This window comes from Folsomia candida, unplaced genomic scaffold (assembly GCF_002217175.1).
Source record: "Folsomia candida strain VU population unplaced genomic scaffold, ASM221717v1 Fcan01_Sc013, whole genome shotgun sequence".
NCBI classification, from domain to species: domain Eukaryota; kingdom Metazoa; phylum Arthropoda; class Collembola; order Entomobryomorpha; family Isotomidae; genus Folsomia; species Folsomia candida.
In genome coordinates, this window is record NW_019091205.1 from 3,740,230 (window position 1) to 3,810,794 (window position 70,565).

The following is a 70,565-nucleotide window of genomic DNA, read 5'->3' on the forward strand; positions in this document are numbered from 1 at the left end:
AAATGTCAAAATCTTGATTGTATATCGCTTAAAAATATACAAGATTTGCACTTCAGAATCGTCGTCGTCCAGAATTTTTAACTTAATTCCCCGAGCCGAGAAATAATTAAAAACGGATTACATGGCAATAAGTAATCAAATCCTATGTTAACATTGGCTTTGGTATTTCAAATTGTATTTAAGTGTATGTAAGCCGTGTACTAATGTGTATATACATATGTCAAATCTCAATTCAATTAAACTGACGAAAAATATTAGAATTAAAAACAGTTTTATTAGGACAGTAAAACATAACCACATTATATGTAATTTCTGGTCTTATTCGTAGGTCAAGATGCCAGGATATCACCGCTGCATTGTAGATGGTTGTAGAAATCTACGGGAGGATGCGTCGATTTCTGGACTTTCGTTCTTCTCATTTCCGGAAGACAATAGGTAACGTTTTATTACTTTTCAAACTTATAGCTCCTTGGGAGGTATACTAACAAATTTCTTGGCTATTACTTTTTAAACAGAAAGCAACTTTGGTGTACGGCCTTAAATCTTGACTCGGAGGCTTCATACAAGGGAAAACTTGTATGCAGTGAACATTTCTTGCCGCAAGATATGAAAATAACAAGGAAGCTTTGTCCAAACGCAACTCCCACCATAATCCAAAATGTGGCGCAAAGACAGCCTTTCAAGGAACTTACCAGTGAGTAGCACTTAGCCATGCTTGGCTAGCACAGCTACTTAAACAAAATGCAAAACAAGATACAATATACAAAACATAATATGCATTTATTAGAAGTAGTTCGTTAACATATTTTATTTATAAAACCAGTCAAGATGCAAGATAGTTTTTTAATGGAGTCAATTAAATTTCTCAATAACACCTCTCAATTTAGAGAAGTCATAATTATCAATGACAGTAATTAAGAATGGTAAACTTAAAGTAAGTAAAAACTAAAATTTCCAAGTGCAATTAAGAAAATTTTATGTACGGTTGCATAATGCAACATTGCATAAAATTTTTGAGATGAGTTACACAGAACTTGTATGTATATAATTCATCTCATTAATTTCAATATTCGAATTCATTAAAACGAAATTATCAAGGTAGAATTTATGTTTAAAACTAGTGCCATTCTGTCAAGTCATTCTGAGCAAACGTGAAAATTTTTAAATCGCACTTCGCAACTTTATATCTAAAAGTCGAAGATTTACATCGTCTTGGAAATCTTTGATCTTACAAGGGAACTTTGAGTACTGTCTCATATGAATTTACCTTAAATCAATCTCATTGTACGGATAATTTCATGAAACTAAAACTATATCATGGAAATTTCGACGCAAATTTACTTTCAATCCAAATATTTCGGAATTAGTGGACAAAACGATAGTTCGTAGTTTTCGTAGTTGCAATATTATTTGCATGTATTATTATATTACTTATTATATTAATATCCAAAATTTGTATTTGGTATCTCTAATCTTTGGGGCGCATTTAAATATTTTGTATTTTGTATCTTGTATATATGCAAAAAAGCATCGTGCTCAACCGGTTACGTAATATAATAAAACGGTTATTCATGAAGGTTACATATTTACCTATCACAGATACATCAATCGGCGTAAGAAATTTTCGAAGTCGCTCTACCCAGTCAGATCCGCCACCGCCGATATCTACATCCCTAATTGAGGAAATGTTTCGTGGGACCGGAATGTTCAAACACTTTTTGATTATGCAGATCCATCGTGCATCTAATCCGCGCCAACATTACAGTGATCTAGAAAAAACGATATCGTTGGCAATCTATTACAGCGGCGGGTCCAAAAACTACAAGTATGTTTCACACACAAAGCCCTTTTATTTGAAAAATATAGTGTACTAGCGAATAAGCCCGTCTCCCGCCGGGCCAGCGAGAATTATTAACTGCAAATGTCTGCCGGCAACGAAGTTGTAAAAGTAAATGTTCCTCAGCGAAAGTGATAGTAAAGATACTTTCGAATGACGCGTAAATTCAAAATAAGCTAAATGAAATGTCTCTGGAAATTAGTGAATTAAACAAAATTAAATGTGTCTTGGCTACTTCACTGCGAAGTGCCCTGGAAGTGAATTGGAACTCAGCCACGGATATACATAACTGTACCACTTCACTTTAACTTTACTTTAAAGTGACCAACCCGTTACCACCTTCTACTTCACTTTAACTTTACTTTAAATTAAAGTGGGTAATCCTGCATACCCGTGACTGACTTCTACTTCACTTTAACTTTACTTTACTTTAAACTAAAGTGGACAATCCTGCATACCCGTGACTGACTTCCAACTCACTTTAATTTTACTTTACTTTAAAGTAAAGTGGAAAATCCTGCATACCCTGATCTGACTTCCACTTCACTTTACTTTACTTTACTTTAAAGTAAAGTGGAAAATCCTGCATACCCTGATCTGACTTCCACTTCACTTTACTTTACTTTAGTTTAAAGTAAAGTGGAAAATCCTGCATACCCTGATCTGACCACCACTTCACTTCACTTTACTTTACTTTAGTTTAAAGTAAAGTGGTCACGACAACCAATATATCAACTGTTAGATAAGCACCCATGATTAACATCCTAGATAACCACCATCGGATAACCCCCCAGATAACCACCATCAGATAACCCCCCAGATAACCCCCATCAGATAACCCCCCCAGATAACTACCATCAGATAACCCCCCAGATAACCACCATCAGATAACTACCATCAGATAACCCCCCAGATAACCACCATCGGATAACCCCCCAGATAACCACCATCAGATAACCCCCCAGATAACCACCATCAGATAACCCCCCAGATAACTACCATCAGATAACCCCCCAGATAACCACCATCGGATAACCCCCCAGATAACCACCATCGGATATACCACCAGATAACCACCATCGGATAACCCCAACCAAAAATCCACCACTCCAAGATAACCATCATCAGGCAACCACTCCCACAATAACCACTCCCAGATAGCCATCAGTCACCCATTTCTAGATAACCATCAGACAACCACTCCCAGATAACCACCATGAGACAACCACTCCCAGATAACCATCAGACAACTATTCCCTGATAACCGTCAGACAACCACTCCCAGATAACCATCAGACAACCATTCCCAGATAACCATCAGACAAACACTCCCAGATAACCATCAGACAACCATTCCCAGATAACCATCAGATAACCACTCCCAGATAACCATCAGACAACCATTCCCAGATAACCATCAGACAAACACTCCCAGATAACCATCAGACAACCATTCCCAGATAACCATCAGACAACCACTCCCAGATAACCACCGTCAGACTACCACTCCCAGATAACCACCATCAGACAACCCCCAAAATCTGACTTTTAATTTTTAAATTTTGAGTTTATTTTGAATTTTCGCGCCATTCGAAACTCAACTTTCTCTACTTTCACTTCCGTTGCGGAACATTTACTTTCACTTCCGTTGCAGACAAACATTTCCAGCTTATAATATAGATACAAATTTAATCTCGATGTGCTTAATAATCATTCAGGTGCTGGAGGAAATGGGGGGCCAAGCTACCGTCTTTGTCAACCATACGCCGATGGGTCTGCAAGCTCGATTTCCAACCCGGTAGGTGCCAAGACATCCTCGACTGTTTGAAAGACAAGGTGGAGCGGATGCATCCGGTTGAAAAAGATTGTATCCTGACACTGGATGAAACCGCACTGCACAAGGGCCTCCAATATAATCGATTTAGTGACAGGATCGAGGGTTTCGAAGATTTTGGCGGGTCTGATAGGACCATGAATATTGCGGACTACGCCTTAGAGGTTATGGTTCGTGGCCTTAATACTGATTGGCGAATGCCACTAGCCTATTATTATAGTTGCCATAGTTCTACATCCAGTCAGCTATATAATATAGTATGCAAGTTTTTTGAAGATCTGTTTTCCATTGGATTGAATGTTAGAGGGATAGTCGTAGACCAGGGAGGATGTAATCAAGGAATGTTCAAAAAATTTGGCGTTTCCATTGAAAAACCTTTTTTTATGTACATGGATAAGAAAATTTATTTTATGTACGATGTGCCACATGCTATCAAAAATATCCGTACAGGATTAACGAAATACAACTTTAGAATGGAAGGCCATGAAGGGGTTGTTAGTATGGCGCACATAAAAGAATTCTACGACATTGACTGCATGTCTACTTTTCGCTGTAGTTCTAAATTAAGTGACGCTCATTTTAATCTAACGAATTTAAGTAAAATGAAGGTTAAATTAGCCACGCAATTATTTAGCCGATCAGTAGCCAGTGGTATGCGCAAAGCATAGATTTAGGTGAACTAAGCACAAATTTTTCATTGACCGCAGAATTCTGTGAACGAATGGACACTATTTTTGACATGTGCAATATTTCTGAATCACACTGCCCACTAAAAAAATGGAAGTCGAATAGTCAAGTTTTTCAGAATTTGCATGAATGGAAAGCTGCGGAAATGTGGTTATCTGGTCTTACTTTGGAAGCTATTCCGAATGTTGTAATTCGTGACCTTGACTATGAGAGTGACGTGGAGGAAAATTTTGACGGTAACGAGCCCAAGACTAAGCGCAAAAAAGTTCGGAAATTGCCTATACTTCCGTGCATCAAAGGTTTGCGACAAACTTTAGTAGCTCAGCACATGCTCATCGGTGAGCTGCAGGAAACGGGCTACAAATTTGTCAAAACCAGGAGCATGCAGTCCGATGGTATAGAGCATATATTTGGACACTTGAAATATCGACTCGGGTCATTGGATAAAGCAAATTGTCCAATGTTTAGGCGGGCCTTTAGATTTATTTTCCTTTCCAACTTGATTGTAACTCCGGACGGCAGTAACTGCGAAAAGTTCGATTCTGAAGATTCAATTTTCGATACCCAACGAAAATTGTCTTTCTTCCTTGCCAAAACAAATCAAAAAACCTTGACCTTGTTTGACCAAATTGACAATGATAACGACGATGAAAATGACAATGGCTTTGAATGTGATACCGATGATGAGTCATACGGCTGCAACTTTTATTTTGCTTCCCTTGAGGACTTGGATAATACTCCGGCGTCTGTGAGTGCAGCGATATATACCGCCGGATATGCTATTAAAAGTATAATTAAGAAGAAAAAATGCCAAGAATGTAGAACTGAATTATTGCAATTTTTATCCGATCGTCCAGACAAATCATTTGCCGGGAGCGAACTTTTAACTTTTAATAAAGCATATGAGACGGAAATTTTCGAAAAAAATTTAGATCTAAGCTTTGGTCATTTGATTATTGATGAGCATCGTATAGTTTTTGAAACACTAGCCGAAGTCATTGGAAAATCCGTGTTTACAGCAATGAATTTGTTAGCGACAAACGTAATTCGAAACCTTTATAATCAAATAATGAAAGAAAACACTTTTTCAAGTTGGGTAAGGGGTACATCACTTAAGTGCCAGGACCATCGCTTTGAGATATTGCAATTAATTTTAAGAGCTCGATTGCATTTATGGATGAAAGAGTACAACGACCAAATTAAACAATCAAATAATAAGAAAAAGGCGAAATTTTAATTTACATATTATACTTATCTAATTCTATTTATATATATTTCTAATTTGTATCTTGCTTAAGTTAAAACGTTCGTTTTAAAATTTGTAAACAAATATATTTTACTCCGGTTATACATATTTGCCTATGCCAAAATCGGATAAATTTATTATATATAAAAACACAATATTTGTGACTTAGTATGTAATAATTGAATCTTTTTTGTACTACGTAGTCTTTTTGTATATAATTATGAAAATAAATTATAAATTACCAACGCTTAAACAATATACGCTTAATTCATTTTGAATTTCTCATTGGTACGATGTTTATTTCATAATAACCTGATAGGGAAAAATTACAATTTTCATGATTATCAATAACAGACGAATGCTTATTTCAACGAGTTTGGAAATTTTGATTTTTTTGGCAAGAAGCACGAAACCCCCTCTGCTTAACTTTGGCAAGAAAAGGAAAATTTCAAAACTTGTGAAGAAAAATACTTAAAAAGCAAGAAATTGTAATTTTTTGCTCGTTGAAAATAGACACCTCTGATAAATTTGTAGATATTCTACACATGTGACATTTGACCCCGTTTAGGTTAAAGTTTGCTGGAGGGGTACATACATACGCGTATGTATGTACCCCGAGTTGGTTGGTCGGGAAAGTGAGATTGAGACATTGGGAAAATGGGAAGGGATCATTTATTTATGTGAGGAAGATAAGCTAAGCTAGTTGGAGGAACAATTGAATTTTGATCTATTTATTTAATCGAAAAATGTGAGACAACGAAAAACAGGGTTTCGATCGTTTCTTGCAGGTTTGCTACATTTCTTGCACTCGAAAGGCAGAAAGGCAAGAAATGCGAGGTGCAAGAAACTGGGAGAAAGTGCAAGAAATATGTGCCGTTTAGCCGCACGCCGTATCAAATATCGCGGTGCGGCGTAGTTTCTAGCGCCCTGCATTTCTTGCAGGTCAAAATATTCCCCTGGAAGAAACCACTTTCTCCCCATTATTTCTTGCACGTGCTTACTTTCACCGGAAACACTGCAACGAACGAATGACACTGCATGAAGCCATGTATGTATCAATGGATGGATTTATATTTGTACCTGGCACGTGGGGTGGTTCGATTTATGGATTCGTATACATGCTTCAACTTTCTCCTGTTTTAAATTTCATTCTGGGAGCACAGTTATTGTGCCTAAATTAGAATTATCTCTAGGAACGGGGAGAAGACATAAAATGCGTACTCTAATTTTGGTTGTTTATGATAAAGAAATATGAAACCTATGAAACCATGCGTTTTACGGTTTGACGTGCAGTCTGGAATGTAGGGAGGTGATACATACACCAATCATTGTGCACCGACTTTACATGGTCTCGGCTGTCGCGATTAAAAAGACGGGTATAATGCGTGTACAGCGTTAAAAATTTGATAAAAAAATCAGTATATCGTTTTGTGACCTTTGAGGCCAATATGGAAACCATTGAATTTGAAGATAGATTTACTTTTAAATTTACACATATAGGTATACAGACATACATGCAATCTGATATCTGGCAAACTTTCGTGACCATTGACGTCAAAATACAGGTAATTAATGCTCGAGGATAAATTTTCGCAAAAAATAATTTGCATATGAAACTTGATTACATATGTATTTACGTGTATTTCCATACACCTTCCTGACTTTGAGTTTGATTTAAAAGTATGCCAGACCAAATACTAGTTCTCGCACAAATAAAATTTATGTTAATAAGTACGACAGAATGAAAGTATCAAAAGAATTGTATGATTATAATTTCATTTCTTGCATTATTGAATCGGTTGGTTAAGCTACTGTTGATAATTAAGAAATTCGATTACGCAATTCACATCGGGCACAATATTTAAGTGCAGATCATTTATCGTAGTATAATTAGATGTGTTGACGTGCAATTATCGTCTAAAAAGTTAACAAAAATGTAAACAAAAAATTATATACCCCGACCAGGGTTCGAACCCACGATGCTCGATATGAAAATCGTTGGCGACCGTGCTCAGGTGCTATGTGCTGGAAAGGGGCGCTCACCGCCCCATTTAGAGGCAAGTTGGGCAATCTATTTGTACATTACTGATCGTGTGGACACCTTTCAGCGAAGTAAATATGTAATCAACCAACTCGTGCATGATGACGAAATACAACTCGATACGAGATTTTACACACCATAAAAAATGAAAGGGCAACATTTCACAATGACAGCATCCGTACCCCGTAAATAAACCATGTCCAACGAAGATAAGAAAGTAGCGTTCTACAGTAAAATTCGAAATGACAGCAAATGAAAATTATGTGATGCATGACCTTTCACCCCTTCGCCTAGGTCACAAATATTGAGTTCGTGGCGAAATTTCCTTTAAAGTGACACCATACACGAGAATTATGCATTTCTTTATCTTTGACGTTTTTAAGAAACAGACAGACACACCCGTGGACGGTTGGACAGATACATACATGGACGGACAAAATCATAGCATAAAGCAGCTTGGTGCAGTCTTTGTTAATGGATGGCTGACGAAATCTGGCACTTGAGCTTTGAGTAAACATGGTTCCATTAAGTACTTTGTCAACTCAATCACCCCATTTTGTATCGATAACAGGGCAAAAGTTGATCAGTTGTGGTCCGATAATAACTCGAAGTACGACACGGGCAAAGTACCTAATCAATCAATCAATCAATACCATGCGAGTATTACGCATTTGATCCATTTGTATATAAACAAGCTTGTAATAATTGTCAGGCACACATCTTAACTTTACTCTATTTACATACATCCAGCGAAAATACTTTGCACAAATTTAATACTAATAAATCGCAAAATGTCGGGTATTAAGGGACTACTTGTAGTAATTGTGGGGGCTATGCTCACCTCCCAAATCCATGGGCAGAGTAATGGTGAGTACAATAGTTTAATTATATATTCATTTGTGCGAAATCTTTACACTCTTAAAAATAATGCTACCCGTTTGAAAAGTAAATGCCGTCTCAATCCTAAATTATGGAAAGTATACAAAAATCCAACATAGCTTTAACTCGATTAAAAGGAAAGTTTTCTACGGATTTATATAGTATACTAATTTAAAATTCAGAATGCATTTACTTTTCAAATGGTACTATTATTTTTAAGAGTGCAAAATATGTGGTGTGAAATTATTTATTATGATTTTTAGATACGGAGCTGGTCAAAGTGCTGTTTAAAAGGTCGGAGTATGTCAACCAGGTATTTTTCCAGTTACTTCAAGCCCACTTGTTGGCCAGGACCAACCCCATCCCGGAGCCCATGGTTTTCGACAACTTTACTTACAGCCACGAATGGCTGTTTCAGGACGGAGAGTCGCACACATAGTAAGAAATTAAATAGTCGATTAAATTATTAGCATGCAAATATTTTATTATTTACATAATCACTTTTGTCCTTTAGTAATCCACTTTTATTCGGATTTTCTGACTCAATTCTCACCGTGCATGCGGATAATGAAACTTACGAGGCCAACATTCATCTCGTGATTCCACAAGCGTCTCTTACAGGTAGTAAAAAGTTGCGAAATTTTAATGACGCTATAAGTACTCACGTCAATTCTCAAATAGCTCGTCAAACCGTAGTTTAAGCACATGAAATTTGTGGAAATTTTCCAGCCAATATTTAAAAAACTTGCTAAAAACTATGAAATTTTTGTTGGTCTGTGTATCACAGAATTGTAACGTTTTTGTCTCGTGAGTAGCTCGAAATCTTCTTGATGGCATTAATTTCCATAGAAATTTGACGTTTTCGTGAGTATTTACACCCATTGTGTTGTACTCGATTATTTACTCTATTTAATAAATGAATTTAAAAAAATAAAACTAAGGCGAGAGGCGCTATTACAAACAAGAAACAAGCCCTCCCACCAACACCCCCGTCTCGCCGTGGCCCCATTAATATTTTTATATCTTGGGGGTGTAACCACAATTTTATTTTTTGAAATTCTTTCCTGCGTTATATACAATTAAAAAAACCAATACTGTGATACTATGCCAAAATGGGTGCATGTCATTTTCATGAAAGTGTCATAAAATTGTCACACAAATGTTGGAAATTAAAATACGAAATCTTGTTTATTTAACTCGTTTACCAGAGCAGCTAGCTCAATTCTGAAATTTCTGAATGCAAATTTGGAATGTATTTAGTCACATGATTGCCTACATTAAAAGTTGGTTTTAAGAAGTAAATATTTCATTTTTTGTACGAAGGTTGATGAATAGAGTCAGGTTATGTATATGTTTCAAACTTTTTCAACAACAATACCGATTGACTTGAAACTTTAGGATCTTGGTTCTGGTATATAGATTTTCTTTAATCAAAAATCTTTAATTAAAAAAATGTTTTTATACATATTTGTCGATTTTATTAAACATTTTACATAAATGTTTCGGGGTTTTTAAGAATATATTTATCCGAACTCTGTTGATTAATGCTAGACGGCATGTTTAAATTGAAATTAATGTAAGAACTACAGGTAATAGGTTTTAAAAGTGCAGTGCAATATAAGATTGTACAATATATCAATTTTAAATGCAGTTTACATTGGTAGTTTAAGGTTTGAATCATAAATTGTGGTTACACCCCCAAGATATAAAAATATTAATGGGGCCACGGCGAGACGGGGGTGTTGGTGGGAGGGCTTGTTTCTTGTTTGTAATAGCGCCTCTCGCCTTAGTTTTATTTTTTTTAATTCATTTATTTTGTCGTTTTTAAGTGAATAATTTTTTAACTACGTCATTAAAAACCCACAGTGCAGACTTGATATAGCCCGAGTCAAAAAAAGGTTGCAATTATCACCCAATCCGAAGTTTTGCACCAAATTTTTTCATAAATGCATATCAATATCTTGTAAATAAAAACTAATGGTTCTAATTTAAATTAACATTCTTGCATTACTGTTCGTTCAAAATTAATATGTAGTAAAGTCCTCAAAATTTTGTAAAAGGTCAAATGGTCGAAGTTGCTGGTTGACATTGACAACGATTTAATTAGGTACATTTTGTCTACTTTTTCAATGAATATTAGGTGAAATTTGGAAAATATAAACAAACTCAATCAATGGAAACCAATCATCCGCCAAATAACCTTTCAGACTTTTTACTGCATATTAATCTTGAATGAACAGTAGTAGCAAGGCCCTTTGGCTTGGTGGTTCGAGGGTAGGATTGTCACCACGCAGTCACATGTTCGATTCCACCAGCCGGGAAGCTATTGCTAATCCTACTTGGCTCTGTGTTAGTACGGGGTAGGTGCTGTCTCTCATGGCAGGGTGAGCCCAGCCATACGGAATGGCAATGCCATTGAGTCAGCCCCCGGCAGAGTTCCGTTCTCTGTTGGGATGAGACGACTTGCCACAGATTATTAGGCAAGAAGTCCACATCTAAAGGTGCATTTATGCTTTACGTCATCGTCACGTCCTCCTCCAAATCCGATTTTTTGATTGGTTAAAATTTTTAATTGTCGTAGTGATAATTTCGTTCAGCCAATCAAAAAATCGGATTTCAAGGAGGACGTGACGATGACGTGAAGTATAAACACCACTTAAGGCTGAAAAGCAGAGAATATCTGAGTCCTTTCGATGTAAAACGACAGCATTTTAGCATTTTAGCATTTTAGCAATTGGCAGCATATGTAACAAATTGCGGTTTGATACGACGATTAAAATAAATCCTTTCGGGTCCCTCCAGATGAATATGTTTCCGATTTTCCTTAATTCATATTGTTCCATTACGAGCCATTACAAATTTACAGACAGACGGACCTGACGATTATATAAGCCCTGGCTCGGGCCATCATTTACACATACATATAAAGAATTTCTTTACTATAGTTGCTATGGATGTAACTGAATTTTAAAAATTTCAAACCTCCATAAGTTCGTCATTTTGCATGCGATTTTCATGACCCTAAAGAATGATCTTAATAATTTTTTAAGCCCTTTCGATTCCCCTTTGCCGATTTTTCACTTTCAGCGGAATATTTTGAGATACAGAAAAAAAAGTCACTACAATTAGAAATACACCATGAAGGTATGAACCGATTAAGCCCAAAGATCTATGCGCAATACTACAAAGAATTTACTACCCATTGGTCGAAACCGCATGTCTCTACGACGTATGGTTCTCTCACAATCTTGTTTGACTGTTTTGAGGTGTCCACTTAACTGCATACTATGGCTTCGCCGTAACCATGCACGTATTTTTTTGGGTGCATGGTTACGTTTGGGTCTCGCCTTAGAAAAACACAGATTTTATCAAACGTTTATTGTCAAATTAATTTTTACTAATTAATTACGTAATTCGTAGATATGTAACTAATTTGAAATTCCAATTATTTCATTTAGGTACCTACGACTTATGGATCGACCAATCTGGCTTTTGGGGAATTTACGCTCGCTACCGCGGTTCCGGCGCGTATGCCCACTCCTTCACAAATGTCGAGTTGTGGTTGAACTTGACCGTGAGCGAGGGAATGGCGGGTGGGCGCCCGATCGTGACCGATGTCGTGACCTCGCTCCGTTTCGACTCGTGTCGCCTCTGGGCTGAAAACTTTTCGCATAATGGAAACTTTTGGGACGAAGGGGTGTGGGCGGGACGCGGGCTAATTTTCAAGGAAGAGTTCGATTCTCCGGACAAAGCGGGAGGACGGGAAATCTTACTGACGGAAGGGGCCCGGTCATACATGAATATGTTGTTTGGATTCTTGGTAAATGCATTTTTGTAGAGTTAAATAATGCCAAAAATTGCAATTTTTTCGAAATTCTTAATTTTTTGTCTATGTATGCAGGGAGTAGACAGAGAACAGGCTTTACTACTGTTGATGGATTTGGGTAAGTGCATTCTTAAAATATTGTTACCATTTTGAAGCGTAGATGCATTCTGAATTCTAAATTAAGGAACCTTTACTAAATGCAGAGTAAAGTTAACCTGGCAATGGGTAAAGTTTAGATGCTCATTTTTTACTCGAACTCTTTACTTTAGAGTTGAGGGTGCATTTACTTTCTAGAAGGGTGACAATATTGCTAAATAAGTGTGTTGGAAATTTTTCTGTCCTAAGTAGTTAATTTATTTTCCACTTCTTTGTTTACAGGAACAATTGTGAATCCATAGGTTGAAGCTAGAATGAGAAATTTAGTTAGAAAAACCTAACTAGATTTGTAATGGAAAATATTTTTGTGACGAAATATTGATGTTTTAAATAAATCTTAGAAAATAAATAAATATGCACACTTACATACATAAATCAGAAACAAAATATTGTGTCAAAAATTCATGTTCATCTCATTTCCACATCGTACATATGTCCTTAGTGTCTCAAGTGTAAATGGAATACATTCGTTAGGGGTACTTTTCAGCCTATCTTTGTATGTATCCATGCAAAAGGTTTAAGCCTCAACGGTTAAATCCTTTATGTATATACAGGGTGGCTTAAATGTCAGGTTACAATGGAAAATTTTTCAATAGGAAAAAATCGTAAATTTCCATTAGTTACGGCTTTGGGATTGAGATTTTTATTAATTTTTATCAAAACTTGTGGAACACTGATGACAAAATTCTTAAAATATTTAATTTCAGAGGCCAAATTTCGGTAACTAATGGAAATTTACGAATTTTTCCCATTGAAAAATTTTCCATTGTAACCTGACATTTAAACCACCCTATATGTATACTCGAGCTTATTGACCCTTGTAAAATTATCCCAAATTTCTCAGAGGATGCATGTGTAAGTTAATGGCTTTTCTCTTTAATACTCGACCACTAAACCGAGATATTTGCCTCCACTGACTAAATTATCTTACCCATTCACCTTACAACACTTATAAAAATAATGCAAGAGGATAATTTACTCTGTATTTCCGATTTTGTATGGTTCACTTAATAGAACAGCAATTTACACCCTTTACCATGTAGTAAATTTATTTTTATTTTTAAAAGCGAGGATTTTCATTCAACCCTTGCATATTTATTTCCCTTGAGAATGTGCTTTTCATTATGTCGCCAAACTCTGCATAATAAGGACCTACCTTCCGATGAAAAAACTTTTACGCAAAATATTCGTAATGCTTATTTTGTACAGGTTTACATATTTACTTGTTATATAACAAAACATTAAATGTAAAGTGCAGCAATTTGAGTTGTCATCTTCACCTTGAGGGGGGAATGGACTATTCAAATTTAGGTATGTAGTATATTAAAATTTCTGGTAATTATGAATAAGCCTGCTAAATCGATTAGGTTAAATGCATCGACCTCATTGAGTATTAATTTGTTCAAGAGCAAAAATTTAAGAAGCCGGTACAGCTCAAGGTTTTTGTGGGTTGGGGTTTATGGGGTTTTTGTTGGTTTTTTGGGTATCAAATCTCCGGAAAAACCCTAATGCTTAATGGGGTTTTTCCGGGGTTTTTGTAGGTTTTTGAAGCAGATTGAAACAAAATCCCTTAAACTACAACTTGGATCAATGCTAATTACATTTTCGGATTCATCATGAAATTTTAAGAATTTTCATGTGCGACATGAATTTCCAAATATCATTGCATATTTTCAGATTTACATGTTAAAGTACTTTCCGATGTAAAAGTCCAAGTCAATGAGAACGGTTAAAATTGCATGCTGAATTCGTATATTAAGTTAGTTTTTCTCATATGTTTAATTTTAGAAATTCTGGTTCAACCTGCCCCAAAATCTACAAAAATCCACAAAAATCCACAAAAACCCAAAAACCCACAAAAACCCCAAAAACCCCGGAAAAGCCCCCGGGGTTGGGTTTTTCTACAAAAACCCTGGGGTTTTCCGAACCTTGGTACAGCCTGAAAGCCCAAAAGTTTGTAGCAAATTAGGTAGCTTCACTTAATTCCTGAGCAAATTAAAATATTTATATCCTGCTGAAATCGAGTCTAGCCGACATGCACTCAGGGTGGTTTAAATGTCACTCTACAATCGAAAATTTTTCGATGAGAAAAATTCATAAATTTCCATTAGTTACCGAAATTTTGTCTGTGAAACTCAACATTTAAGAATTTTACCATCAGTGTTTCATTAGTTTTTACATATATTAATTATTAAAAATATGTAACCCCAAATCTTGGAACTAATAGAGATTTTGGGACTTTTCCTTATGCAAAATTTTCCCTTGTAGTGTGACATTTAAACCACCCTGTCTGTACCTAATTGCAAACCTTGTGCCATTTCGTGCAAATATTTTAAAAATTTACCGGAAAAATTGTCATGTTTAATTTGACATTAAATTTACAGAAGTTTCCGACAACGTCGCCTTCAACCCCATGTCCAAAGCTTTGATGAATCCATTGGTAAATAATTTGCTCACTAACAACTAGTTAATTAGTCCCCAATGAATTATTAAATTTATCCTAATCGATTAACTCTTAATCAGATCCTCGACGTCATATTCGCCCATCTCAACGTCCCCCGACTTGAAGACGTCACGTCTCGTTTGCTTCGAGTGGGGCGAGATTGGCGCTACTTCGTTAGGAAAACGGTGCCTTTACAATTTCAACAAGCTTTTCCGATATGACGGGTCAAAATTAGTGCAGGTGTCTCCCGTGCACGATCAACTCATTCGGCGCATCTTCATCGGAGGGGAATTCGATCGGTCCGTTCCCACAGAAAAGACTGGTAACGTTATAACCATACCTGTTCACATTCATTTATTCGGTAAAAAACGCATTCGACATATAAATTATTCATTCGTTATTAAATAAATTATTGGCTTGAATTTTTTGTTCATTTGGGATTCACGAAGTATTCATCATGAAGAATAATTTTATACATTATTTGTTTTTCAGACCACATGGGTTAAATTGATAAAAAATGAATCGTGTATGTATAAGGAATGGATATTTATTTTCAAACTTTGAGTAAATGAATGACGAATGGATAACTGTAATAATTTAAATTTGTACTGAATAAAGGTTTTTCAACACGTATTTATTTTCAGACTTCGAATAAATGAATGACGAATGAACAATTGCTTAAAGTTTTTTAGTTGAAGTTTTTATGTACTGAATAAATACTTTTTGAACAGGTATAGCCATCATGGAAGGGATGAGGATGCTGAAGTCCTCTCAAATCGAACACATCTGCATCAAAAACTTCAAATCCATGGGTCTCGATTTATATCCTGATCAGCCGTGTGGAAAACTCCCGATTCTAGGGAATTTTACCTCACTCAAGTTCTCCCCGGTTGCCCCCACCACCGTAGAAATATCCCTCAAACTTCACACCCTTCTCCAAACACTGATTGATTCTGCACCGAATTTGTCCTCGCTCAAACTCCGTTTCTACCCTGATTTGACGGGGTGCATAAACCTAAAACTTCTTAAATTTAATTATGACAAATTCTTCCATGACGCTTGTCCTGATTTGGACTTGCTCACTGTAACGGAGATATTGGCAAAGGTGAAGGATTCCTTAATCGAGTTGACGTTGCAACATGAAGGTGCCGGAAATTGGGAATACACGCCAAAGGTATTTAAGATCTTAACTGATTTATGAAGGTGATATTAGAGCATGTAATCTCGAACCAGTTTCTCGAATCCGGCATATGGAGATAGTGAAAATTTCACCAATATTGAAATGTGACGATATCTAAATATTAATTAATTTCATATCAAATATAACTCCCAATGGAAACTTTTTTAAATTCTGGAATTGCTAAGCTACATAGTTGTGCCAAAACGTTATCCATTATAAAATTTAAAACCTATATTATTTCACAATGGTGCCAAATAAATGAGCAAGAACACAAATATATAACAAGTGTTAATCTAAATATTTAAGTACGAAATTTTTATGGAAAATTTAAAATATTTTCGATACTAGTGTGTAGTGAAATCACTGAGATTTTGGCAGTTCGAGATTACATGCCAGTAGTTTTATGTGTGCATGGGAATTGTAGCATGTAATGTACATATTTTAATCTATGTAGATATTTTAACCCGTATATTTTTATAGTAAGGACATACATATGTACACATAGATATACTTAATAATGTGCACACATTACAGTGTCAGGACGTCCCCGTTATGTCAAAACTTACCACTCTCACCATCTGGGCAGTACGTGCCTACCAAATTCATAATTTCTTTGACGAATACCATCTTCCTAAACTTGAAAAGCTGACACTAAACTTAATCCATTTCGAGTCGTCAACTCTTCAAATTTTGTGGAAACGACACCGAAGAGTTCAAACTCTCAGCCTAACATTAGATCAGACACGAATAGAGGGCGATTTCACGGGGAAGATTGTTAAAATGTATCCTGCCGTAAAGAACTTTTATCTAGTGGGGTGTGGTGGCCCCAATCGGATAACCAATGACACTTACCGAATGTTAGACCCGTTTCAAACGTGGGATCTCGAACAGGTTAAAGTTCGCTTGTATGGTATGCGGGAGGCGTCAATTCTAATTTCAGTCCTCAAAAGCTTGTCTTGTTGGAAAGGTAATCTATTTAGAATGTCGTAAAACCTAGTATGCAGGACGTGTTCTTCAAGTGAAAAAATTTAGCGAACACAAGAACAAATAAATTAAGCAATATTTTGTAATTGATTTCAAGAAACATTCCGATTCGTCGTGAAATTAAAGTAAATCCAGTGAATGTGTAATTTATTAAATTTAAGGCAAAAGATATGTCGCTTGGCTTGAAAAATCCGTCCTGAGTACTAGGGTTAAGTTCATAAAATGTCGGTAGTAATTATAACTGCAGTAAATAATTTTTTGGTACGATTGTTACCGGCGGAGGTACCATGCAATTCTACCCCGTGGTGACACAATAGCTGTCTTCTAAGGGTAAGAAATTGCCTCCGGTGTCGGTAAAATTTTTATTACCAGAAGGGCGACATTGGAGGCTGTGAAAGATATGTTACATTTCGATTATAAATTATTACCGAAGAAGTATAGAATTACAAAGTACCTTCGCCGGTAACAAACGCATACATCATTGAGATTAATTATTATGAAAAAATGTTTATAAATATTTACTTATTGAATAAACTGAACAAATATTTCAGGCGTTAAACATATCAAATTTAGGATCACTAGAATCCCAGAGCAAGACTTTTTTTGCCACCTTCAAGATTTAATCCTTCACAGCAAAGCGTTTAAAAGCGTGGAAATATATGGCAATGAGGTTCGTCGGAATAATATATCATTTGCATATGTTATTATTGCCACTTATGTAAGTCTCCCTCATAATAAATTCAGGTACCGGAAATGCGGAAAAGAATACAACCCATATTCGAAAGCAGTGGGGCTCCCATTCACTTTTCTGGAGGAGTGATTCCCAACCCCAACGTAATCAATTGTTAATGCAAATCACCAAGAAACACGTTTTGTTCAAATATTTTTGAAAATATGTAAATCTTATTGATACTTTGTCTCAAGTAGTACAATCCTGTAATAAAGGTTTGAATTTATTTTGTGAACGTTGATTAATATAATCAATTTCAACAAAAATCTCAGTTAGGGATCGTCCATATATTACGTCATCAAAAAATCCTGAAAAAACCACCCACCCACCTCAAAATCATCATTCGTCATCACTTCTCAAAAGCACCCACCCACCCCCTATGATGACGTCAACATATTACATCTTAAAATTATCAATAGATGTTATAAAGCTAATATTTGGTTCTTTATTTTTATGACCAACACAGCTTTATTAACCACATTAATAAAAAAAGGAGGGGTTTAACGTACGCGTATTAGCTCATGGCTCTTGCATACATGCAGGGTAGGTAGGACAGGTAGATTTTAACTAGGTAGGTTGGGATAGGTTCCATTTGGACAGCTACAATTGCATAATACTACTTATCATATCAGTAGCGTTAATGCAAATCACTGGGTTGGAGAAAACACGTATCACTCATCAGCATGTACCGTACCGGAGTCTTTAGCCCAGATAGGAGTCAGCTTCTGCCTTTTTCAGTCACTGACTATCCCCAAGTAGACAACTATCCCAGCACGCTGATGTTGATTTACCAAAAATTCCAACTACCACCCAATTTCGAACCGAGGACCTCTGCGGAAAGAGATGGACGCTCTAACCACTCAGCTATGGCCCCGGCCCTTAACCACATTAATAAGTAATATTTGAGTCTCACTCAAAAACATTAACGGAGTTACGATCGGTATTAATCACTTTGAAGCAAATGGACATGTTAGTCAGTCTTTCGTAGAGTGTGCAAGGGCAAAAGGGCATGCCGTGCCTAAAATGCCTTTTTGCCTATTAGGCTGGTGAATTTTGACCATGCCCGATTGCCCGAAATGTCGTTTGCCTCTTTGGTAAAATCGGGGCAATCTGATCATACGATCGCATGTTTTTTCTTCGTGAGGCAAATACCTAGCAACAAAAAATTACTAAGTATGCATTTGACCCTCCCCAAAAAAGTGACCACTGACGATATCTCCGTCATTTCTCAACCGATTTTGATGACATTTTGCACCGATTATTCTTATGAAATTTAGATATGACATTCAAACTGATTTGGTGAATTTATAATCTGGATGATCAAAATCGGTTAAGAACTCGGGAGATTATTAAATTTAGAAAACCTTCAAATTTTTGCAGCGACGCAAAGCATTAATGTTGTTGACAATAAATCTTCTAATCAACTCTAGCTTTAAGGAATGTGTGGTGCTTATTGTTAAATATATAAAGAACTCAATTACAAGTATTAAATAAACAAGGCCCCAGAAAAGGGAAATCTTAGTGAGGCTTGGTGCGACTACAACTAATAAATAAAATTAGATTGCAGAATTTTTGCATCACCGCTCTCTGGACCATTCTTACTGGATCCAATATAAATTTTGTTTTGCATACACATGCATTTTTACATTTATTGAATTAATTGGACTTTTAAGAAGACGTTTTTACTAGTGAACGAGAAGTTTGGTAAATTAACTGGGAACAAATATAATGGGTAAACAATTGTGAACTACGAATTTTTGCAAATATGCAACTAAAGTTACAAATATTTAATTTTAATATTTTCTGGATATCCTATTAATTCTTATTCTCATGAAATTACAAGAATGTTTGAGGGGAGCCATTTATTCCAAATGATTACTTAATGCTTCCAGTAAAGAATGGTACAGAGAGCGGCGATGCAAAAATTCTGCAATCTAATTTTATTTATTAGTTGTAGTCGCACCAAGCCTCACTAAGATTTCCCTTTTTTGGGGCCTTGTTTATATTATTTGCAATCATTCAGAGTTCACAGGATTTGTCGACATGTGAATAATTAAGTTATGTTTATTAGGCTGAGCTGGATTATTGTCGAGATCATTAAAAAAATTATGTACATCTTGAGGTGATTCATAAATACTCGTAGTAATCATGACAACGTAGGTAAATGGTCTTGTGGAGTATTTAAAGAAGTTACAGGTTAACATGTTCTAGAAAAACCGAAATGTGAAGCTAATGACATTCTTTCGCGTCCATTAAAATTTGTAAAATAGCCCAGGCAATAACCAGTCAAACATATAGAAAAAAGCAAAACAGCACACAAAAAGGCAATCAGGCATTGAAACGGGCAAAACGGCCATGAATTTTTGCCCAAAAAGGCGCCTTTTTGCACACTCTGTTCTTTCGTAGTATGGAAGATACGTGTTCTGCTCAGTAATACGTTGAGTATTTAAAAAATGCTACTCATCGTTATATTTTAAATTTAAACAAATGTCAGATTTTCTAGTATTTTTCAAAATTCAGAAATAGTGACATAGTTCCGACCATTAAGAGCTTCAAGAAACATAAGATAACGAATTATGAGAAAACGTGTTGAACTTTTTGAGATTGGGTTAGAATTTGCAAAATTTATATAGTAAAAATGATATTGTGGGCTAAAAATTTATATGTACCAACTTTAGTCCATAGTCGACAATTCTCGCATTGACGAAAATGCAAGCATACGATCGGAATATTTCTGTGCATTAACAATTCAAAACTAAGCTGGCCAAGATCCGAGAAAATCAATTAATGCTAGCGCATTGTAAAATACACAAGGCGAGGCGTAATATACCAAATTTCCCGCTGTTTGCTAAATGCGGAATAAGTAGACAATTTTCTCCACACGAATCGATTCTATCGTGAGAACTTATAGCTCAACCCAAATTACGGAAATTTTAAGCCATCAAACTCGAAAATCGTAAGAGCACGAAATAACGCTACATGTGTCATTGTAAGAGTTGTCCGCATATTGTAAGTGTCAGGATATTTTGACCTGTAGAAAATGAATGCATGAATCACATCTAACGACAATTTTAACCTCCAGTGGTCCAAGTACACCTTCCCCACTGGTGGAGAGAACACTTTGTCACAGACTCTCATGAGCTTGCCACTCGTTTCATCAACTTCTACGATGACTATCTCCATAATCCGCAGAAATTTTTCGAAATTTGTTGGTGTCTTGTTTTCTTGAGTATATTGTTTCTCCATTAATGCCCAAAATCTTTCAATGACACTGACAATGGAGGTCTCCCTACGTATGCTCACAGATTTGGACGAAATTAGTGTCAATCGATCACAAATATAATTAGTATGAAATTTGCAAATGGAATCATCTGCCAATATGCAGGTTTGGCGGAGATATTTGCATTCAAACCAGAAAAAATGCGCAAGAAATTTGGAAAATGAAAAATATGCCGGCCTTTTGGTGCGTTTTCTCCTCTTTTTATGCAAATATCTCCGCCAAACCTGCGTATTAACAGATAGTTCCATTTGCAAATTTCATACTAATTATATTTGTGATCGATTGACACTAATTTCGTCCAAATCTGTGAGCATACGTTGGGAGACCTCCATTGTGAGTGAAGTTAGGAGCGTTCTTTTTTCTCAACGAAATTAGATTTTTTCCCTCGATGGTACCCTGCCAATTTTTTGGCATTCTAGCACGTACCCAGGTCAGGCAAAAATCAAACATGTTTTTTTCTGATAGGGGCGATCAATCTTTTCGTGACACACTCTTTAGAATAAAGTCCAAACTTCAAATTTTTGGTGGAAGCGAATGGATTTGGAACAGTCCTGTTTTTGTCGATTGCCAGCCATTTTACATATTTCATTCGAAATTTTGCTTGGCATTGAATTAATATTTTCAGCGAACGTCATTTTTATTTCTTCATGAGTTGAACTTTACAAGAATGATGCTTCGAGGTCAGCGGGGCAGTAGTTTTCATCATCCACGACGACAAACCTCTGGGACTCGATTTCAACATTTTCTCAACAAGTTTTCGACAATTTGTTTTAACTCTACAATTTTTATCTTCTGTGTGTTTATTGGTGCGGTTTTAATGTCTTAAATGTTTTAATGTCTAAAATTTAATTAAAGTTTTGTAGCCCATCTTGTTGGCTTTGTCTTCGGAAGATAGGGCTTTGAAATTTTTAGTTGTCTGGGTGCAACCCTCGGGGATCTTTGCTGGGGTTTTCTGCAAAAATTTTTTCATGTTTCTCGTCAGTATTTTGGTCCTTAAAAAGCTTTCTGAAACTGACAACAGAATTTGATTATCTCTTTTCAAAAAAATGACGGAAGTGGAGAAATTAGTTTGCCATTGCGAAAAAGTGATTTTCTCGGATCGGAAAAGGGCTCCTGTCCTGTTTATCCTTCAAGGGATGCACCGGTCAAAATTAATCGTACACTATACAGATATACGGATCGTAAAAATGCAAAATATAAAATTTCGCCTGGTCTGTCCACCCGCAAGCCAAACCTGTGACGAAAAACGTGGAAAAGGTTCTTAGAGGCAACCCCAACATGTCCGTTGGGGCTGCACCTAGAAAGATAAAAATTTGAAAAACCTATCTCCGCAAGATGAAAGCCAATAAGATCGGCTCCAAAACTTGAGACATTAAAATCCCACCAATATACGCAGAAAATAAAAATTGCTGAGCAAATTGTCGAAAACTTGTTGAGAAAATGTTGAGATCGACTCCCAGAGGTTTGTCGTCGTGGATGATGAAAACTACTGCCCCGCTGACCTCGAAGCATCATTCTTGGAAAGTTCTACTCACGAAGAAATAAAAATGATGTTCGTTGGAATTATAAATTCAAAGCGGGACAAAATTTCGAATGCAATACATAAATGGCTGGCGATCGAGAAAAATGGGAGCGTCCCAAATCCATTCGCTTCCACCAAGAATATGATGACCTTCGGGATCTATTTGAAAGAGTGTGTCATCTAAAGATTGGTCCCTTGATGGACGATCGCTGAATCGAATTTTCGAGATCGATTTTTCCCTCCAGGGATAAACCGATTTCGACGACAAAAAAGACATCGTTCCAAACGTGTCGGCTCACTTAAAGATTTCGGCATTAATTGAGAAACAGTATACTCGGAAAAAATAACACCAAAAAATTTGGAAGAATTTGGGCGGGTTATGGAGAAATTCGTCATTGATGTTGGTGAAACGAGTGGCAAAGCGGTCATGAGAGGTGGGCGACAAAGTCCTCACTCCACCTGTAGGGATGGTGTACTTGGACCCACGAAATATAAAAAAGTTCGGCCTGGTCATCGTTAGTATTGCACAAAAGTTTCATTACATTTGATTTATGCACTCATTTTTTCCAGGTCAAAATAACCTGACACTTTATTTCAGTGACCAGTCCATCTAATTCATTTTGTGAAACGCAAATAATTACAACAATTTCACCTTTGAGGAAAATAATTCGATTTTATAATTTTAATAGCAACCTGATATCCAGAGATTTTAAAATAAATGCGGACTTTGAGTTATTCATGGAAGCCAGATACAAGCCAAAAATATGCATACCACCAACATATGCACAATCCTGCAAGCAATTTTTCAGTTTTTTTTTTTAATTTCACTTATTATTATTGCATACATTACACAAATTACACATCAGAAAAGCTGACTACAAAGGAGTCGTACATTAGAATCCCTAACCTGAATAAAAAACGAAGAAATCATAAAAAAGTCAAAATTAATAAAAAATTAATTAATCAAAAATAATACACCTCCTCCAATTCTTTGCCTTCCGGAAGGGTACCTAAAATGGAGGCAACGTTTCCTCGCTGGACGGCCAGGGAGATTCGTTGCCGGAGAAAGGTGACAGCATTAGGCTGTCCGGTTCTTGCGGCGATCCTCTCGCCAATCTGCGTGATGAGGGAAAGCCCCTCCTGGCCCCACACCCCCGTCGTGTCCATTGCGACAGGGACAAAAATGAAACGGTCCAAGAGGAAAGCGTATTTCCTCCTCTTGCCATCTTCCGCCTTCTACCAAGGTGTCGCTGGCTGCGACACCTTGGTAGCGCACAGTGTCAGGAAGATAGCTGGGGGCGAACGTGTCGGCACACGTAAAATCCCAAACCAGTGATTTTCCTCTTGACCATGGGATTAGCGTCATTCCATCGGGACGCTTCCCGTCCTTTCTAGAGCATCCCGCCGGTTCCCGGATGCAAGGAACTTCCGCCGACCGGAGCGCTCTGGCGACAACGTCGTTAGCAGCCTCATGGCGGGACCATCGACCTGCACTATGTCGGCAAGAAAGGCCATGGTAGCCTCGCGCAGTTACTTGCGCCCCGCACGGGCAATTGTGGGGTTGGCAGACGTCGCAGCCTAACCGGAGAGAAGCTGAGACACGAAAAGACTCGTTGGATAGCAGGGTTCCAAGTTGGGGCGATGGGAGGGCGTTAAGCCAGGCGCCCGCAAATTTATCCTGCAAGGCACAATAGCGGGCGGTGTCCTCAGGGGTGGTGGCTCCTTGTAGCAACTGGGACAAAGTGATGTCTAGAATTGGACGCTCCCATGCTGCCTGCACTCCTCTGATTGTTTCGGCGGGAAGTCCCGCAGGTCCGTAGGCGGTCCATCGCTCCTCCCCCTCTGTCATGGCGTTGTCGGTACCATGTAAATGCTCTGGAAGGAGACGTTCCATGTGGGGTAGGACGCTGTGGACGGACGCAAGAAAACACGGTATCGCCACATCCACAGCGTGCCTAACCCCAAGGCCGCCTTCCTTCACAGGCAGAGATGACCGTATCCAGGCAGCCTCTGAGAGAGAGCAGTTCGGGATCGCCTCCAGCGCGTCCTTAAGGGTAGCATCATAGTTGGCTAGGGCATCCAACTTTCTCCACGTTGGAGCGCAGCGGAGGAAGTATATAAGGCGGGGAATGGAGATCGATGCCCGGAGAAGGAAAAAGGCTGAGTGGGCGGAAAGTTGCTGCAGGCGCTGGGAGAAATTGGCCAACTGTGCCGTCTTGGTTGTCAAAACAACTTCCATAGCTTCGTTGGTAAGGGGGGCACCAAGAAGCATTGCACTTTCAGGGGACAAAAGTTGGATCCCGGGAGCCGCCTGCTGAAACCGTAGGAGAATGTCTATAGCGGTGTCTCGATCCGCCCCCAAAATACCCACCTCGCACTTGTCGTGGTTGAGATGTAGCCCTACTTCTGCTACCGTCTTGGTAATGGTCTCCAGCGCCGCCAAAACCTTATCTGGAGAGTCCGCAACGGCCCCATCGTCGAGATACCACATATTTAGTTCCGTTTCTAGCGCTTCGACGATGGGGTGGATGACTAGGGAAAATAGGGCGGGGCCCAAAGGGTCCCCTTGATGGCACCCTAGGAGCGAAGGGATTGGTATTGTCCCATAAAAAAGTGACGAGGGGTTGGCGTAGCACTGGGACACAAATGGGAAGATTGATGGAAACCGCTCCCGAACGGCATGGAGAAGAGTATCCCGCCGTATTTCATTGAAGGCGTTCCTAAATTCTATCTTAAGGAACGCCTTGGGGGTGTGGTGGCCGTGGTTGAAATAGACCCGGGCGGTGTGGGCACCAATTTCGGCACCACCTTTGACGCCAACTCCCAACTGGTGCGGTGTCTTTTTCAGTTTTAAAGATTTGATATGTAAAATTGAAAATTTACGCAGTCTTGGAAAAAAAATCTTGAAAAATAAGTTGACGTCATCAAGATTGAAACCACCCACCCACCATGCCAACAACCGTCATCAATTCGGAAAACCACCCACCCACTATTTTGATGACGTAATATATGGACGATCCCTTAAGGGGCCTCCTACACAATGTTACACTCTTCATGTAACACAATGCCCCACACCCCTACAAACAGTGGACTCTTCCACCACGAAACTCAAAATATCCTGAGTTTCTCGTGTTCGTTTGTTTATCAATCAACTACTCTCCTCCACCGGTTTATCAAACGAATATTCGTTAAAAACAATTAAAATCAAAATCTGAAGGTGTAACGGCAAGCTGTTGCTTTTTTCTTCACGATAACCCGTCCGAGTGGGAGTTTCTCACTGAAAAGGAGCTTGTCGAAATTGTGCCAAAGTTTGGACACCATTTGTTTAATTTGTTTAATGGAAGAGAACTTGGGGTTCTTTCCGGGTGTGGCCTTCTCGTCCGAGTCCCTCTAAGTGGCCCTTGACTTTCGACGACGAGAGCGCTGCACCCTTGTCCCACCCTGAAATGCGAATCGCAGCACAGAATTTTCTCTCGAGCATAGCACATTTGGAATGGGCACAAAAACGTTACCTCAAAGGAGCCGGTCAGTTATTCTAGTTTGTTATCTTGTCTATTAGTGAAAATGACTCAAATTATAGAACTATATTTTTTTCAGGTATTATCGAGTTTTTAACCAGCCGTAATCCTGAACCTGAAAGAGTGTGTCTATACCATGTTCCGGCTTATTGTGGATTCACCATCTGCAGAAAAAATATTGTCGGCAGAGAACATGACATTGTTAAAGCTGTACATTCATCAAGAAAACTGTTCAAACATTTTTAAACGTTAAGTTATGATTTATTCTTAAACAATCGTTAGATTATTACATACACTTTAAATCTTTAGTTCTGTATTGCGAATGTACTACCAAAAATACATATTGCGTGAGTAAGTAATTGCAACAAGTGGAAAATTAAATTTATCACTGATTGCTAATTATCTACATTATAAGCTGGAAATGTCTGTTGGCAACGGAAGTGAAAGTAAATGTTCTGTAACGGAAGTGAAAGTAAAGAAAGTCAAGTTTCAAATGGCGCGAAAATTCAAAATAAATTAAATTAAAAACTAAATGTCTAAATGTCTAAATGTTAGTGATATTGGGAGTGATTATCTGGGAGTCGCTGTCTGATGGTGGTTATCTGGGAGTGGTTGTCTAATGACGGTTATCTGGGAGTGTTTATCTTGCATTGTTATCTGAGAGTGTTTATCGTGCATGGTTATCTGGGAGTGGTTGTCTGACGGTGGATATCTGGATATATTATTATAGATATTCTAGATATACTTGATATTCCTGATATTCCTGATATTCTTGATATTCTCGATGTTCTTGATATTCTCGATACTCCTGATATTCTTGATATTCCGAATATCCAGAATATTAAGAATATCGAGAATATCAAGAATATCAGGAATATCAAGAATACAGGAATATAAAGAATATCGAGAATATCAGGAATATCGAGAATATTGAGCACATCGAGAATATTAGGAATATTGAGAACAAGCCTGGAAAATCTTACCTACCTACGAACCTGGTTAGTAGTACACCTCGGGCCGGGGTAGTACATTTCGACCGGCCAAGGGCCGGTCAAAATTACCCTCGGACGAAACAAAGTTATCAGAATAAAATACACCACACCGGTTAGAAGTACATTTTGACTAGTTCAAAACTGCTAGAAATTGCACACTAGTCAATAAACATAGTACACTAGTCTGGTGTCATTAGAAAATACCCTTAGTAGCATTTAATTACAAAATGCAGCTTAATAATTGTAGTACACTTCGACTAATACTAAATCTTGACAAAATACACCACTAGACGTAAGTACACTTTGACATGTACAAAATCAGAAGAAAATCTGGTTGGAAGTACACTTTGACATGTACAAAATCAGAAGAAAATCTGGTTAGAAGTACACTTTGACAAGTGCAAAATCAGAAGAACATCTGGTTGGAAGTACACTTTGACATGTACAAAATCAGAAGATAATCTAGTTGGAAGTACACTTTGACATGTACAAAATCAGAAGATAATCTAGTTGGAAGTACACTTTGACATGTACAAAATCAGAAGAAAATCTGGTTAGAAGTACACTTTGACAAGTACAAAATCAGAAGAACATCTGGTTGGATGTACACTTTGACATGTGTAAAATCAGAAGATAATCTGGCTGGAAGTACACTTTGACATGTACAAAATCAGAAGAAAATCTGGTTGGAAATACACTTTGACAAGTACAAAATCAGAAGAACATCTTGGAAGTACGCTTTGACAAGTACAAAATCAGAAGAAAATCTGGTTGGAAGTACACTTTGACAAGTGCAAAATCAGAGGTATCAAATGACAAATTAACATCAGAGGAAAATACATGCGACTGCACGAAGTATGTGCATTTTGACGAGTAGGAAATGAGAAAAAAATATACAATCAGTTGCTAATTTTGGGAAATATATCGTTACCTACCAAATTGCACTCATTTCTATAACAATTTTTATATCACTTGACTACTAACAATGCAAGTCTTTTACGTGTACAACTCAGATCTGGTTGGGACCAATTTTATTTTGTTCACCACAAAAAATAAGCATACCCATATTATTTCATTTTTCATAATGCGCTAATTTGAGCGCGAGGCGCGAATTTTAAAACATTTTTCAGCTAAAACATGGGTTTTTAAAAATTTTGTAAATTTTCGAATTTTAGCGCGAATCCCAAAAATTCGAATACATGTCTGTTCAGAATCACTTAACTGATTTATAAAAAATCCAATTGTCTCGAAATTTGATTTTTAAACTTTTTTGCCAGTTTCTGAAATTCACTAAAATTATAAACTTTTTCAAATTTTTAATTTTTCAAAAAAATAATGCATGTGGATTTTTCATAAGTCAAGGAAGTCATTCTGAAGAGACATGTTTTCGAATTTTTGGATTCGCGCTAAAATTCGAAAATTTACAGAATTTTAAAAAACCGAGGTTTTGGCTGAAAAATGTTTTAAAATTCGCACCTAGCGCTCAAATTAGCGCATTATGAAAAATGAAAAAATACGGGTATGCTTATTTTTTATGGTGAACAAAATAAAATTGGTCCCAACCAGATCTGAGTTGTACACGTAAAAGACTTGCATTGTAAGTTATTTTTTAAAATATTACTTTGACTAGCAATTCCACACCGTTTGCCTCGCCGTGGGCCGTTTTGTGAATTAAAATAATTTTAAAATTTATTTGTGTTCAGAGAATTTGTGACGCACCTGCGGCAAATACGTTCTTATGGAACAATATATAACTTTTTGGTTAATTTTGTTATCCATAATCGTTTTCTGATCATATTTACCAGGTTGAGCTAATTTCCAATATTACATACAACAGCAGAACATGAATTTTTAAAATCTAGACCTATTCTAGAAATATATTTCAAGACTGCAAAATTACAAATTAACAAAGTTTAATATTTATGTAAGATGGCATATTTGTATTCAATTAATCACGGCCCACGGCGAGGCAAATGGTCCCAAACGCATATACTTTGCTGTTCTGTTTACCGAAAATTATAAATCATGAGATGAAAATTGATTTAGCACATTATTCTAATACACGATGATAACCGCTTGTTTTCTCCTTTTAAGCAAGCCTCACCTAAGTTTTTTTTAAAGAATTGGTTTATAAATCAGTTGCGGTTGTTCCATCTACAGGGCATGGGGCACTTATACTAAGAAAAATTCAAACGCTCGCGCGAAAAAAGTGGGACAACTTAAACAAACACGTCCTACACTATTTGATAGATAAACCAATTTGATATGACTCTGATTTTTTTTGCTCGAAATTCTGAAAAATGGCTCCTCTCTGACCATTTTAAGGAAGGTACTAGTGAAAAAGTTTTCCAGCCATGATTGATTCGTGGAGAAAATGTACAAATTAGCTACGACTTTAGATGGACTTTGGAAAAGTTTTAAGGGCAAGTGGTAAAAACATGAGCTTCCAAAATTGTCAGGAAGTGTTTTCATCAAAGAAAAAACGTTGCAAACTTGTAGCCCAGAATAAGGGGAATCATATCGAGCAAGTTAATTATCCCAAAAAAACATCATATATAGGTTAGAACAATTTTTAAACACCTCTCGGTATAAGTGACCCACTCTCTGTATAAGGGAGTTTAATTTTTGTGTACAAACTTGATTCTGACAAATTCACGAATTTCTTCATCAGCGTCGTTCAACGTTTCGGCAGCTACGTTAAATACGCTTTTAAAACAATTTGTAACTTGGTGCTGTTTCGTTTGTGCTCGATTTTTTTTCCTACTTTATGAGGGTTTCCTACTTTTTTCCTACTTCCCACTGCGTTCGCCCTACAAATCGTGCCCCAAAGTTTTGTGGGCAATGTCTTCAGCAAAAATAGTCTTCCTTCTTCTGATGGTGAACACAAGGTCGGATTAAATCATCATGTGAAATGTTTCTATATGGACTTTGCAGAAGGGTACACATCTTTCGACGAATAATGAAGACAAGGCCATGCTTCGTCGAATGTTAAATCTTGACTCTTTAAGTAGGTTCGGAATTAATTTTTGTACGCATTTTCCAACCAAATTTCAATCCATATAAGTAGGGTTGCCGCGGGTAACGGGTCGGGTACCCGTTACCCGCATACCCGCACGATTCATGCGGGTACCCGTTATCTGCGGGTACCCGTTATCTGCGGGAAGTGAGAACTACCCGCACGGGTAACGGGTAGTTCAGTTTTTATTTAATTTTCAATATAAATCAGGTCACAAAAAACTTAGCAGCAAGTTAGTTAACTTACCAACAAAAGCGTCAATTTATTATTTATAAAATTCAAAATTTGCTATATTCCAGCAACTAACGTTTATATCGAGCGAGTCTTTTCGGAAGCCACAGAAGCCTCAAATGCTTTTCACGTCCCGAAAATGAGGAGAAATTATTGCTACTCAAGTATAATTTGCCTGCTCTAAAATATCAGTAATACTTTAACTTGTATTTAGTTGTGCGTATCTATGCAAGACTGCCGAGATATTAATTTGAAAGGGAAAAACCTGAATCCGATTGAAACCAAAAATTTTACTTGCAGACAATTTTTTTAAATCAAAATTTTATTTAAATCAAAATTTAAAAAAATCAAACTAAAAATTAGCCTTTTTTCAAGCTACACTACGACACACGATGGTCTAGGGGGTCGGCGGAAAGTACAAACCGCTCGTTACAAATCCCTCATTTCAAACCGCTCATTACAAACCCGGCTCCTTACAAACCGCTTATTACAAACCCGCTCAATACAAACCCGGATCATTACAAACCCCGCTCATTACAAACCATGATCATTATAAACCCAGGGCACATAATCCCAAACATTAAGTTCGTAAAATGTCTAAATATTCAAAGAAGTGTTCCCAATGTTTTTTTTAAATAGTATTTCATGAATTCATTTTAAAAATTCGATTTTAGACTTCTCAAAGGAGCGAACTCCCAAATGAAATGAAGTGTTACGGACATAGAGGTGAATAGATTACGGAATAACAGAATACCTCACACTGTACACTCTTCATATTTTCACACTGTGATTTCAAGTACAAATTAAGTCCTTAAAAAAATATAACTACTGTAAAAAATCCTGGATATTCACAGGTGTACGCTCTTTGGCTCATCACTGGCCGGAGAACGTATATGACGCTACCATATGTTTTACAGTCTATGCACGTTTATCCTCCATACTGGATTGGTAGTAATTTCCTATTGAGTTGGTGATAGTCTGTTTCTGAATGGTAAAATTTTCAAAAGGTAACGCTCGTTATTACCATACCAGACCGGTCTATGTACATATGTATGTACTTCGGCCAGTAATGATTTAATCTCAGTTTCCTAAGAGTGTACTTCCATTGTTTAATATTTTTGGGACATACTACTCATCCATCTTGTGAATGAATTGAAGTGATTTTTATAGGAAATTTGAAACAAACAACCTGGGGCACTAAAAAATTGATCATTTTTGGCAAGCCAGAAATTAAACACGAATACATTTCTGCCCTTCTCCCTCACTGCTAATGTAGCTTTACGTTCGGAGATAAAAAGTTTGCCCAAAATTTCATGTTTTATATACAAATTAATTCATGCAATCCGATTTGTAAACATTTTGAATATTTGATTATTTTACAACTCACCACCTTTTCGGGTTTATAGTGTCCAGGGTTTGTAATGCGCAGGGTTTGTAATGGGCGGGTTTGTAATAAGCGGTTTGTAAGGAGCCGGGTTTGAAAGGAGCGGTTTGTAATGCGGGGTTTGTAATGAGCGGTTTGTACTTTCCTACAATCGTCTAGGGAGTATATCAAAAAGTCAAGCCAAAAATAAGGAATCGCGTGATACCTTCCGTCGAATGTCCACTTTGAAAAAAAATATTTGCGCAAAGCTCAATTTTTAAGTAAATGGTCTGCACCTTTTTCCTCCACTGGACGCAAACTATGATGGACTTTGAACTCTGCCCCCAATAGTTATCGTTAATCGGGCTATTCAATGGAAAGTTAAGTGATAATTCCTAATTTTTGAGTTGATTTTTTTATATAATTCGCTAAGAGATTCAGGTGTAGCTTGAAAAAGTTTCCATTCTAAGCCAAAAATCTGGTTTCAGAAACATGTAATGGCATCTAGCAAATTATGGCATTCGTAACTTGCACAGCATTATCTCAAACTACTGAACACCCCAAATGAGCAAATAATTGATTAAATAAAATTTATTAGGAAGGTGTTAGGTTTTAACTTAATTCTTTATAACGGGTAGCGGGTACGGGTCGTTGGGCTGCGGTAACGGGTCGGGTAACGGGTAGCATTTTCGCTACTTGCGGCAACCCTAAATGTAAGTATGCTGTCGTTATAAAAATAGGGATAACCAGGAGCCTATACAATGCCTTTTCGTACTTTGACGTGACCGCAAATTGCATCTTTAGGGTAACAACCTTCTTTTTGCGGTAGTACACTACCAAAGTGTTAGTAAGTACACTTGGAAAATTGTGTAAGATTTTCCAGGGTTGATTGAGAATATTAAGAATATCGAGAATATTATTATTGAGAAACGACCGAACAGAATTTTTCATTAACATTAGATCAAACCCGGATAAACGACGAATTCACTGGGAAGATTGTTAAATTGTATCCTACCGTAAAGAAATTTGATTTCGTGGGGTGTGGTGGACCCAATCGGATAACTAAGGATACTAACCGAATGTTAGACGCGTTTCAAACGTGGGATCTCGAACAGGTCAAAGTTCGCTTGTATGGTATGCGGGAGTCGTCAATTCTAATTTCAGTCCTCAAAAGCTTGTCTTGTTGGAAAGGTAATCTTAATCTAGAATGTCATAAAACCTGGTATGCAGGACGTGTTTTTCATTTGAAAAAGTTTAGCAAGAACGGAAATTAGAAACTTTAGTAGCAGTTTGAACTTGATTTTGAAAAATACTCCCATTTGGTACCCTTTGCAGTGAATTTTAAGTAATTTCTGTGAAGGGGTAATTTAATACAAAGCAAAGACCATGTCGTTTAGTGAAAAATCCTTCCTGAGTACTAGGCTTAAGGTCATGAAATGTAGCTGGTAATTATAGCTACACTCTATAATCTTCTGGTACGATTATTACCGGCAGAGGTACTATGCAATTCTACCACGTGGTGACACCATAACAAATTGCCTCTGGCGTCGGTAATATTTTTATTAGCAGAGGGGTGACATTGTGGGCTGAGCAAGATTTAGGCTGTGTGCATTGGTTACGTTTCTGTGGTAAATTATGTATTACCAAAGCCGTAGAATTGCATAATACCTTCTCCGGTAACAAGCGTATTTGAAAATTATTGAGAGTGTACAATTATTCCGAAAATACATAATAATACCTTATGTGTAAACATTTATATATTTAATTTACTACAGAATTATTTGTTTCAGGCGTTAAACGTGTCGAATTTATGATCACTAGAATCCCAGAGCAAGACTTTTTTTGCCACCTTCAAGATTTAATCTTTCACAGCAAAGCGTTTAAAAGCGTGGAAATATATGGCAATGAGGTTCGTCGGAATAATACATCATTTATGTACATATGTACCTAAGTTATTATTGTTGCTTATGTACATCTCCCTCATAATAAATTCAGGAACCGGAAATGCGGAAAAGAATACAATCCATATTCGAAAGCAGTGGTGCTCCAATTCACTTTTCTGGAGGCGTGATTCCCGACCCCAACCTAATCAATGGTTAATAAAAATCACGAATAATAAAACATTTTGTTTAAACATTTTTGAAAAAATTGGAAAATATATAAATCCTACTTTAGTCTTTGTATTAATTAGTACAATCCTGTAATAAAATTTTGACTTTATTTCTTGACCATGGCGACACGGTATATTTACAAAGAGCAAATAAACTAAGCAATAATTAGCCAAAAACTTGAAGAATGAAAGTTACAATGATCTACATACAAATATTTTACTGTAAATATTTACATAATTTATATCGAAGAAATTTCTTATTTTGCAGATTTCAGACAACTCAAAAAACACTTTGCTGCATATGTTTAAATATTTTCAAATCCACATTTATTCCCGTCTTCTATTTAATATAACCAAACTTCTCCACTAATCACACCCAGTACTTCAACCTTCAACAAAATTTTGACCCCTACTAAATTCCCCCGATGCCTTGATATCTCCCCAAATTCGGAAAAATGGCAGCTACCCGGTCCCAAAATTCGGACGAATCCCTCCACTCAAAACACTCGCAAGAACCGTAATCCCCCCTCCCGCACTCACAATCCGTTTCCGTCACGACTCTAAACCTGTCCCCGGGCGGGAACGGGACATCCAACCGTTTCAAAGTTAAACCCTGCCAGTTACTTTCGTGTAGGAAAAACCTGTACAAAAATGACACGCTGGTTTCAAAATATTCACGCTCCGTCAATATATTTTCCGTATCATCAATCATTTCCGGTTTTGCTTTCGAAATCCGGATCGTCTCCAGGACAGGGAATTGAACCTCGTAATTCAATATCTTCGTGGGGTCACCCCCCTCAAACCGGAAACCTATCCGGGGCATAACTACCGAATTTTTATACTCGTCCCGATCCGTACACTGATTTTGTGCAAATTCGAAAACCCTTAATTTTGGCATTATGGGAAAATCTATGGCATCATAAACGAAATTGCAGAAGACTTCGAACGGAGTAATATTGTGGATCTCGGAGAATTTGACCTTTTCCAAAGTTCCCGCCGTAATTTTGAGCAAATTGGAGAAACCTGATGAATATGTGACGGTTTCATCACCCAATTCAAGGCATGTTAGATGACTAAAAGTCGGCTTAATGGGGACCTCAATACCGGTATTTATCAAGGTCAAAGAGGTCAAAGTTGGCGTGAACTCGAGCAAGGTTTCCATGACGGGTTGACTACTGCCGAGGAAGGAGAGGGAGTTCAAATTAGGGAATAAGGGCATGAATTGGGGTGTTATTGTGCGAAATATGGTCTCGATTTGGGCGATATCTTCATCCTCAAGAACTCCGTACGAGCTGATCTGGAGTGTTTTAACTTTTACGAAGAAAGTTCCCGTTTTTGGCGGGAGTTCAGACTCGTCGACGGAATTTTCGTCCCAGGGCCAGAGGGATACGCATAACTTGAGCGTGGTCAGATTTGGGAAGGTTTTTGCCAAAGATTCCAAATGTTCGGACCACGAGGAGTTCGGAAGGACGAAATCTGTCTTCAGAATTTTTACTTTGTGACCACATATAATTTCACGAATTTGAGCGATATACTCGAATTTATGGAGACGAAAAGTATGAGGGCAGTTTCCTCGTGTAGTAATGATGTTGTGGGCCTGGGTGAGATCTTGTGGGGTGAGGAAAAGGCGGGATAATGGGAGGAGGCGTTTCCGGATTTCGTGCTCCCACGTGGTATTGATCCACGTGCATGAGAGGAGGTCCGACTTGGGGAGGAAGGTGGTAATCCTGGCCAAAATCTGGAAATAATATGTGTACCGTGAAATGATTTGTTCGTATCATTTGCATATTTGAATATTTTGACACATTTAGAAATTTTGATACATTTTTGAAATTTTGTGCAGATTTTCTTTGTTGAAACTTTGTAGCCCGTACCGTTGAAAATGAGCAACGAGATTTATGCAAATTATGTAACACGCATAAATAATTATACGAGGGAGTATGACAGGTTGGATATTTTTCCACGAGGCCTTATCTAATGTTCTGCATGAATATTTAAATACATATGTAAATTTTTACCTCTGGAAGTGAAACGGTGAGATGTGGATTGACGTTGTCGTGGTCACCATGCAAATCCATTTTGGCATAAAAAATGCGGCGAGGGACTAGAAACGTCTTTAAAAAAAGGTCAACTTAAATTCATTGACGTGTTAAAACTTATGTAAATTTTTAATTGCAAACCTTTCATTTAATTATTTCGCCTCTTGATTTTGAAAATGCGGTATTGCAAGATATTAAAAAAATTATTTTTCAGTAGAACATGGTTCCTCGACTTGTCGGTTCATCCACTGGGGGTGAAATGCTGCCTACAATTAGGGCTCGTTATAAATAAATCGTTCTGGTGAGGAGAAATGGGTGCATTTTTTTACTACAGATTTCTCACATCCGTTTCTTTAAAATATCAAAAAAGCACAAATATGTATGTACAATTATCTCAATTATTTATTGTGGAGCTAATGGCCTCCCAAGAACTTGGTTGAATTGTACCTTTTTTAAACAATGGATTAGGTTCGTGAGAATTCTAAAATTATCGAAAAGGGTCATATTCCTTGTCACCAACTAAGTACCTACAAACATAAGTAGGTATCTACATACACAATAATTAACTAAATATACCAATTTCGGCGTACCCACAACAAGGTAGAATTTTGGATCGAACCGATGTATGTACCTTTATTTAACAAATTTTCATAGTTCACACAATTTACGTTGTGACTCAATTCGCAAAATATGATCAATCAATTAGCCTCCCAAGAATTTTAGTTGAATGTAATTGTACCTTTTTCTAAACAATAGAGCAGGTCGTGAGAATTCTAAAGTTATCGATAAGGGTCATATTATTGTCACTAGGTACATACTCTACTTACATACACTACGATTTATGTACTAAATACTAGGGTTGCCGTTTTTATCCAAGATTATCCTATCCGATCGGATAGGATAGGATACATGTTATAATAAGTGCCGGATAATGTGGGATTATCCGATCGGATAGGATAGGATCGGCAACCCTACTAAATACCAAGAACAACGTCGCATTTTGATCATATGTAGGTACATAACTATCTTTGTTTAAAAATTTTCAAAGCTCAAAAACTTGTGTCGTGACGGGATAAAAATATGAGTTCGTAAATTTCGCAAAGACAAACACTGTTGACTGTGTTATCCTGTTTTTATTTAATTTCCATGACCTACGTACATAAATACCTGCACCTTCAAAACCTTTTAATGGAGATTATGAAATTGCGAAATAAATACGTTTCCAATTTCTATTTAAATTTATAAAGTATGCATGTACATATGTAGATAAAGTACGAATTATTTCTGGAATAAGTTTTTAGGTAAATAAGTTTTTAGTTAAATTTGTATAAAAACGTTGGAGGCTAAATATATACATACATTGTAGCAATGGTTAATTTAAAAAAGTTTTTTTTATGGTAATTCGTTAAATGCGAAGCTAACATGTATCTACATATGTAAAATAAATATACGTTGCCCATTTTAATCTCAATATACGTATTGTCCTTCATTCAGCTTGTCTCCCCGGCGGATTTTCTTGTACACCGAATTGTTTCTCCAAACTGGGTAAAGCTTGTCCTTGGTCATCTATATAATTTATAACAGATTACTTTACATATTTAAATATTATTTAACTACATAATACAAATATTCCTCTACAAATGTTTGTTTCATCAAAAAATAAAATCCGATTCTTACCGGCAAGTCTAGTTTGTCGTGTTGGACCTGATTTGAAACAGCAGTAGTCACGACAGAAGCAAATCAAGTTTGGAATGCAGATAAAGACGACGACAAAAGCCACGACGATGCAGATAATAATAATCCAAGCAAGTCTGCAACAAGGGTGACGGATTGATTATGTTTATACATTCTTAAAAATAATGTTACCCTTCTAAAAATGTAATGCACTCTGAATTTTACACGATGTAGACTATACTAAACTTTGGCATAGTTAAACTAAAGAGAATCCAAGAGACAATTAAATAGGTTCGTTATTTATTTATGTAAAATTGTTCGAAAAAATGAAAGTCTTTGCAGAAAGACTTATTAGAAATTTTCTGCGGCTTTGTGTATGTGCATCTAGTTTTTATGTAGTTATTACTATGAAATTCGGCACAATGATTTCTATACACTCCAGCAGGTCCAACTTTCACTGCCATTACGATATTGCAGTATATGAAATCTGTACAATTTATTAAAAAATATTCTTCTCGAGTTACCCCAGTCCGTGGTCATTCCCAGAATCGATATCGTAATAGTCGTAACAAGTACCAGCAACGCAATAAGCACAGTACGTCGGACACGATGACGATTTATTTCCTGTCCACACTGATTTTTCGGTTGGCACGTCATTTGTATCAGCAAACGTCGTTGTAACGAAAACCAACAAATTCAGAACAAGCTTCATCGTCCTATTTTTTAAAAACGGGCCTTCTCTGCAAACTAATTTTCCGTTAATTAATAGGAAGGTTAATATCAAATTGAATGTTGTTGTAAATGACAATTACTTCACAGATGCGCAAAATGTTTACAAGTTGAGTTATCTCTCTGGCGTCATGAAAACTGTTTATCGTAATCATCATCCAGTCTGCATGCGTGCATTTTGGATTATGTATTGGTCATACTCTGTAAACCCCATTCGTGGTAAATATGTACACGAAAATAAGCTTATAAATGAATTTATTATGACCATGGTTTCGCAAATAAGTATTTAAACAATACGACCAACGCACAACACCAAGCTAAACATTCCAAAGTCGCCATGCAGATGAAATGAACACAAGCACTATTTACACTTTTATAAAACGTGTCTCCCTTTTGAAAAATAAGTTCACTATGGAATCTAAAATTTAGACTAGATTTAGATTTAGCTTTAATTTTAAACTTAATTTATTTAGACTAAATAAATGAAGTAAGTTATGCTAAATTCAAAGTAAACTTTGCTCCTTAAGAACATAGCATGCATCAAGTGAGACCAACCCCACCCTGGTGAGGCGGCTAGATGTGTGCATTGGGTGATTCAAAATAACATGCATTAGAGCCACCAAACACTGGTTACATTGTTGAGCTTACAGTAATCATTGTTTGGTGGCTCCGACGGCTGCTGGCTGGTGTTAACCTACCTACTCTAATGTTAACCATCATGTATGGCTCAAGCAAGGCGGTATTGATAAATGATAATTGTTACCGAGTAGTAACAGCTCGGTATTAAAGTTTCCATATTGAGTGCAAATACGTACAATGTTAATACCAAGTGGTAGTAACTTTAATACCGAGAAGTTTGCTTTTACCGATTTTAAGTATGCCATACATACATAATAGGAAACAGTCCACGTTCACATCCCAACTTCACAGTGATGGGAAATCTCCTGCCAGATGGTCATCATAAGTGGCTGTTTAATTTAACTTTTCAGACAAATTATTATCCGTAGTAGAAACACGTATTAGCAGACTATCTTCTTAAATACGGTTGGTATGTAGCTCAGATTAACTTTTACGAAATTGTCGTTTCATAAGAAATAGCTTAATTCGATAGTAAGACTATGGTCGTCCTGAAACATTGTGGTCATACTGCGAAACGAAGACAATTCTCGTTTCTGGAAGGTCATTTTCTTACCACGGCTTAAAATCCATTACAATATTAAGGAGAGGCCTCCTATTCATAAGGACATCTCCTTATACCATATTTACCTCAAAGCCTAAATCCTAATAAAATAATGCCGTATGTAGGAGAACATTTACATTTGAAAAACACATCCCGGAGCATCAAGTAATTGTTATTTATAAATATATGTACTCATCAACGAAAAATCAATTCGAATGATTAATTTAAATTTAAATTAAATCAGCATTTTACACGACACGGTGTTTAAATTTAAAGTTTTGTAAATATGTAAAATTAAGTGTTTTACTAGACGGCGAAGTTTGTTTTGAAATGAGAAATTGAAACCTTATAAACTAAACGATTTAGTCGGAAATGAACATGACCAGAACTGTTTTAAGGATTGATTTTACGCTGGAAATTATTCTTTAAACACGTATTTCAGATATTAATAAACAACCAATCATCAGGGCGATCCTTTAAGATTCCTCTAGTGCTCCTACTCTCCCTTGTGATCAACCGCATCGTTGAAGCCTTAGACTCAATATATGATACCATAGTAATAGAGCTGAATATGTGGTACCACGATGATAGAGCCGTAGCAGTCAATTCTGAAAGCGTTATGGCGGATCTTCCAAAACTTTCAGAGATGATTTCCAGAATACGTAATGAAGTCTGCATCTCAAATTCGGCAAGTGGGAAGTTCGTAGGTGGCGGATCGAGACGCCATTATAAACATCGTTCCCCAGTTTCAACGGGGGCCCCAATAATAAAATTACATGTAATTGTAGTCTAGGGGCCCCCGTTGAATTGCTTGTTTCCAGCCAGTCTGCATTTTCTCCAATGTCAACATTCTATTGAATTATAATCATTTTTATTGACATTATTGTTAATGAATTACTGTGAATAAAACCAATACATCATTGTAGAAACAATTAAATACATATGTACTCTTTCTTTTATTTCGTGATAGGGACACTTATGTACGGCGCTGGTCGTTTAGCTTTTTCGAAATACATATATGTAAAATGATTTCATGGATATGTGCAAAAATGCAATAAAGTATGTAGATAACATTAAAAAAAACTTTTATTTCGCTGTATGGAGAATGGGTCCAATTAATGAGACCAAAGGTTCAACGGGTACCCACAAACATCACCTAATTGCGTGTCACATTCTTACAAATAGTTTAACCCTATTTGAAAAGCAAATGCACTTAGTCAACTGTACAAAATCCAGAGTAGACTTTGCTTTATCAAGTTTACGGTACTCTTGACTTCAGTAGTTTACTTAATATACAATTCAGAGTTAATTTAGGGTTCAAGTGGGCAGCATTATTTTTAAAAATGCAAATCAAATCCTTGGATAATGCCTGGATTGGATTTTTTAACTTATGGAGTAGATAGAATGCACAGGTTAAAATATTTTGAACACAAGCTATCGGAAAATAGTGCCGGTGTGGGGACGGGATAGGTGTCGCTTAAACACAAAAATTGTTATAAATAGCCATTGACATGTGAAGTCTGTTGACAGATCTCCAATGAATTTATTAGGATTTGTCTTTTGAAATGATATAAAATTCTCTATGTGGCAGACGAAAAAAGGTGACTCTTGGAAACTATCAAATTGACTCCTCAATTTCGGGATTTTATTTTGAGCTCATTTTCCAACTGAATTTAACCGGGTTTGAAATTTACTGGATCTGTTGAGCTTGTGCACATTTGTGGATAGTATCACGCTAAGGAATTCCGGTGTTATAAAATATGACCATGCCAACTTGATCTTATAATGTGGAGACGCCTACCCACTATGGCCATTCATTATGAGACGTAATTTATGTCTCATTCCGCGCGCCAAAAACATCAGTACCAGTTATGTTAGCAAGTTATACCCTTTTTTATGAATTTCCACATGCAATTGTCTGTCGCACACCATGTTCCGATTTTTTTCCGAATCGATTTGTTGCAATTTTTCAGAAACATTTTGGTAAACATAAAAATCTGGCATTTTTCAATAGCTCATCAAAAATCGGAACTAATCGCAAGATGGTCGACTGTACCATAAAATCATCCACTAACATTGGCGGTGTTGATAACCGAAAACCGAGTTGAAGTAAAACTATGTCCAAGGCCCTTAAACTCGACCTTGGACTTATGTCTCTTAGATGTGAAGAGAGACACTTGCTAAATTTACGCCAAGTAAAAACAGACCCTTCAAAAGCCGGGCGCTGATCATGCGGTACGCGCTCGAAAAATGAAAATAAATATTTTTGAGAGATAAGCAGACCTTTAAAATTAAGGTAATATAAAATTATAAAGAGGACCGTATCAACACCCCACCAGTTCATATTATACATAAAAATTTTAAAAACAGTAATCGGACTCACCATCCACATTCTTTAATTTCTTCATTCCGCGTAGATTGGATTTGTTCAAAAAAGTGAATTTTATTCCTCTGAAGGTGAAATAGCTTATCAAAAAATATTTTTGGAAGTTATCAAACGAATCGGAGAATCTCTGGACCACACCCTATTGAAAAATAGCGACTGGACATTTGAGCAGGGCTCAGGTCCTGCAAACGAGACCAAAACACTAAACGGGTGATGGAAATCAAAAATTCCTGACTCCATTTCGGACTGAGAATAAAGTTCACTACCGCCGAACCTCAACCTTCTGGAATATCATATGAAGTCCTAACTGAAGCTGGATACATGTGCTAAATTACATAGAAGTTTGAAATCCGAGAAAAAAAATGTCGCTTAGAAATGAAACCAATATGCCCCAAATGAGCGCGTACCGCGATTAAGATGTAGAGACCTAGACTTGTGGCTCTTGTGGCTTCGAAAGGAGGAAATTTGGAAAACTGCTTGGTGTATTTTGTAGGGAATTTAATGGGCTTTCTCCCGATATCGCTATTTTTTCAAAGTTCAATAAACTGAGTCCGCTACATTATCTTGTGTAGTGGGCAGAACTTATAGCAGTACTAGGTATTGTACTTCACACTATAGAGAATAAGTATAAAATGTTTAATATCGATCGGAGATTTTGATGCGCTCTCCCACATGGTACTTAAAAAAATGAGCCAATTTCATGTTACTCACAAATTTGCAAAAAAAGCAAGGCAATCAGATTTGCCATTTTTATTTGAAAATTGCGAAAATCTGGAAAACTTCGCTAATTTTAATTTCGCCGTTTTTTGAAATTCAACAAATAAGTTTCAGTTTAATTGCGCTAATTTTTAGACGATTAATGATCACGGGTTAACAGGTCCCTTAAAATTTAGCGAAAACATGCACCTATATTTTTCCCTTAAGCACACTCTAAACAAAATTGAGTAAAAAAGAGGATGACACAACAGTCGAGGTAAAATTTGTCCAAAATTGAGTAAAATTTGCCCAACGTTGTGCGAACAAGGTGCATCATCATCATAATTTTACTCAATGTTGGACAAATTTTACCTCGACTGTTGTGTCATCCTCTTTTTTACTCAAGGTTGGGCAAATTTAGTACAACTTTTTTTCCCATGCATGGGAAAAATTTTGGTAAATATTTATACTCTTTTTCAATGGATGAAACGAGGAATGGCCTCTGTATAAATGGGCCAAGTGTTTAAGGGCAGTGCAGAAGGTATGCGATCGATTTGGGGAGGGGGTAGTGCTCAAAGCATGTTATCCTTCTTCATATTAATTATAACATGTGGTAAAAAGGCTACACCAGCGGGGTATGGGTCAAAATTGCCCAAAAATCGTTCAAATGCTTTACGTACTGCCACTTATTTACATATCAAAATACGTCGACCGATTTCGTATCCTTGTTGGTATTTTGTTCAGTAAATACTTTCTACATATATCCGTTTTATTTATGTATGTACCTATGTATCTGTATGCACGAGTATCCTATGCATACAAAACGGACAAGAATCTACATTCACTAATCTTCATTCAAAATTTCGATCTCGTCATCATACAATTACCAAATTTGGCAATAATGTGTGGAACACTATCCTACACAAATGACAGGAGCCACGACGTCGAAATGCACCGCACACAATTTCTTTTTACTAAAATGTAAAAAAATAAGGGATTGCAAAGCTTTAGAGCTACCCGGAAAATTTGGCTATTAAATGCATTTGTTCAGTTTATGACCAATTAGAATATGTTATTTTCATATTTAGAACTCCGATACACTTCCGTTAAAAGAGGTTTAGCAATATCATAAGTGGAAAAACATAAAAAATTGGCTACATATTTTAAAACTCAAACTGGGTTGTTTTTTTTAGTAAAAAAGTGAAAAATTTGAAATTTATGTTGCTCAAAACCATTTTAAAATTTGGCGCCGCCGCCGACCCCGGGCAAGATTCCAGCCGCCGCCGCCGATGGCACTATCGGAATGATGTAAAAAAAAATCAAGCCAAAAATTAAGAGTCACGTGACACTTAGCTTCCGGTTGAATGACCCCTTTGTTTAAAAATATTGGTGGTCAAAGTTCGCACTCCTCCCTGGTTTTCACCCCGTGGAGGAAAATGCAAGAGAAAATTTGCTCAAAAATTGAACATATTTAACTGTCAATGTAAATACATAATGTCACCGATATTCCGTTTGGTTTTTGATTTTCATGAAAAATTCATAGCGAACGGAACTGGAATTGATGTTATATTATGCTGCAGCATATCTTGGTGCATGTGCATGCCAAATTTCGCATCTCTGGGACAAAGTTTAAAATTGCACATGACTCCGTGCAAAAGTAGGTAAAAGTGCGTGCACGCTCAAAACCCATCACAACAGGTTTTTTTAGAGAAAGCAGAAGAACCGAGCCCAGCTGCAGTAAAGACATACGTACGTATGTACCTAACGTTGTCCTTTAAGCACAGGAAATACTTCGATCAATACTTTTATGGGACTGTACAGAAAGAACGTAATCGATTTGCGGGGCGAGTGGGGGTCAAGGCATCCTATCCTTCCCATGTTAATTATAACTTGTGGGGCGTATAGGCCATACCGGGGAGGGGGGAGTAACGGTTCAGAAAATTGATCACATGCTTTCTGTACGGTGCTTTCCTTTTCAGGGAACGCATACGCATGTATGTACATGCGTATCCATATCTACATATTTATTTGTACATATGTACCTATTGGGAAACAGTCTGGGTACAAATTCAACCTTCACAGTGATGAGAAATCTCCTGCCAGATGGTCATCATACATAAGTTACTCTTTAATTTAACTTTTTAGACAAATTATTATCCGTAACAGGAACCGGTATTACCAGACCATCTTCTTAAATAACGTTGGTATGTAGCTTAAATTAACTTTCACCAACATAGATAATCAGGGTAAGGAAAACCCCGGGATTTTGCTATTGAAAAACTATACCCAGGGGTTATACCTGGGTTTTGCGGGTAGTCAGGGTTTTGGGGGTATTCGGGGTAGTCAGGGTTTTTGAGGGTAAACTGAGTCAGTGTCTCATGTATTGAGTTCAGAAATTAATGAAAAAAATCAGCTTTTCATTAATTTCTCAACAAGGCCGCTTATTAATTTAATTTTCATAACTAATTAACTATATAATTATTAGTAACAAGCGTATAAGCCCGTCTCCTTGCAGGCGTAAATTTTTACTCTGGAAATGTTTGTCGGCAACGTAAAATATTCCGGAGGGGAAGTGAAAGTACAGAAAATCATGTTTTAATACTCAGCAGATTCTGAATATTTTTAGAATATTGTGAATATTTCTGAATATTTATATCATATTGGAAAGTATCCATGAAACAACCATTCGAAGGTAACTGTAATCCGACTTTTTTTAATTTTTAAGTTAACTTTAAGTTTCGCGCCTTTCGAAACTTTACTTTATTTACTTTCACTCCCGTTGCGGAACATTTATTCTCACTTCCGTTGGTGACAGACATTTCCAGGTTATAATATAGATTCACTCCCGTTGCGGAACATTTATTCTCACTTCCGTTGGTGACAGACATTTCCAGGTTATAATATAGATTCACTCCCGTTGCGGAACATTTATTCTCACTTCCGTTGGTGACAGACATTTCCAGGTTATAATATAGATTCACTCCCGTTGCGGAACATTTATTCTCACTTCCGTTGGTGACAGACATTTCCAGGTTATAATATAGATTCACTCCCGTTGCGGAACATTTATTCTCACTTCCGTTGGTGACAGACATTTCCAGGTTATAATATAGATTCACTCCCGTTGCGGAACATTTATTCTCACTTCCGTTTCTGACAGACATTTCCAGGTTATAATATAGATGCCCGGTTATAGTAGTTTATTAAATTTGAAAACCCCGACTACCCGTGGGTATTGCTCAGATTTGCTACCCCAAAACCCACAAAACCCCAATACCCCAAAAGCCCGGGGTAGCATACCCTGTAGATAATTGTCTTTCATAAGAAATAGCTTAATTCGTAAGACTAAGGTCGTCCTGAAAAATTCCGGTTATGGCGCGAAACCAAGACAATTCTCGTTTCTGGAAGGTCATTCAGTTTAACTTGAAGGCCATTTTCTTTCCGCGGCGTATATAAAATCCAAGGGTGGGTGGGTTGTGTAAAAAAATAAGAAGTTTTTGATTACGTAATATATGGATGTTCCCCAAACTACTGACATATTCTTAGATAACGGTTTGTCTTTTTTCAGAACCCTATTCCAAGCTGAGAAAACTACATTTCTACAAAACAATGAATTCCGAGTCATCCGAGTCATCTCAAAGTTCAGGGGAATCCAGTAGAACGTACACGTGCGAGTTTTGCGAAAAAACTTTCAGTCGGCGGTTACGGTACAATATGCACGTTCGGACCCATTCTGGAGATAAGCGTAAATATATACATACTTTTTATAACTGACATATAACAATTATAATGCATAAAATGAATTATGAATTGAAAATAAATTCGATTAAAAACAACTACATTACAGCACACAAATGCACCAATTCTGAGAAGGCCCAGAAAACCTTGCTACTGGATCACCGTAAAACCCACACAGGAGAAAAGTGCGACTTTGATTTTTAAATTTAATATAAATACCAAAAATCAAAATTTCATCTAATCTATAAATTGCAGATCGTACAAGTGCGTCACGTGCAGGAAAACATTTGCCCATGAAAAAAATATGCTGGAGCATCAAGTATGTCACATATCTATAAAAATGCTTAATTAATTGCGAATGATTAGCTAAAATTAATTCAGTGCAAAATATTTTTAAACATGTAATCTTTTTAATAGCGAGACCACATGGATCCTTACAAGTGCTACATATGCAGCAAAGTATACTCTACGTATTTTGAGCTCAAAGCGCACTTCCGCGAGCACGCCTAAATCTGGCCGTGGTATGGAGAAGAAATGCGATAAAATCTACTCATGCCAAGGCTAATGACTTATTTTTACTTGTGAATTTATGTACGTAATTACGTGTATTAAACCAAAATGTGGAATTTGTCTATGTAGAATTTTTCAAGAAATTATGGATGTTTTTCAAACTAATTTTTGCGTTCTAAAATATATCAAATTACTAAGTTCTTCTTGAATCGCTACAGACACTCCATTCGCATGCAGCTGAACAAGAAACTACGCCCCTGCCAGTCTCAAAGTACCCCATCATCATAACTTAAGGAATTTGAGATTGACAGTGCCGTAATTTCTCAGAAATCTCAATTTCTATAAAAGGTCAACTGTAGGGTTGGTCTATTTTATCCGAAAATATCCGATCCGTCGGATCGGATCGGATAATCATCGGATCGGATCGCAAATAAAAATATCCGAGCACTCTCGGATCGGACAAGACCTTTTATCCGATCGGATCAATCCGACGGATAATTCGGATATCGGATAATCCTCATTTACTAAAATTCCGCAGTTTGGCAGTATTATGCGAGAATATTCTCAACTGAAACACGTATATTTAAATGGCTGACATAATTTACAACGGTTTAGCATAATTAATTTTTGTTTCAGCCATTTTGTCCGCGCATTTATTTCATTTTGGTTAAGTAATTAATGATGTGAGTGAATGTAAAATAACAATTGGGAATATATTAAAAGAATTTTGTCATATATATTTCACGTTTCAAGTTGAAATCAATGCATTAGCCGTGTATGTAAGTGTATCTCTTTGAGATCAAGAAGGGAACCAATGGGGCAATGTAAGGTCAGGTCGGGTAATTGATTACTAGTAATTAGCAATTAATTATTCAATTACAAATTAATTACATTTCTTTATTTTATTATAAAGAGAGTGTTTCAAAGAATTGTAATTGAAGATTAATATGTTAATTGATTTATGTTACAAATGCCTATAACTCAAATTTCATGATCGTTTAAAAAATCTCGCAAATAAAGATTTGATACATTAAGCTTTCAAATTTTAGACTAAAAGTAATTAGTTATTTTGGGTAATTATTTAATTAACGACTCAATTGAAGCAAATCTATTAATCAAATACTAATTAACATTACATTGTCACAAAATAATTAAAGTCTAGCACCAATTAAATTACCAATTAATTTTGCTAGACCAATTAATTAATAATTAATTAATTAATTAATACCAATTAATCTCGATTTTTTCCTGTAATCAATTAAGTAATAAATTTAAAAAGTAATTATTAATAAGTAATTAATGACTAAAGTAAAGTAGCACTTGCATAAATAAGTCTATTATTAATGTTTGCATGGATTTAACAGTGTTTTAAAAATTTACACACCATTATCCGATCCGATCGGATATCCGTCGGATTACTCGGATTCGGATCGGATTGGCCATAATATCCGATCGGATTATCCGACACTATGCAATATCCGATCCGAGAGCTTGTCAATCCGATCCGATCCGATCCGTCGGATGACCAACCCTAGTCAACTGTGAGCGAATGGAAAGTAAGTAGTTTCTTTTTAATAGAGAAATTAAATTAGCAGAACTTGGTTGATTTAATCGGAAGTAAAAATGACCAGAACGGTTTGAAGGGTTGATTACGAGTTATTAACGATGGAAACTATTGGCCTTAATAAATTTGTATGTATATGTATGTGTATGTCAGATAAAAGTAAATAAATTAATAAAAAATATGTTGGGGGACTAGAATTTGATAACTTCTTCTGGGCTTAATTTTTAGCATAGGCGATATTTATGATAATTTCTAATACTCCAATTTTTCGACAGGCGAGATCTCAGGGTATCCAAACCTACACTCAAAACAAAAATTTGTCGAATCAACACCGCCGGTGTCAATATATGACTTAACCGCCTTGGTTACAATGTTGAATCCGAGTTATGATGATTTTGATGCCGGTAGTTATAATGTTATGACCGGACGGAAAAAATTCATTACTACTCGGAATCACAATTGTAACCAAGGCGGTTAAGTCATATATTGACACCGTTTTGTTTTGAGTGTAATAATTGTGTCCAATTCGTCCCTACGCATACGTAAATAAACAACGGAGTATAATCAATCCTAAAAAACCTTCAAGATATTTTTAGTTACGTCAAACATCACTGAATTTTTTAACAATTCATTTTCTCCATCTAATAAGGACAAACGTGGTCAACATTTTAATTATTCTCTTGATTTTTACCTTCCCCAAAATTTGTTGACGTCGTTTGTTCATTACGTCAAATTTAGTCGTCACAAAAGCAGCAATATTGGCAATTTGCACTAATAATTAACAAACTAACATCATAAGTACTTGTATTTGGGTGTACATTAATCTAGAAATTTCTGTTACATAAAGTGAACAAAAAATCGTTTTTAATTTTGTCAAAATTACACAAATGACAAAAGCAGTAATATGGGAAATTCACACTAATAATTCACAAATTAGCATGATAAGTACTTGTCCTGTAAATCTTGTAGTTTCTGTTATGTAAGCTCATTTTTTTTTTGGCTCAAAGTTTGAACCCTAAACACGGTTTTGAAGAAATAAAATTGCGGAAGTGAAAAAATGTAGAACACACGTAGCTTAATTTACTTACAATGCGATGGTGTAAAGTGTAACCCTCCGATTTGGTTGAAATTTTGAAAATAAGTGGTCCATGTCAATACAACCAACGTTTCTTCAGGCGGTTTGTGCGATGGTCAGAATTTGGCAAAATATTTGAGGGTAAAGTTGAAAAATGTGTAATTTTTGGCACGGGAAGAGAATGGAAGTTGAGTTTGCTTCCTCCGCCTGGTAAAAACCGCCCGTTTTTCAACTTTGACCTCAAATATTTTGCCAAATTCTGACCATCGCACAAACTGCCTCAAGAAACGTTGGTTGTATTGACATGGACCACTTAATTTCAAAATTTCAACCAAATCGGGGGGTTACACTTCACACCATCGCATTGTTAGTATTTTTCCCGGAAGTCAAACTTATCTCATTTTATGTCACTGCTCTGCACTTAAATTAACCGTGAATCCGGTAGTGTGCCGACAAGCAAAAAATTTTGTAGTTTCAATTCACAAGTCTGCGTGTGTTTGCCAGGTTGCATGTGTGTAAGTACTTACGCCTACTTGCACACGAGCAATTAAGTACATAGTCCCTCTTTTATTTAGCTGGAAGTAGAATGGGTCCAATTAATGAGACCAAAGGTTAAACGGGTACCTATAAAAATCAATCGATTCGTACCACATTTTTAAAAATAGTGTTACCCTTTTTGAAAAGTAAATGCATTGTGAATTCTAAATTCAGTAAACTATGTATATAAAATTCAGCGTAAACTTTGCACTTTATCAGGTTCACGTTACTCAGGATTTAGCTTATTTTGCTCAATATAGAGTTTTAAGTTCTAAAGGGTAACCTTATTTTTGTAGGATAATTAGCGGATTAAATTTGCTACATAATTGAATGAATAGAATGCACAAGTTAAATTGTTTTTCATTGTAATTGGGATGGATTTATAGAAAACATGGATTGATTTTTTTCGTGTTTAAAGAATGGACATGGATGTCATAGACGTTGATCCGTGGATAATAGATAACCCATTCGACTTCCTGAACAGCTCCGACACGAGTCCATTGTTGTATGAATATAATTAAACACTAAATACTTCCGCATTTCTCAGGGTATCTAAAACTCTCCGTGTCGTCAAAATAAGACGTTTATAATTTGTATCGACTTAATTTAGGATCTGCTCTTAATTACATATACATATCCTAGTAAAAATTTGGTAGATCAGAATATTGTTATATGAACAAATACATACATACATAATTACGCAAATCCATGGATTGAACAGATTTAAGAGAAATTGGAAGATTTTGGACAGAATGTAGTTTTAATTTGGTCAACTTATTTCACCTCCAAATGAGCATTTGGAGGTGACATATTCCTTCGCAGCAGAATTATCAACATGCTAATAAAGTACGTACTTTTATCTTGGTAAACAATGGAAATTCACCAAATTACCACTCTTTAGAGGAGACGTGTATACTCATAAATGCTAACGGATTAAATTAAAAGGCCTTGATTCCAGATAATCGCTCCTACAAGATAGGTGATTAAGGCTGCTGGCTTAAATATTATAAATACTTAATTTGGAAAGGTGGATTAACCGTGTTATCGTTCTTCTGTGGTGGATTTGTTTAACCCCACAAAAGATTTTTATGGTAAGCCGGATAGCATTTTCTCCTCGTCTCGTAAAAATAATAAGGCAGCTTTCATACACTCTTAGAAATCTACTACTAAATTAACACTGAGCTTTATTCATGCATATATGACTCAACCGAAGTGGTGCATGGTGATAAAAGTACCGTGTGGTAGTAAACTTGGTATTAGAGTTTTACTATGTCGGTGGCAAGTTCTTACTGACCGGTATAATTCTAATACCAAGCGGTAGCAACTTTCACCCTGGGAAATCAATATATGATTGACCATACCAGATTTCTAACCGTGTAAATACATATTAAATTGATTATACTATTGACACTTGACGTATAAAAGTAAATAAATAAATCAATACTATGACCATGTTGACGTGCAGTACATACTTTCATTAAGGATTGTACATGTATTATGTCATCAAAAAACGCTGACCATGGTCCCATTCACCCCGTTCCAAATCCCACTTATGCTAAGCGTAACATGAATAAACCGTCGCAAACGCGCATACGGAAGTAGCTTCAGACTACTTCACTCCAAGCACTCCCACGACATCGCGGGAACACTTGATTTTACTGTATTTCATCTATACATTCAATTTTTTCAAAAATCTCATTTTGCCCCGACCACACCCCCAGTGACGAGGGGGTGTGGCACAACTCGGGAGCACTTTATTCTACTGTATTTCATCTATGCATTCAATTTTTTCAAAAATCTCATTTTGCCCCGACCACACCCCCTGGCGCCCGGGGGGTGTGGCACAACGGGGGAACTCAAAATTTCACTCCATTTCATCCATAGATTCAATTGCACTAAAAATCTCATTTTGCCCCGACCACACCCCCTGGCGACCGGGGGTGTGGTCCGGTTGCACCCAAAAGTTGATAGGATCCTCCCCCTGGGGTATTATGTATGATGGCGAAAACCGATTTCGATTATCTTTATCCGTTCTCCCGTTATCCTGCTGACAGACAGACGGACAGACAGACAGACAGACAGACAGACAGACAGACAGACAGACAAAGTCTTCACATAAAGTAGCTGAAGCTACTTAATAAAAACATATGAGACCGCAAAACCAGCCATACACTTTTTTGAAGACGCAATATATGCACGTTCCCTTACCTTACTCTCTTTCTCCCCTTCTTTCTCTCCGTCTGTTTCTCTCCCTGTCTTTCGTTCTCTGTACATTGAAATGTCATCGCACCTATTACAACATACTTAATGAGTACATTGCCTCCTTACTGTTGCATAATCCAATGCCGCTAAATTTTAGACAGAGAAAGCAATACACGTATAAACCAAGAAATTTCATTTTCTCACTTTTATCTGAAAAGTCAAAGAATCGGCTCTTCAGTATTTGTGTGTCACTAGCGGATTACACTGCTCCCGTACATATGTAAAATACTCGTCTAAGGACGCATGTTTAGACAAAAGGTTACCATTTACATACACATTCTTTCAAATAATGTTACTCTTTTGAAACGTAAGTAACTCTTAATTCAGTATTAGGTAGACTGTTAAAAATTTGGTATAGTCACATATCCATATTCATACATACTTCATAATAGTATTTAATTGGTAATAACTCTTTACCGGAATTGTAGTAGTTTATTGCAACAATACTAAACAGTAATTCCCGTTATTACCATTATCGGCTCTGACTTTATAGATTTGTACGTCATTTAATCCAGATTTTAAAATAAGATAAATTCAGAAGAATCTTAAGTTGATAACGGATAAAGTTTCCTCTGGATTTAGTATAGTTTACGTAATATAGAATTCAGATAACATGTAGCTACGTTTCAAAAAGGTAACATTATTTTTACGAGTGCATGCTGCATTTATACCCGGCTGTCCATTATTTGGGAAAAATGAGGTGTCAAGTTTTGCATATTCGCGTATCTTGGAGAGAGCTTTGTCAAGGCGTAGTTAGAGAACTGATTGGATCCTGCCTCCTGATCGTGGTCGGGTGTGGAAGCGTGCTCTCGGCAAATTTTAGTAATCCTAAAGTATTCAATGTCACTGGGGTCGCACTTTGTTGGGGGATGATGATAGCGTCGCTGGCTTTTGTAAGTCAATATTTTGCATATTTATGTACACTCCTGAAAGTAATGTTAGGCTTTTGAAATGTGCATAAGTGCACTTTCAATTTCAGATTCGATAAAATACACTAAATTCAGGGAAAGGTTAACCTGATTAAAGTTTACTCTGGATTAGGTTAATCTTACCCTGAATTTAGTGTAGTTTACGTAATCTGGAATTCAGAAAGGATTTAATTTGACAAAATATGTATGAAAATTGCCTAAATAAACTGATTTTATTGAATATTTATGTATTTATCTAGACTTTGGAGTGCCACATGAACCCCGCTGTGTCATTTGCGCTCGCATCAACCGGACAAATTCCTCTGTTAACGTGTGCCCTCTACATTGTGGCGCAATGTATGGGGACAACTCTGGGGGCACAGATTCTGGTGGGTTTCACCCCCAAAAAGTTTACCTGGTCGTTGGGAGTGACCCAGTTGGCGAAGGGCGTATCACCCATGCAAGGTTTGGTATTTTATGGCTTGCTCAGAATTAATAGACTACATATCTTTAATTGTGCACAAGTTAGGTATAAAATGAGTTCCAGATATTGACGTTGTTTTGTGAAATATATGTTTGTAGCCCTTGGAATGGAATTCATCTCCACTTTCCTTCTTCTTTTAGTGGTTTCTGCTGCAAATGATACGTCACGCGGTACCAGCGAGCAACCGGGAGGCACCTATATGAGCACTTCCTTGAAATCCGTATCATCAAATTTAGTGGTTGGATTATGCGTATCAGCGCTGATACTGTTCTTTGTGAGTGCATAAAATTTCTCTACACTTTTAGAAATAATATTTCCATTTTCAGCAATTAATGTACATATTCTGAATTCAGTTTTAAGTAAACTTTCCTAAAACTAGAGTAACGTTGACTCGATAAAGAGTAAAGTCTGCTCACTCCGTATTTCTTATCTTTCACTTAATATTAAATTTAGAATGTTTTTACTTTTCAAAAGAGCAACATTAATTTTAAGAGTGTAGCATAATTTGAGCTATTAAAATATAGATAATTTCTAACACGATTTAGGGACCTTTCACTGGCGCTAGTATGAATCCCGCCAGAACTTTTGGGCCATCCTTTATCACCGGAAATTGGAAGAATCACTGGATCTATTGGCTTGGCCCGATACTCGGAGCTTTCACGGGGGTCGTCTGCTACCATTTCTTATTCCAAACCCCACAAAAATCCAACACTCGTGAACCACCAGTTATAAAAAATGAAAGCAATGGCCATATTCCCCGAGTAGAGGAAAAAGGCATTCACTGTGTGACCCTGGGGGCGTAAATACTCGAACATTTCCAAGCAAAAGCATGCATACAAATGTACGTCCTTCACCCACCAGGATTTTGTTCCCGTACACTTTGAATTTACCGCGATTTACATGCTAAAAATCGGAAAAATAACGTTTTAACTTCTCTATTTAACGTAGCGTGTTCATCTTATTTTTTTCTTAAGTTGGTAAATACTGCAAACCTTTCATAAGTTTTGAATATTTCATTCTACATCCGTGTTGGAATGTGAAGTTGAAAGTACATGCACAAATTCGTCCAAAAACTAGTCGATCAATAAATATATGCAGGAAACTGTATGTACAAATTTTTCGAACATATGTATCCCCCGCAAAGGTTAATGCATATTTCTAAAATAAGGAAACAATGATGTAATCTATGACAATTAAGTTTAAAAAATATCACTTATTTATTTACAAGCTACTGTATTTTAGTCTAGTTACAAATATTTTTTAAATTGTACATATAAAACCAAAATCAGTTTTATAAAAATATGGAAAATTAAACAATTGTCTTTAATTAAACTATGCCAAAAGTAACGACTAGAATAAATAGGTCACCGGTTGCTTTCCGCACTCCAAATTGCGTCACAACGGAGGACGTAATAGTGACACACTTTTCTTGCATGGTCTCCCTTGAAAATCTCGAATGACCGTGATACGGTAACACTGGCACCGTGTAAGATTGCTCCATCTAGTGATTCATTGTATTAAATTGTTGTTTGCAGCATGGGTTATTTGCACTCTTTGAAAATTGATCGCATTTTCCTAACGTTATCGATGATTTGTACTCTATTGATGATATAACTCATCTTCAAGATGAGCAATATCATCTGTAATCACCGACTGTTAAATTTTTGAGCAGTTTTGGACTCTAGCGTAAAGTGTACAAATTCTTTGAAAAAATTATCAATTAATAATTTGAGGCCAGTTTCTCCTGAATTCATTTCTGACTAGTTTATAGATATATTTACAGCTTATTAAGGGTTTGGTCTAAAAATAAAAACAAAAAGTTACAAATTTTGCATTTCTTTAAAACTTTTTCGTCAAAAATTTCCTCGAAAATTTATCTGGGAGTCCAAAAACGCTTAAAATTTCAATTTTGTACAAGATGGTGACTACCATCCATTATCTACAACTCATCGGCCACACTATATATTTTCTATTACTTTTCGTACATTTAATGAGCTCACGTACCTTTCTTGGGTTACCTGTGTCACTCTTTATATTCAAATAAAACACATTTTTCTCAGCGGTTTTGTCATTTCCCAGCACGGTTGCCCAAAAATGTACGGATTTCATCTCGTAAGAAGAATGAAATAGGAATATCTGACCGTTCATATTTAACATTCTGGGGATCTCGTTATGTCCAGAATCTTATGTAAAAAAAAGTTAATTTTATAAATATATATTTATGTATCACATATTTCCTTCCATAACATTTTTAAGAGTATTCCTTACTTGCAAAATTATCTCCACTAATTGCAAAGACAAAGTCGTAAGTTATATGTTTCCCATCAGTCCCTTCCTTAACATTATGCATGCTTTGTAAATGCTCGGTGAAAGTTTTGAAAGGGACTCGAATCTTGTCGCATCTTTGCTTCTGAGTAATATCGCATACTACGTCCCTAGAAAAATGAAAAATTGATTACTCGAAATCGGAAAGAAACTACAACTAATCTGGCAAAAGATTGCTGGGTGAAAAATTTAAGGGATTTTATGCATAAACTCGGCTGGGTTTTATGCAGAAAATTGGCAGGATTTTATGCATAAAAATGTATGCCGAAACAATGTCCACAAAATATGCAGAATTATGCATTATTGTGCTAAACCTTTCTGCAGAATATACCTGATAGAAGTTTTATGCAGAATCCTTCATACATTTTCTGCATAAACCATTGTTCCGGCCACTTGTGTAGGATTATGTCAAATTCGACATACGATTTTCACCCGGGTTACTACCAAGAATTCATCTGACTCTACCAGATAAACAAGTATTAATCGATAGTTTTGTATAAAGTACACATGAATTAAAATGAAAATTTCTAACTGAATTTACCGTCACAACGTGCTAATTTTATGTCTGAACATATTCACTCATTTATTCACCTGTAGTAGCATTTTGCCACGTGGTACTTCGCCCCCGTCGCAGCCAGTGGGACAACGCAGCCGGACTCAAAGTTGTAACATTTCCATTTCAAATCAAACTAGGATTATTAATTTTTGCATTATTAATTTGGTACAAGATTCCACATTATTTTGTTTACTTACTTGTCGTGACTGTCTCTCAGCTAAGTCTGATACTTGCAAATTTGTTTTACAAAGTCCACATTGGGTCATTTTCTCGGCGCAAAATCCACACACAATGTGGCAATTGACACATTGGTGGATCGGAGATGCGGCAGGATCCATACAAATGGTGCACTCGAGGACAACACTTAACCTAGGTTCTGTAGGATGAGGGGCTGTCTATCGGTTAAAATACATATATTTATGATTACACTCTTAAAAATAAGCTTACCCTATTGAAAAGCAAATGTACTCTGAATTTTATATTAATTAAACCAGGTATCTATTTATACAATATTCATGAGTATCGTTAACTTGCTAGGAGAAAACTTAACTCTGGATTTAATATAAAATTCAGGGTGCATTTAAGTATGCACTTTTCAAAAGTGTACTCTCTAAATAAAAATGAGTAACATTTACTCAAGGTTGGGTAAAAAAAGAGGATGACAAACCCAAAAGGTAAAATTTAGTCAACGTTGTTGAGCAAATTTTACACAACTTTGGACAAAATTTGCAAACCCTTGGACAAATTTGTCATTCAAATTTCTACTCAACCTTGAGTAAATTTTATTCATTTTTATTTAGAGTGTAACCTCATTTTTAAGAGTATGCTACATACATATTTTCAAAAATTTAGAACTACCTTTTTTGTCATTAATTCAGAATTGTCCCTTCCTCTAGCCAGTCTCACTGCTGGGAAAGTATGAAAATCAGCATCTGTTAAGATACCAAGTTTAACCATTGGCAACCGTGTGTCATCTTTCGGACACTTAACCTCCAATCCCGGTGACTTCGCTAAATCCGCTTTTATCCCGATCCAGCAAAATTTGCACAGGGCATGAAAGCAATCTTGAAGAGCGTAGAATTTCGCACGTGTATTGCAATGAGAACAAATTGAGGAAAAAGGTCGTCCAAATTCCATTTTTTAGCACGGAGAAGACGAATTTAATAACTGGACAGATTCAGAGTTATTAAATACTGCAAAACTTTATCACGTAGATTGGATGTAAATTGTGCTCGATCAAGTGGTTTTAATCTTGATTCGTAATCGTTATTAAAATTTAAATTAACTTTTTAATTGATAATTTAGCCTAATCAATGATGGGTTTTGAGTGAGATACAACTTAAATGCGCACTGTATTTACGGTACATAAAACATATGTACATATGTAGAAGGTCACTCGTCCGACTGATCAAGTGTGCACATACGATCTGCACACATTTGAGGTAATGACGATTGTGCATATTTGCTAAATTAGTCATACATGTAACTTACACATGTATGCAAAAATACTGATGTCGAGGCCCTACGATGGTATCAAAGTGCAATTTGGCGAGCATTTCATGCTTCCCAAATTTTTAGTAGCCTGGATGCAGACTTATATCTGTAGAAATAATTTTGCACACGTCGTAATTTTTTTCTTTCTGCTGTATCTTAATAAAATACATGTTCGTCCAAAAGGCAGAATTTATTTAAACATTAAATCGAAAAGAGTAAATAATTTGAAATAATTTAAGAAATTAATTCACATTAGTCAGAATCGCTGACCAATCCGTTCCTAGAATTTTTCCTAAATTGAAATAATTAAGTTTTTATCTGGGAAATGTTGATCGGGGGGACGTACACTCTTAAAAATGCCGTTACCCTTTTGAAGATCAAATGTACTTCCAATTCTATATTAAGAAAACTATAGTACATAAACCCAGGGTAACAACGGTTTACTTAATATAGGATTGCCTCTAAATAATTATCAAAAGGGTAACCCAATTTTTTAGAGTTTTTTCCTCACCTTTTGCACTATTCCAACCGATTTGTTCCAAAACACGGAGCAAACTTCCTATCTGAGCGTTTTCTCCAGCTTTTCCCACCCAGAAAGCAATTATTGCTTGGCAGGCCGAGTGATATTCTTTTGCTGTGACGTTATCTCTCACAATAATCTGTTGACTCGTTGATAAGCCAACCATTGGGTGCGCACTCAACATGTCAAGATATCTTCGAAAATATACACTGCGTCTCAAAATTAGCGCAAGCCTTGACTGTATCTCTTCAGCTTGACGTTTTGTGTATGAAGTGCTCCAGACTGGATTAAAATGAAATTTTAATTTCAAGTTATCCATCAATTTCATAAACTCATAACTTTCATAAACTGTTCATTTTCCATATTGCTTGAACACACACTTAAAAATAGTGTTATCCTTGTAAGAGGGAAATACTTTCTCAATTCTACATAAATTCAGTAACCTGCACATTTAAGCCAAATGACGTTAACTTGATAAAGAGCAAAGTTGACTCTGGATTAAGTATAGTTTACTCAATTTAGAATTCAGACTGCATTTATTTTTCAAAAGGGTAACATTATTTTTAAGTGTGTTGGAAAACGTCTTTTCATACCTCTAAATTTTCCGAATGTATCTCGCATATAGCGAGGTTCATCATGCTGGCATAGTTTCTGTTAATACAAATCAGTACTAATTAAGGTTATTGATTTCATTCGTCCCGATTGTTTTTTTTAATTAGCCAAAATTAGGATAATGTCAAAAGGTAAGAGTTATATAAGGCTACATATGATTAGTATAAATTGCGGAAAGACTAGTTAACAATTTATCTCTGATCAAAAATTTACTTCCGAAGCTTTCACCGTTTTTGAGGTACCAGTTTTCAAATAAAATTACACGAAAAAACGGGACCAATTAAATTAACACTCTTTATAAATCTATACTGCATGATTTCAATCAAAAATTTCTCACCTCCAAAACTCCCGCCGCCCAGACAGCATTAGTAATCGGTATGTTATCCAGCATCCCGACAATATTTGTATAAAAGTTGTCATCCACACGGCTTAATTCATCTTGAACGGTCTCAATCCTACTCAAAATCTGACTTTGTCCTAACGACTGTTTCGACTCGTCGACCTTCTCCAATAATAAAGAAATCTCTTTTTGCCCCTCAACCACTCCCTTGACACCCTTTTTTGCCGCGTTTAGTTGAACGTGTGTCACATTGGACAGTAAATTTAGCCTGGTTTCATACTCTTCGTCTGCAAGCATTCTTAGTTTCCTTTTATAATCGGTCAATGTCACGTTCAGTTGTAACGTTTGACCTTGAAATTTCTGAACGGAGGACATGAAATTCCTGTATAATCGCTGCAATCGTCCCCCTAGATCGGAGTAAGGGTTGCAGTCTTGTTCCCCTTTAGCATTTACGGTCAGAATGGAAGTGTACCTGTTCAAAAAATATGTAGCTCTTCATTCTAAATTCATTCAGTTTAAAAGTTGGAAAAATTATTCATTCGTTATTCATTCATTCAAAATTTGAAAATACATATGTATTTTTAAGTATTCGTTTATTATTCATTTGATATTCAATTTGCCTTATTGGACATATTTCTAAAAATACCTCATGTATTAAACACAGGGTGAAAAATGCATAATGAATAACATAATTAATTCATTCTTCATGAATAAGAAATGAATCAATCTTTATTCAATATTCACTCATTAAAAAATTCAGAAAAAAATTATTCACGTATTATTAATGAGTTAATTGAATAATGAATGAATTATTCATACTCCACTATTTAAACAAATGAATGTGAACAGATACATATGCATCTGAGTATAGGCTTACGATTTTAGCGCCACCGTGACCCCCTCGTTGTGCCAAGAATAGAATTTTTTGCTGTCGACTAACTGACATCGGTCACCCATTCGTTTTTTAAATTCTGCCTGATACGCGTGCATGCCAACATTCACGGCAATAATTTTCGGAATAGAGTGAAACAGTAGAGGCGGAGGGGATGCCCGAATCCTGTGAAGGTGAGCGGCTCGGCATAAATGCGGGGACAATCGGGTAACATTTCGAATTAAGACTTCAGAATCGACCAAATTCTCGGTCAAGGTTTCAAATGAAAAGCACATGTCGTCAAATCCTTCCGGAAAATATTTCAGCGCAGAGTTTAGTTTTGCTAGTTGGTCCCTTCCAGTGATCAGCATGGCGGTCGGTGTGTCAATGAATACAGCAACGCCAGAAAATGTCGTGGACATGCTAACATTCAACTCACACTTTGAATTTCCAGCCTGATTTGAAAGTTTGCTTTCAACGTCCGGGTTTTTAACATCGCCGGTTTTACTGCTATCTTGGACGAAATACATTAATTTTTTAGGTAACGTCAACGTCACCCCATTTCTGAAAAAATGAAAATTTGTTTTAAAAAAATATTATCTTTTTGAAAATCAAATGCACTCAAAATTCGACATCAAGTAAACTATACTAAATCCTGAAGATCTTTTCTCGTCGTCAAGTTAACGTTACTCTAAATTTATGTAGCATAGTTTACTTAACATCAAAATCAGATTGCGTTATTTATTTACTTTTCAAAAGGGTAACATTATTTTTAAGAGTGTATTTATCTATACTAGAAAAAACAATTCTTATACAATTAATCTTACCCACTATCATTTTTTCGAGCCAATTGTCTCACAACCTCTGTATACTCCGAGAAATACTGGAGATGAAGGTCTGTTAAGTAATCCGTCTGGATAATAAAGATTGATGAGAGTAACATGCAAGTTGCAAAAATGTTACACATGACATCAAAAGGTGGATCGAATTCTAGTCCATAATTTGGACCGAGAAGAATTATAAAGATATCTCCGCCATCTCGAGGAATCCGGATGGGTTCAGATACACTAATTTTCCACGCTCCGTCAGAACAATCCAGATTTTTTGAAATATCAATCGTGTCCAAAATATCGTTTGGAAATCCTTCCTCCGAGAGGAATTTGCATAGCACGTTTCGCAAGAGGCGTGAATCCTTTAATGGAGGCCTAATGATGGAAATAATGACAAATTTCCTGTCTCCAACTTTTTCTAAGGGTTTCAACAGTTGACCGATATTAAGGAGGGATTCGTCGTGAAAATTTGACTCACGGTCCATTATACAGAGTAGAATATAATGTCAATTATAAAAAAAATTCGAAATTGTGCAATTGTTTTATGTAATTCGTGATGTTTTTATGTAAGATTTATTTCACTATGAAATTTACACGATAAATATAGTGGGCGTATAAATAATACGCAGTATACGAACGTATGTATCTATCATTTACACTGTGGATCTGTGAAGTCATGTGTGGTTCAAGTTCTTTATGAAGTAAGTAACTTATCAGGCACGATAAGCGGGGATGATAAGGTGTTATGGTGTATGCAATGCGCTTATGTATCATAAACTATACTTAACTATACTATAAGTAAATACATACATAGGGTGTCCAGTTAAGTTTGCACAATCCTCATAGTTCCAAACAGTTGCACATTTATTTTGGCAAATGAAAAATAAATACAAAAAAGGGACGTTCATAAATTATTTAGCAACAGAGGGGGGAGTGGGGTTTTAAGCCAAATAACATCGTGCCTTTATGAAACATTGTAAACGGAGTGAGAAGGTTTAGAAAACTGCGATGTTTGAGTTACATAATTTCGGAACATCCCCAAATATTCGCATTGTGCCGCAAGTGTGATAGTCGATATGAGTAACATACAGTGTAAATTTAGTACGTTTAGTTGTCCATGCCATAGAAAGGAAGAAATCAACTGTAATTAGCTAGTGGAATTATGGAAAATGTGAATTCTTTGTAATTTGCTTATGTATTTAGTTTAAAATTTTATTAGCAATTGGATATGCCGATAGATAATTGAACTGAAACAATTATGTAGATCAGAAGAAGTTAATGCAACCAATAGCTAGCAATAAATGAATTTTAAAATTTGGAAATCCGAAAATCTAATTTCCAGGAAATGTTACCAGAAAATGACCTACTCATTACGTGCTTTTGCACATACATCCATAACCAAACACTATGCCACAATTACCGTGACAGCATTGCGCTGCGCTGAACGGGTTGTAGGCGCTTGTACACGAGCAAGACTCCCCATGATCCGCGCATCGTCGCGCCTAAGAAATTTAATTAATAAACCTTGATTATCTAGCTTCCAAGTTTAATTGGTACGAAATACCGATAAGGTAAAAACTTACTCTCGGATGTGGCACAGAATGCCCTCCAAAATTCTCAGCATCGGGATGTTCTGCAGACACTGGTTCGGCAATAATGTAGGCGATGGTGGCAATCAAGACCAGGGCGAGAACAATAGTCTTCATCTTCTCAGAGTTCTTCAGAGTTTATAAAATTATTGTGAGTTGACGATAATTTAGGAACTGGAAAGTGTTGATGGTATTTTAGCAATGACAGATACTGGAATGAATGTCACAGCAAAGTTTGTTCCCTTCTTATACTAACCTTTGTGGAAAAATCTTTCTTGTTTTCGGAGCAGGATGTAACTTTAAATTTGTTTCCCATAGCATCAGTACAAATTAGATAATTAGTCTTGTTGTTTTTAGTAAGCGAGGTTTTCCCCATAAATTAGTTAGAAGAGGGTTTATCAAATTACGTGAGTTAGACGCGATATTACCAAGTAAAACAAAGACTAAATCGATTTTAGGCCGTATTATGTATGTCAATTCTGAATTGTCGAAACCCATTAGTAATCACCTAAAAAAATCTGCCTAATTACACTCAAAGTGATATCTTCAGTATTTTAGCATTCCATAGAGCATACGAAACTGAATAAGTTGAACGCCAAAATTAAAATAAGTGGTGGTAAATAATAGAATACCTATGTATGTTGGATAATTCTGTTAAATGTAATCCGAAACAGCAGCGGCCCTTAAGTGGTGACCCAGAGGTCACAGGACGGTATAAACAATTTTCCTCACCTATATTCACACCAGTCTCTAATTTGGCATCATTTTTAGAAAAAAAATTTTTGGGCCGGTGACGTCGCAAAATTAAAGGTATCATGTGCTCTCCAAACTTTTCACTCTAAGAGGCTGAATAGCAATAATTAGCGTATAATCTGCTACCGCAGCTGGTCTGGCTGCCTCTATTAATGAGTAGTCTGGTCAGCCCACAAAGTACATATTATGTAAGTATGTCCATACTTCGCCCATCGTAAGAATCATTCATTCATGTTATGTATTTGGATTAATCTCATTAACTGTGTCTAACAATGAAACCTTAATGAGTCTAATGTTTGCATGAAGAAGTCAAATTTTAGGCAAACTTCTCCTTACGTAAACATCCTCTTAATGCCAAATCTCATTGCTAAATATTTAGTCTCAGCTTCTTAATGCAAAGGTTTTGTCCGTCCGCCTGTCCGTCAGCAGGAAAACGGATCGATATAATTGAGCTCGGTTTGATCGAGGGCATCAGACATACATATAACCCAAGGGGTGGATTCGTTAGATGAATCGGCAAAATCTCTAAAGAGATTTTGGGGCCAATACCCTTTGCTGGTACGGGAGTGTACATAGTGGGGAGAAGATGAGATTTTTACTTAAATTGCATTATCTCAAGGATAGCCGCTTTAATGTGTTTGTGTGTCTGTCTGTTTTTTAAACTCCTGCACCACTAGGAGCAGGTTGAGATTGGTCGACGGGCCAAAAGTGACTCGCAGATGCGGGCTATACCGTGTTACATGCAATACAGTGAATTTTAGTATCCCCGCGCAGTTCGGGGTGTGTTTGGGGCAAAGTGAGACTCAAGCTACTTCTGTATGTGCGTTTGCTACGGTTTATTTTATACTGAACAATTAGCATAATTAGCTTACCCATAATGATTGGACAAGTACAAAAATCCAGTCCCATTTCGAGATTATCAAGAGGCCATGAAGGACAACGTTGATCAACTTGTCTGGGCTCATCCGCCTCCTAATAATAATTCACCTCATGATTCCGCATCTCAGTTATTTTACCGCGTTGTCCTATTTTTAAAAAGTGTTGGCAATCTACCCGTCCAAACGGGTCGGGTGGCAAATTTTGGACATCATCATCGTCAAATTATAAATTATACGTTTTCCATCAAGTCATTTACCTTCCCTTACTGCTTCATCGTCACCTTTCTCGTCGTCCTCTTTTGGGGACAATTTATCGCGGAATATGCCAACATGAACTTTTTTAGTTCTGCAATGTATGTACATATTTAACCTATTGCACTCTTAAAAATATTGTTACCCTTTTGAAACATGCATCAATGCAGGCTGTATTCAATATTATATAAGCGTACTAAATCTAGAGTAAGGTTAGCTTGATAAAGAGCAAAGTTTGCGCTGGATTTAACTGAATTTACTAAATTTAGAATTCAAGGTGGATTTACACTCTTAGCAAAATGGTATTAAATCATTACTCCCCGGAGTAATTAATACAAAAGGGTACCACTAGTTCTAAGAGTTATTCTCTTGCCCACAGGTCAAACTTGATTAATTAATTGGGTAATTATTTTATTGCTTCTAGCCTTATCGAGCAAAATTTTGAAGTCGTATCGGGAAATTCTTCCACTTCGCATACAAATAATCAGTTGAATCCTCTCAGCTTTGCGCAAACTTTGGTCTACGTCGTCTTTCCTCTTACTTGCGCTATTCAATTCATAACTACGATCTGCACGTCGTCAAGCTTTGCCAAATATGCGAATAGCTGGACCACGTTTGAAGAGAAATTTCAAGAAATTTTTAAAATTAGTTCATTCATTAGCGAACCCGTATTTCCTCGAACGATACGTTTTCATCGATTTGCCTGGAATTTCACAATTTTTCTAGTCGTTTTAATGGGGCTGACCATTTATCCGATGATGAAAGCACAAGAGCTCCTCGCCACCAGTTCGATCAAAATGACGTGGCCTGTCCATCTGGTGTCCGGCTTGACCATTTTGACCAGTCTCCTTTTAGACTTGAGGAGCAATCTGATGCTTTTTATTAATGAGGAGGCATTTTCTCAGGTAAAATATTTTACCTGAGATTTTATATTTTATATCACCATTTCTGCAGGTACACTGCAGAAAGGGTGATATTTTTACCATTGTGCAGACTTTTTTCTGATTATGCAAATGTAAAACTCAAATTTCCTTGATATACCTGTGTGATTTTGATTTTTCAGAATGCGCTAATTTACTCTACATCCATGGAGATTTAAACTTTTATAGAAATTGAGAGTTCTGAGAAACTACGCCACTGGCAGTCTCCGAAGAATTTTTACTAAATATGTATCTTGACGGGGGAATTTGGGGCAATCGAGCAGTTTCTCCGAATTCTCAATTTCTATAAAAGTTCAAATCTCCGTGGATGTAGAGTAAATTAGCGCATTCTGAAAAATCAAAATCACACAGGTATCTAACATATGTAAATCTGAGTTTTACATCTGGAAGAACTGCATTGCACGTGAAAATACTTAGATTGGAATCAAGATTCAAGCCGAAATTGAGACTTCCTCGCAATCCCCTCGCAAAATCCAGGCCGGTTTAGTGCAGGATTGGAAAGTTCTGATTAGCTCGGCAAGTAACCAAGCGACATCTGGTGGAGAAATTTTGAGCACGGCTTTGCTCATGGAATTGTTTAATTTGTGTTGTACTTGGTGTTCCGTCATCTACCAGACAATCTTCTTCGCACAGAGGGACGGACTCGAATGGTTTTCATTCAAGTATCTTGGACCAAGTTACTTCCTGTGTGGAGTTACGTATATTCGTTTAGCTTCCAAAATATTTTTTGCAGAAAAAATGGAAATTGTGGTGAGTTTTTTTTCAACACCCTTTATTACGAGATTGCGTACGCACATTTGACCAAAGAGTGCTGTGTTTCACACTGACCATTTTTTGGGGTTAAGGAAGCTAAAATTGTGAAAACATTGCAACTCATGGAAATTCGTCACAATGATTTAACAACTTCTCTGGAGGTACGTGAGCTGTACATAATTATGTAACAATTCAGTACCAGAATTTCGCTATGGTTTTAACCAATGTCCAAAGCGGGTTATATAAGCCGTTTTGGGCACAGCATTTTGAACGTCCAAAGTGCCTAAAAATTTTGGACACAAAATAAAAAATGGGGCAACATGTTATAAGTTCTTCATAGATAATTGAATCTTTTCATAATCCGGTGTAATCTCCGATTTATTAGCTGTTTACATTTTGTTGTGTGTTACGCGACCTGGTTTTAATATTTTTTGGTACATAAAAACAAATGTGTTGCAAATTTAGTTGTTAAGAAGCACAAAATTAATAGGAGATTAGCATCTACACATTTATATAAGTCCGGTGCATATAGATTTACAAAGAAATTTCTTATTTAGGAGCTTGCAACAGTTGACTCCATTTTCTAATTTTGGACGCTGTTGCACATTTTGGACGTCAAAAACAATTCTGCACATAAACGAGACAATGCGTAGCGTAACTATGTTCGAGTATGAACGTCGCTTTGAGGAGTGCTGACTGATTGATTAATGTTTTAGACCAACATTACGATTGATTGGATTGTCCCTACGCCCTCCAAAGTAAACATTGCCAACTTATTTCCTCTCAACCGCAGCCTTTTACTAGGCGTAAGTTTTCCCAGTTTTGCAAATTCATGCTAATTTTCAGGATATGTGTCTTTCCGATAATACCACCCTCCGTATTTTCAGGTGATGGGGCAAACCATAACATATGTTCTGGTTCTACTACAATTTCAAACTATTCAAGGAACGTGAAATGTTTATCGATTGAAACTAGGACATGTTTACACATAAATAGGTCGAAAAATAAAATACGTATCAAAATATTTTTTGAGTGAAAATTGACAATTTTGAGTAATAAGTTTGCAAATACATATTTTTAATGTCACCCGACTTAAGTACTTTTCACCCTTGAAATATTACGTACAACGGATAACCCAGACACATAGCGTATAATATTTACTTCCAATATCTGGTTCGTATTATGCTTTGAATTTTGTATTTGTACGATTTTCACATGCAAGTATGTTCGATTGTCATAAATAATAATACACTTTATGTAAAGTTGACACACCCAATCCCTTTTAATTAAAAATTTGTCACTGTTATATAAACAAATGCTTTTATGGTACAGTCAGGTGCAAATCTTTAGAGCCACCCTTATTTTCGTCATAAATTTTGATCGCGTCATCATAAAATTACCAAATGGGGCAATAATGTGTGCAACACTATCCTACACAAGTGACATGAGCCACGAAGTCGAAATTCACCGCGTACAAGTTTTTTCTTACTAAATGTAAAAAATAGGCGGTGCAAAACTTTAGAGCCACCTAGTTTCTACTTGGAATTTAACCTCTGTTTTTTGGTCTGAGAAGGAATTAAATGAGTTTACATTTTTAACTAGTATGGAACGAGTTTCTAAGCCGATCGGTGCGCATTTTGCGATAAATACATTTTTTCCCGTATTCATGCGAACATTGGAAGGTAATTATGACCATTTTAATATGAATCTATCGGAATATCGGGTTTGAAGTTATCTGGCACTCTCTCACACCATATTTAGTAGCAAATAGGCCAGAATTGTTACTTTAGGCAAAATTCGTTGACATTGATTCAAGATACTGGTAAAACAGTTGGGGATGGATGAGGTCTAAGCTTGAACCACGCGGATAATTATTAAATTTGACTAGCAGCGATCAACAAGATCGTTTCGCGCGTGCAAATTTAAACTTGTTCACTCTAAGAGGATTGCTAGAGAAGTTTTGAACCCACCCCTTCCCTCGAATTAACGATATTAAGAAGACAAACCTCCATTAACTAACATGGACCAGCCAACGATTTGGAATGCGCTAATGGGTATAGGGTTCCATACACCCAGTACTTCACAAAAATATGAAATCATTCTGAATGGATGCCTTCCATTTTATCACGATTTTGGTGAGATTCAACTAGTTTCTCATAAAATAAATCGGTGGAGGATTATGTAATGATTTGAGTGTAGCCGGCGATACATACTACAAGGAAGGTGAAGCGTTCTCGTGGTACAATAGACCCGGAATGTGGTCACGAATTATGCCTAGATCAGACTGTAAAGATTCAAGCCAGAATGGGCGAAGAAAACTCGTTTTTCAAGAATTTTGGTCAATATTCTTTATCCAAGAGCAACGAAAAAAAGTTTCGATGACAATAATTCCCATCTGCGGGGCAGTCTCAGATCGTCGGCTGACCTTAATTCTATCCAAATGCATTGCAGGGTATTGCTAGGAAAATATAAACAAACGTATATAAACAAATATAAACAAACAAGCTGAACCGACGCTGATAACAACTTGAAACAAGAATTTTTTTAGTTTATACACTCAAAATAATTTAGAGGAAAAATTACTACCATGCGGAATCACTATGTGTCTCTACCGCACGTTAGAGAATCAATACAACTGGGGTAATAAGTTTATTTCGATACCGCTTGGTAAGGATGTATTACTTTACCCCAATGGTAATGACTTGTCGCGTTTGTGTAATATTAGTATGGAATTTGGTAATAATATTGAAAACCAACGGGGTAACATAATATTACCTGATTTAGACGAGGATGATATTTCTCTGGTATTGAACGTAACCGTACGTGGAAGAAAATTGTACGCATTGGGTTACAGTTACAACATTTTTTTATTTTCATAATAAAATGCAAATATTTAGTACAAAAAATTTCAACGCTACTACATATGTATGTACATACTATGTGCGCACGTAATAAGTTACACATTCTTGTAATTAATAAAAAGTATTAGATATAATGTCGTTATACTAAAAATAAACCGATCTTAACATTACTACATATCGTCACAACTTATGAATCAGATATTCTTGTGCATATAATTAATACAAAGTTTTACATATAATGTCTTGGCACTAAAAATAAGCCATCGGTCTTACAATTTCTTTGAATTTCCATACACTCATGAATTACTAAATTCTCAACATTTATTAAGTTTATTTTTTCTGTTAAAATTACCTTAAACGCAAAATAATGTCGATCAAAGTACTCGACATCAATTTCTTTCAAGACAAGAAAACACTTGTACTCACTTATTACAAGAAATTCAGAAATAATACCAAATCTAGGGAATAATGGCCCAACTCCAAAACAAACGACATGATTAGTTTTGTAATTGTAACTTCTGTACCAAATTTGATTAGTTGTATATATTACTGTGTCTGGAGAATACAATTCAAAACCTTGAACTTGTCGAAGACATTCAATGACATCGAATGAGTCTAAAAAATTTGATAATTTAACCTCAACTACATTGTCCAATTCCAGACCATCATGAATATTTCCATTTTTAAAAACATGCGAGATGTATTGCTGGTGCCTGTGGGCTAGAGAAGAACAAATATTTTTAAAATTTTTTGTACGATTTGAAAGTTGAACAAAATAGTTATGCTTTCCTTCAAATCGCATGGTCCAAAGCGACACAAGTGGGCCACTTTGTGTAACTATATAAGCGTAGTGGCACATAAAATGATGCTTCGGTAGCAGTCTATGGTCAGGAAAGAGGGTCAGAAATAATTTGTGGTGTTTAATTATACTAATTTTAAGGCACTCAATAGTAGATAGTGAAAATTTTCGACAGAACAAGTAGCTCATGCACTCCAACAACTGGATCAATAATTCCCAATAAAAAATTTGTTCCTCGGTTACAATCAGATCGGCCAAAATAACTGGCAAAAACCTTACTAGACACCAAGCCTGTGCTGCCTTTTGCCCAATGCGATGACTATTTCCGTCTAGCTTAATTGGACTTGGTCTGTTCTTAGACTCCAATTTTCCAAAATCATGGGCTAGCAATCTTTGGTTGATTTGGTCCAAGGTGAAACAGCCTAAATTTATTAACTTCTGAATAACTATTTTTAATTCAAATGGAACAACTCCTTCCAAAATGTCGTGCATAATGTCTACTGTTGGGGAGTCCAAGAAATTATAAAAATTAAG

General features: G+C 36.4%; 8 protein-coding genes across 12 annotated transcripts; 4 read left to right on the forward strand and 4 right to left on the reverse strand.

Annotated features, from left to right (window-relative positions):
* Positions 1-8,244: 8,244 nt before the first annotated feature.
* LOC110855697 lies at positions 8,245-12,881 on the forward strand. The gene is made up of 6 exons (XM_022104107.2): positions 8,245-8,512; positions 8,788-8,962; positions 9,039-9,145; positions 11,983-12,344; positions 12,426-12,468; positions 12,729-12,881. Exons 1-6 carry the CDS (start codon positions 8,437-8,439, stop codon positions 12,746-12,748), a joined length of 783 nt encoding a protein of 260 aa, XP_021959799.1. The 5' UTR covers positions 8,245-8,436; the 3' UTR covers positions 12,749-12,881.
* Positions 12,882-15,691: 2,810 nt separating this feature from the next.
* Positions 15,692-17,962, forward strand: LOC118437503. The gene is made up of 4 exons (XM_035856545.1): positions 15,692-16,123; positions 16,664-17,096; positions 17,665-17,783; positions 17,858-17,962. The coding sequence occupies exons 1-4, from the start codon at positions 15,692-15,694 to the stop codon at positions 17,960-17,962; spliced, it is 1,089 nt and encodes a 362-aa protein (XP_035712438.1).
* Positions 17,963-33,946: 15,984 nt separating this feature from the next.
* On the reverse strand, positions 33,947-36,226 carry LOC118437458. The gene is made up of 3 exons (XM_035856468.1): positions 36,056-36,226; positions 35,894-35,989; positions 33,947-35,613 (listed from the first exon to the last, which is right to left on the reverse strand). The coding sequence occupies exons 2-3, from the start codon at positions 35,951-35,953 to the stop codon at positions 34,288-34,290; spliced, it is 1,386 nt and encodes a 461-aa protein (XP_035712361.1). The 5' UTR covers positions 35,954-35,989; positions 36,056-36,226; the 3' UTR covers positions 33,947-34,287.
* An 801-nt stretch (positions 36,227-37,027) lies between these two features.
* LOC110855739 lies at positions 37,028-39,538 on the reverse strand. 2 transcript variants are annotated; one of them, XM_035856240.1, is made up of 4 exons: positions 38,401-39,538; positions 38,113-38,335; positions 37,592-37,725; positions 37,028-37,480 (listed from the first exon to the last, which is right to left on the reverse strand). In XM_035856240.1, the coding sequence occupies exons 2-4, from the start codon at positions 38,298-38,300 to the stop codon at positions 37,401-37,403; spliced, it is 402 nt and encodes a 133-aa protein (XP_035712133.1). In that variant the 5' UTR covers positions 38,301-38,335; positions 38,401-39,538; the 3' UTR covers positions 37,028-37,400. The 2 variants fall into 2 exon arrangements, with proteins under 2 accessions (XP_035712133.1, XP_035712132.1); XM_035856239.1 differs by lacking the exon at positions 38,401-39,538 and having other exon boundaries at positions 38,113-38,394.
* A 5,109-nt stretch (positions 39,539-44,647) lies between these two features.
* Positions 44,648-47,682, forward strand: LOC110855598 (zinc finger protein 501-like). 2 transcript variants are annotated; one of them, XM_022104007.2, is made up of 5 exons: positions 44,648-44,783; positions 46,148-46,324; positions 46,427-46,502; positions 46,573-46,636; positions 46,735-47,682. In XM_022104007.2, exons 2-5 carry the CDS (start codon positions 46,189-46,191, stop codon positions 46,825-46,827), a joined length of 369 nt encoding a protein of 122 aa, XP_021959699.1. In that variant the 5' UTR covers positions 44,648-44,783; positions 46,148-46,188; the 3' UTR covers positions 46,828-47,682. The 2 variants fall into 2 exon arrangements, with proteins under 2 accessions (XP_021959699.1, XP_035712176.1); XM_035856283.1 differs by lacking the exon at positions 44,648-44,783 and adding an exon at positions 45,872-46,044.
* Positions 47,683-52,478: 4,796 nt separating this feature from the next.
* LOC110855599 (aquaporin AQPAn.G) lies at positions 52,479-54,761 on the forward strand. 2 transcript variants are annotated; one of them, XM_022104008.2, is made up of 4 exons: positions 52,479-53,158; positions 53,434-53,638; positions 53,756-53,931; positions 54,203-54,761. In XM_022104008.2, the coding sequence occupies exons 1-4, from the start codon at positions 52,922-52,924 to the stop codon at positions 54,458-54,460; spliced, it is 876 nt and encodes a 291-aa protein (XP_021959700.2). In that variant the 5' UTR covers positions 52,479-52,921; the 3' UTR covers positions 54,461-54,761. The 2 variants fall into 2 exon arrangements, with proteins under 2 accessions (XP_021959700.2, XP_035712454.1); XM_035856561.1 differs by having other exon boundaries at positions 53,798-53,931.
* Positions 54,762-54,966: 205 nt separating this feature from the next.
* Positions 54,967-57,959, reverse strand: LOC110855757 (E3 ubiquitin-protein ligase sina-like). Of its 2 annotated transcripts, XR_004836132.1 has the most exons (7): positions 57,397-57,959; positions 56,736-56,933; positions 56,574-56,671; positions 56,314-56,443; positions 55,926-56,092; positions 55,662-55,840; positions 55,025-55,158 (listed from the first exon to the last, which is right to left on the reverse strand). XR_004836132.1 is itself a non-coding variant. In XM_035856560.1 (6 exons), exons 1-6 carry the CDS (start codon positions 57,673-57,675, stop codon positions 54,985-54,987), a joined length of 1,095 nt encoding a protein of 364 aa, XP_035712453.1. In that variant the 5' UTR covers positions 57,676-57,959; the 3' UTR covers positions 54,967-54,984. The 2 variants fall into 2 exon arrangements, 1 of the variants encoding a protein (XP_035712453.1); XM_035856560.1 differs by lacking the exon at positions 56,314-56,443 and having other exon boundaries at positions 54,967-55,158.
* A 233-nt stretch (positions 57,960-58,192) lies between these two features.
* LOC110855653 lies at positions 58,193-61,863 on the reverse strand. The gene is made up of 6 exons (XM_022104065.2): positions 61,203-61,863; positions 60,382-60,939; positions 59,502-59,976; positions 59,146-59,203; positions 58,544-58,834; positions 58,193-58,324 (listed from the first exon to the last, which is right to left on the reverse strand). Exons 1-6 carry the CDS (start codon positions 61,688-61,690, stop codon positions 58,275-58,277), a joined length of 1,920 nt encoding a protein of 639 aa, XP_021959757.1. The 5' UTR covers positions 61,691-61,863; the 3' UTR covers positions 58,193-58,274.
* Between the last annotated feature and the right edge of the window lie 8,702 nt (positions 61,864-70,565).

Excerpts from the sequence above, each read along its gene's own strand:
- LOC110855697 (XM_022104107.2), top strand. The coding sequence starts at position 8,437 with ATGTCGGGTATTAAGGGACTACTTGTAGTAATTGTGGGGGCTATGCTC. Across the intron at positions 8,963-9,038 it reads GACGGAGAGTCGCACACATA|TAATCCACTTTTATTCGGAT; the intron begins GTAAGAAATTAA and ends TTTGTCCTTTAG. Across the intron at positions 12,345-12,425 it reads ATATGTTGTTTGGATTCTTG|GGAGTAGACAGAGAACAGGC; the intron begins GTAAATGCATTT and ends CTATGTATGCAG.
- LOC118437503 (XM_035856545.1), top strand. The coding sequence starts at position 15,692 with ATGGAAGGGATGAGGATGCTGAAGTCCTCTCAAATCGAACACATCTGC. Across the intron at positions 16,124-16,663 it reads ATTGGGAATACACGCCAAAG|TGTCAGGACGTCCCCGTTAT; the intron begins GTATTTAAGATC and ends CACACATTACAG. Across the intron at positions 17,784-17,857 it reads TGGAAATATATGGCAATGAG|GTACCGGAAATGCGGAAAAG; the intron begins GTTCGTCGGAAT and ends TAATAAATTCAG.
- LOC118437458 (XM_035856468.1), bottom strand. The coding sequence starts at position 35,953 with ATGGATTTGCATGGTGACCACGACAACGTCAATCCACATCTCACCGTT. Across the intron at positions 35,614-35,893 it reads TCACCGTTTCACTTCCAGAG|ATTTTGGCCAGGATTACCAC; the intron begins GTAAAAATTTAC and ends TATTATTTCCAG.
- LOC110855739 (XM_035856240.1), bottom strand. The coding sequence starts at position 38,300 with ATGAAGCTTGTTCTGAATTTGTTGGTTTTCGTTACAACGACGTTTGCT. Across the intron at positions 37,726-38,112 it reads GGGAATGACCACGGACTGGG|ACTTGCTTGGATTATTATTA; the intron begins GTAACTCGAGAA and ends CCCTTGTTGCAG. Across the intron at positions 37,481-37,591 it reads ACGACAAACTAGACTTGCCG|ATGACCAAGGACAAGCTTTA; the intron begins GTAAGAATCGGA and ends TAAATTATATAG.
- LOC110855598 (XM_022104007.2), top strand. The coding sequence starts at position 46,189 with ATGAATTCCGAGTCATCCGAGTCATCTCAAAGTTCAGGGGAATCCAGT. Across the intron at positions 46,325-46,426 it reads GACCCATTCTGGAGATAAGC|CACACAAATGCACCAATTCT; the intron begins GTAAATATATAC and ends ACTACATTACAG. Across the intron at positions 46,503-46,572 it reads AAAACCCACACAGGAGAAAA|ATCGTACAAGTGCGTCACGT; the intron begins GTGCGACTTTGA and ends TATAAATTGCAG.
- LOC110855599 (XM_022104008.2), top strand. The coding sequence starts at position 52,922 with ATGCTGCATTTATACCCGGCTGTCCATTATTTGGGAAAAATGAGGTGT. Across the intron at positions 53,159-53,433 it reads TGATAGCGTCGCTGGCTTTT|ACTTTGGAGTGCCACATGAA; the intron begins GTAAGTCAATAT and ends GTATTTATCTAG. Across the intron at positions 53,639-53,755 it reads GGGCGTATCACCCATGCAAG|CCCTTGGAATGGAATTCATC; the intron begins GTTTGGTATTTT and ends ATATGTTTGTAG.
- LOC110855757 (XM_035856560.1), bottom strand. The coding sequence starts at position 57,675 with ATGGAATTTGGACGACCTTTTTCCTCAATTTGTTCTCATTGCAATACA. Across the intron at positions 55,841-55,925 it reads TAGTGGAGATAATTTTGCAA|ATTCTGGACATAACGAGATC; the intron begins GTAAGGAATACT and ends TTTTTACATAAG. Across the intron at positions 55,159-55,661 it reads ACACAGGTAACCCAAGAAAG|ATGGAGCAATCTTACACGGT; the intron begins GTACGTGAGCTC and ends ATGAATCACTAG.
- LOC110855653 (XM_022104065.2), bottom strand. The coding sequence starts at position 61,690 with ATGGACCGTGAGTCAAATTTTCACGACGAATCCCTCCTTAATATCGGT. Across the intron at positions 60,940-61,202 it reads GCTCGAAAAAATGATAGTGG|AAATGGGGTGACGTTGACGT; the intron begins GTAAGATTAATT and ends TCATTTTTTCAG. Across the intron at positions 58,835-59,145 it reads TACATTCGGAAAATTTAGAG|TCTGGAGCACTTCATACACA; the intron begins GTATGAAAAGAC and ends ATTTTAATCCAG.